General features: G+C 33.0%; 1 protein-coding gene across 1 annotated transcript; it reads right to left on the reverse strand.

The window, feature by feature from the left end:
- Positions 1–12,102: 12,102 nt before the first annotated feature.
- LOC143058455 (uncharacterized) lies at positions 12,103–33,379 on the reverse strand. Its single transcript, XM_076231941.1, has 12 exons — positions 33,305–33,379; positions 31,273–31,521; positions 29,001–29,291; positions 26,842–27,204; positions 26,076–26,185; positions 21,664–22,872; positions 20,955–20,994; positions 19,015–19,295; positions 14,769–14,796; positions 14,074–14,376; positions 13,056–13,331; positions 12,103–12,726 (listed from the first exon to the last, which is right to left on the reverse strand). Exons 1-12 carry the CDS (start codon positions 33,372–33,374, stop codon positions 12,392–12,394), a joined length of 3,555 nt encoding a protein of 1,184 aa, XP_076088056.1. The 5' UTR covers positions 33,375–33,379; the 3' UTR covers positions 12,103–12,391.
- Between the last annotated feature and the right edge of the window lie 38,710 nt (positions 33,380–72,089).

Genomic DNA, 72,089 nt, shown 5'->3' on the forward strand with positions numbered 1-72,089 from the left:
TTATGGTTGTGAAATATGGGGCTTCCATAAAGCTCCAAATATTGAAAGACGAATATTATTACAGATGCGCTATTTGAATATCGCCCGGGTAGCAGCACTGTTGATGCAATTTATTCTTTGTTGACACTCGTTCAGGTGTCAAACAATGTAAAACAAATGTTATGGTTTATTTTGAATTGGATAGATATAGTCCTTTAATATATTTTAGAATGTACAAAATAGTGAAGTACTGGTTAAAATTGTTATCCACAAGCAACTGCTACAGGGAACAACTGTATAATTTCTGTAATATAAGAAGCAGTTGGATTTATCAACTTCAACAATTATTATTTAACGTAGGTTTAAATGAGATCTGGTATAACCAAGACAATTTAATCATTGATACAAATGTATTATTACTTGTAAAAAAAGGATATTTGATCAAGCAAAACAGACTTTGAATGATCAACTGAACGTTTCATCTAAGTGTTATTTATATAAATATATTGTCAATAATGTATGTTTACAGAGATCTAACTAAACATATGAATTTAAGAGTGTAATTAGCTCGCCCTAGATTGTCTTCTTATAATTTGTTTGTTGAAGTAGGTCGTTATCATCGAATAAATAGCTTAGATTTTAAAGTGTACTCTTTGTACTTTGAATATCAATGAAGATAAATTCCATTTTTTTTACAATGTGAATGATATAGAGACTTAAGGAGACAGTTTATTAAACCTTATTATTATAGACGTCCATCGTCGTTCAAATTAGTGCAACTTCTCAGCACTGAAAATGTAAAAGATTTGCGTAATTTGTGTAAATTCTTGTTTAATGTACTTAATCATAGGACCGAACTGTTATTGGTCAATACTTGATAAATATTTGCTTCTCTGATGTATTATGTCATGTTGTGTTATAGATATGTATTTGTATTTATTGCACTGATAAGCATAATGTGATTAAAGTAATAAAGAATTGAATTGGTTGCTGCTGGTGTGTAGTTGATTGCTAAAAACAAAAGTCATTTATAAGTTTACTTAAACAAATAAAAAAATCGAACTATTTTAATTGGATGCTATTTTTGGTCACGGAGAAGCATCTGTCAAAGTTTTATAAGAATACATTATCATCCTCATTTCCCGGGTCGTCTACATCAGTTGCTTTGACTAAATCATTGAAGAGGAGAAAGCACAAAACAGATACAAATATGTATCTCGTGATTAGGAAAACAATAGTTAAGACTCTACAATTATTGTATTAAACATGTTAAACCCACGTGTTAACACATGTTCCGTAAACTTACGATTGTCATCAACATACGTTCATCTCTATTTGTAGCAAACATGACACGATGTTGCGTTAATCATTAACTGATAGTCGAATGTTTTGTTAGATATTAATGATACTTCATCTTTTACAAAAAGAGAGGCAAACGATACAAGAGGAACATTCAAATTCACAAGGCGAAAATAAAAGGACAACGCCATCGATAAAAAAGAAAAAGAACAACAAAAAAACAGTTCACAAAACACAACATAGAAAGTTAAAGACTTAGCAATACGAGCCCCATTTAAAACTGAGTCTCATTCGGTAAATCACACTCGGGAAAAGGGGGACGGGATTGTTGTAACGACATTTGGAACATATTCGCTATCATCTGTGGAACATATATTCAATAACGGCCAACTAACTCGTGATGTCGTCTGTAAAACGTACGAAGGGATGATATCAACTGTATCATTTAGATAGCTTCCTTGTGAGAAAAGTAATAGTTGTTATTAAACAACAATCAGACTTTAACCTAACAACAACTTCAACATATGGAGATCACAGAAATCAAACCATGGTATTGTCTAGAGAGTCAATTGTCTTTCATTTCTTCAAGGAATGACATCTATGACAGCAGTGTGAAAACCAGGAAAACTCGGCATATTGCATTGTGGGTAAAAATATTAGAATATTCATTACAATGTGTCCCAACGGAGTAAAACAAAACCAGGTTCAATCCACCATTTTCTACATTTGAAAATGCTTGTACCAAGTCATGAATATGACAGTTGTTGTCCATTCGTTTGGTGTGTTTTGTCATTTGATTTTGCTTATGATTAGGAACTTACCGATAGAATTTCCTCGGAGATCAGTATTTTTGTGATTTTACTTTATAATAGTATCCTAATTTTTTTTTTCCAATCACAAATCAGATAAGACTAGTTTCAGTATTGTAAGTGACTAATTTGATAAATAAAGTTGAGAAAAAAAATGGGGAATGTGTCAAAGCGACAACAACCCGACCATATAGAAGACAACAGCTGAAGGCCACCAGTGGGTCTTCAATGAAGCAAGAAACTCCCGCACCCGTACGCGTCCTTCAGCTGGTCCCTTAAAAAGTATATATATACTAGTACAGTGATAATGGACGTCATACTAAACTCTGAATTATGCATAGGTTAAAGACAATACCAACAGCTGCGTACAATCACAAAACAAGACAAAAGATACCATAGTGACATTCAAATCTACCACAACAAATTCGAGCGGGCGACATGTTAAAATTGCCAAAACTAAATTAATTCAGCGAGTAATGCCAATGGCGTAGCCACGGTTCAAATTATGCAGATGCGAAACTCTCTTAACTCTTTACCATCCAACCATTCTTTTTGAACATTGAATGAAACTTTATTTCTTCAATCTGTGTGTTTCATTAAGGTAATTTTATTTTGATTAACTGATGGATAGACGGACAGACGGATTTTAGAATGACATTAATCACCGTAAAACGTCATAAGATAAAGAATTATTCAAAGTTATGAGGTACCATTTGTTAAGGTCAAACATTTATTGTCTTGTTTTTGTAAAATTCCTTGAATTTGATTGATACTGTCAATTGTTCAAATAATGTTAATGTTACCGGTACAAAGTTTTAACAATTCAATGAAGGTTTAACCATATAAATAACATGATTTATGTGTAAGAAAATTAAACCACATAGTTAAACCTAATTTAAAGATGTCGAGGATGGAATGTAGGATCGATATGTCTGACTTTCACGAATAATCTATCAGGCGTGATACAAATGGAATGTAGGATCGATATGTCTCACTTCCACGAATAATCTATCAGGTGTGATACAAATGATACAATATATACAACATTTTACATGTAACAGACAATTTATATCTACTATAGTGACAATGTAATTCATCTATGCAATTGTTTGCACCTGTCCTAAGTCAGGGTTCGTGTTGCTTATTCTTTAGTTTTCTAGGTTATGTCATGTTTGTCTGTTTGTTTTTTTTAATTTTTGCCATGACGTTGTCAGTGTTTTTCGATTTATGAGATTGACTGTCCTTCTGGTATCTTTCGTCCCTCTTCTGATGTTCAGAAGTTGTAGTTTTTTGATGCGGATCATTAGTGTTTCTCGTTTTTTTTTTTATAGGTTAGACCATTGATTTCCCGTTTGAATGGTTGTATAGTAGCTTCTGTTGGGGGCCTTTATAACTTGCTGTTCGTTGTGATCCATGGCTCTTTGTAGAAGACCGTACTTTTGGGAATTTTGGGTCCTCACTGCTCATCAACATTGTACTTGTTTGGTTTCATAATTATTTTGTCACTGATGAGTCTTATGTAGACGAAACGCGCGTCTGGCGTATTGAATTATAATATTGGTACCTTTGATAACTATTTGACCTATAATGGTTTACTTTTATAAATTTGGACTTGGATGGAGAGTTGTCTCATTGGCACTTATAACCAATGAAACTCGACCAATTCACTCACAAACAAATAAGTCTTTTATGATATTTTTGTGAGTGACTTGGTCCAGTTTATACACCACTTAATTCATTTAAAAAGGCGTTGAATCCTTACAATTCTTTAAGGTATGAGATTGGGAATAAATTTTCTACACTAGTTACATATATCACATGTAAATTGTATATTTATGGCATTGAATTGCCTGGCTCATGAATATACTTGTTGGTTAGCGCAACAATATGTACTCAATGAAATTTGCTACCTGTTAAAAATAAACTGCAAAAACTCTTACTATCATTAAAACGAATGTTTTTGTGTATTATTTAATTTAACGACTCAACGTGCAGTGAAAATAAATTTTGTTAACGTCGGTTTTATTATCGCCGCGATCTTGGTTACCTTGGTTACGGAAAGAAGATCGGTAAACGTCGTCTACCGAAAAATAACCAACGTCAAGATCAACTATCGGAAGTCCTCTCGACCAATCATATCAACGTATTTCCAGATATGCAAAGCATATAAGATTTATATACTGTTATAACTGAGGTCAGGGTAAAACTGTATTATTAACAGCAAACAAAACCTTATATAAGAAAGTAATTTGGTATAATTACCAATGGTACAACAAATTTACAATTATCTAGAAATTTGAAAATGGATTTGAGCAGCTATATGTTCAGTTAACAAATATAAGCATACACATATCGATAAGAAAGCAGCAATAAAGATTGACATGTCAAAATGAGAAACAATTCAAACCACCTGATGAACTACAAAGCAATGAACAACAAATAAGATAGCTTTCAACAAATTACAACCACTGAAAAAAATATACTAGCTTTGTACTATAATATTTGTATGAGCACTCAACCCTTCTTACCTTATATATAGTCAGCGGCCAAACAGCACAACATAAGAACAATAAAATTGAGAATAGAAATGGGGAAAGTGTCAAAGTTCATATATCAGTTAACTACAGAAATTACCTTAGCTGTATTTGGCAAAACTTTTAGGAATTTTGGTCCTAAATGCTCCTCAACTTCGTAATTTATTTGGCCTTTTTAACTTTTTTGGATTCGAGGGTCACTGATGAGTCTTTTGTAGACGAAACGCGCGTCTGGCGTATATACTAAATTTAGTCCTGGTATCTATGATGAGTTTATTTATAAACAAATCAAACTTGTTCATCTGATGCCATTTCTTGATTCTGAGGATAAATGTTTCTAAGTGTAATAACATTCCATGAAGATTTAAGCAAAATTTTGACATATACATTTAATTCCAGACATATATGTACGTTAAATGCAAAAGAAAACAGTATTTTCTCTCCTAACCATAATGAATCTTTATCAAATTTTATGAATATTGATGTCTAACAAATTGATATCCAGTCTAAAATTTAACGAAACATGTGTTGAGTGTAAATAGATATTTGCTCTTTACGTACTATCTAAAATTGTCTGTTTATAAATTTTGAAATTATTAAGAAACTAAGGTTACAACTCCCTTAGACAAAGTTGACTTTAGATGAATTTTGGCTTTTTATTTTAGGCATTTTTGTCAACGGTTTCGGTACTTATACATCGTCGGATTTCAATTTTTTTGCTTTGAGCGTTCCTGATGAAGGTAAATCCGGCAAAGTGCTTCGGTCGCATGAAATTATCAAACGTGTTATTTTTATTTTTCAACAGTGTTTTAATGTCTGCGAAGTTATCTAAAATAATACAAGTGTTAAGTAAGACGGGCTACATCTGTTATGATTTCGTCGGGAGGAGTTCATGTACTGGTTTCCGGCACTTTGGAAACACAAAAACAGGTATTTGATATCTGAATAACAGCCTTTGTATGCCCTCAATTGAAGAATTAATTCATACATTTTTGTATTATTTAAAACTGTCAGTAACAAGAATGTGTCCAAAGTACACGGATGCCCCACTCGCACTATCATTTTCCATGTTCAATGGGCCGTGAAAATGGGTACAAAATATAGATAGGCATTAAAATTAGAAAGATCATATCATAGGAAACATGTGTACTAAATTTCAAGTTGATTGGACTTCAACTTTATCAAAAACTACCTTGACCAAAAAGTTTAACCTGAAACTCGCACTTTCATTTTCTATGTTCAGTGGACCGTTAAATTGAGGTCAACAGTTTAATTTGTTTTTAAAATTAGAAAGATCATATCATAGGTAACACATGTACTTAGTTTCAAGTTGATTGGACTTCAGCTTCATCAAAAACTACCTTGACCAAAAACTTTAACCTGAAGCGGGACAGACGGACGAACGAACAGACGGACGGACGAACAGACGGACGGACGGACGAACGGACGCACAGACCAGAAAACATAATGCCCCTCTACTATCGTAGGTGGGGCACAAAAAGGTGTTTTCGACAAGGGTCATCAGTTTTTTTATCTTTCTTTTGATACCAAAATTACCAAAATATATTCTACATAGTTTGATATTTACGCCTATGCGTATGAACTATTTTGTTTTTTATATGTACTAGTACTACTTTCTACTGTGTATTTAAATACCAGGCTCTCGTTGGTAGTGTAACATCTTACAGAGTATATACCCTTATTGTTTACCCTATTGATAAATCTCATCAAATTATATAACATTTATCTCGATGTCGACCGAGGTTGCCTTAATGGTTCCGTTTTCAGATATCTTCAGTGTGCTTGTCAGGCTATATTAGGACAGAACATGTTTGATTTTAGCAAGGTTTATATAATTGCTATTATTCTATGGTTGTGTTCTTCAATTCACAGTTGAGGCGTGATCGTCAGATTGCCAAGAATTCCACTCAAACCGGTGCTAGAGGCCATTTTAAAACTTGCAGTGAGGTCATGTTTTTGTTAGTTTCGTTTCCAAGGCGACACTTTGTTTTTGTTTTGCTTTGTAAATATTGATTTTGTGTCATGACTGGATACCCCATATCCTTTCTTTTCTATTATATACACAAAAAGATATGGAATAGTAAAAAACTTAAAATTTATCAAATTTTTTGCTTTGAATATATTTTTTTTATTGAAAAAGGAACAGTCCAAGTTTTGTAAAACTCCATGCTAGATTCAAAAAAATATTGATGTCCGAACAACTCTAGCCGTATACTGCATTAATTAATATTAACTGAAATAAGTGCGGAATCAGTTTAACATGTAAAATACGGAAAAGAAAGAAAAAAACAATACCATCAAATATTTCATTTTATATTGTCATCATGAGATTAATGTGTTAAACTAATACACAACAGAATGAACCTTAATATTTACATACACAATTCATTATAACACAACTGGCGGGAACACTTGTTATAGATGATAAAAATAATAATAATACTATAGATTATATAAATACAAAATTCATTATAACACAAATGGTAGGAACACTTGTAATTCATATACGATAAAAAGAATACTTTAGACTATATATATACACACAAAATTCATTATAATACAAATGGTAGAAAAAAATAATGAACAAGATAATTTATATCTGATAAAAAAAAAAAACATAATGTAGAATAAATATTTACAAAAAGTCACTCTAACGCAACTTGTAGAAAATACTTCTTTACAATGGTAGTTATCTATAATTCCTATGAAAAAAAGCATGTGCACTTGTATCAAAAATTAGAAAAGGATACTCAAATGAGCCTGCATAGTTCATATATGGTATATAAATACAATATAAATCAATGTTCCGGTAAAATTAAAAGAATAAAATAGCAGAACATGACTTCCGCTTAATCAAGCTTTGATAACCCTATTTACAAAGGATCTTTTTCGGGGAGGGGGGGGGGGGGTTCACTTATATCAAATATTGCTATTGGTAGCCGAATTCCCGAAATTTCAAAAAACTTAGAATAAAAGATTGCCTCTCGTAGTCATCATCTAATCGAATTAAAATTTGTCTTTTGTAGTCGGGTTCTTCATCAAGAAGTATAAAAACTGTATCATCTATTATAATTACTGAATGCATCTGATGGTCAAAATCTTCATCTTCATCTATTATAATTTTCAATTTATCAATTAGAACTTAAATATGCCTCTGGTGGTTGTGTTCTTCATCTGTGATTTGGCAATCGCATCTAGTAGTCCGGCGGCTACAAGCATATTTCAGACGAATTGTGCACATCCTGCTACAAGCATGAAATTTGGCATAGACCTTCCTCGACTATTACTCTTTTATTTCAGATAGGGAGACATATAAAACAAAATGTCTCACTTCCGGTAAAATCCAAAATTGCGGACATCATACTTAAATCAGGCCTATATCGAAGGCTAGTATGTGAAAAGATGTTATTATCATGCTAGTAACATAATATTTGATACCAACCTTTGTTATATACTACTTTTGGATACATGATATAGATAAGATATCAAAAAACCTACTTCCGGTAAAATCCAACATGGCGGACATAGTACTAGAATAAGCATATTTTTAGGAAGGGTAATTGAAATGTGTTTTAATGTATCACTACTATCATTACATTGTGCAGGAACCTTTCTTTTGTGCTTCCCATAAATACTATGTATAAGACATATTTGTTTAAAAACCCTACTTCCGGTAATATCCAAAATGGCGAACATAGAAATATCAATTTTCTATTCTTATATTCAATTTTTTTCAAAATGTAAAGAAAATGGTTTTTTTGGGCTTTTTGCTTTTCATTAAACTATTGGCTTCTAGTTATCCACTAATTTTATTCTGTTGTAAATTTTTAAATAACACTTTTGGTAAAAAAAACAATATGGCGCAAATTTCTAAAATGAGTCCTTAATCCATATCTTTGATTTAGAGTTTTAGATAGATTGATTAAAACAAAACAAAATTACTGAAGTATTAAAACCATTTTTCAATTTACTACTAGTTGGCTAAAAATACATGTGTATTCACAGTCACCACCACATGCAAACAAAGCAGTGCACGGGAGACCCGATTGTCCACATTAACAACGACCGCGACATCCTCTGTGTCTGTATGAATACGTTGTTGATACCAATTCTGGCTTTAATATAACGGTTTGAGAGAGCGCCGCCGATTTATTGACGAGGCGTAAGAGCAGATTTGACGCTCTCTACGCTTGATGCGCGCACTACAGTGTCGTCTAGCTGATTCGACGCGATCACTGTCTTTACAAAGAATGAGTTTGTGTATTGTGGTGTTTTGCTTAGTGGAATGTCAAAATACTTAGAGTGATTCTTTATTTGCTTTTTCAAAATATTTGTTGCGTGGTATTCTTCGACTTCTTGGTAGTTATTTTTCACTTAGGATGTGCTTTTTGGGGAAATTCGTCTGGTTCAATAGCGGGAATCAGCCCCTACACCACTTTGTACATAAATATCAACTTCTAGCTTGTTCGTCTTGTAATTGTCCGGAGGTTTTGTAGTTCCAGTTCGGCTAGCATATTGGAAACACCCGTCCTCTCTTGACTTGTAATCTATGGTGATAAATCTTGCCGCGCTTGACGTTGTATTCCTTCTTTCTAGCTAATTTATGTTTGTTACAATGTAGGGGCCCCATACTATGGATCCATATTCCATCGTTGATCAACGAGCGAGATGTAAGCAGTTTTTGTAATATTGTGGGCAGTATTTCAAGTTTCTTCTTTGAGAGCCTAGTGTTGAATTTGCTTTCTTTGCCACGTTTAATATGTGGGTGGTCCATTTGAGGTCTTCCGAAATGTGTAGGCCTAGTTACGGGTTATGCTTGAGTTGTTGTAGTATGTGTCCATTTAAACTGAAGATTTTATGGCTTTTGTTTCTGATGCTTAGGATGTAGTTTTTTTTTAACCGCATTCCCCAGAACATCTACAATGTACAAGCTTCTGACAAAATGATGAAGCCTTAGAAAGAGTAAGTTATTTAAAAGTGATCATCTTTGTCCCTTCGACATCCATTAGCGCCTGAACTGAGTAGCATAAGGGCCAATTCCAAGCTCGTCCCCCTAAACACATGCCTTAGTATATTGCACGTTTTACATACTGGAAAAGACTAGACCAAGTTGAGGGAATTCCCTCAATTAGTCTTCCCTTTTGCGCAAATAGTTATTTTCTTGATTCGTTGACCATGTTAATCCAATCTGATAAGTTTGTGTGAGCTTACAGTTAAACCTCGGTGATTTAGGCTGATCAATCATCATTTTTTATGTTAAAGTCACATCTTCAAATGCCATCAATGTCTCCCACGCAGTCTTTTTTTCCTTTTCAAGCAATCAGAGAACCATATCACAACCGGTAAAGACATGGATCACAATAAGTGTTTGTAAACACTCATTGCCAGGATATATTTATCTAAAACTTTTTGCCCTCCCAAACACAATCCATAGTTCGTCTACCCCTGTCACGGAATAGCGAAAAAGTAATGACAGCATCATCAGTAACGATTATTCGAATCATGACTCGTGCAAGTTTGAGTTTCATTGCATCAGACACATGCACCATGATTCTATTGTCAGCCTCTTAATGTGAATATGGTGATAAACTTGAAACATCTCGAGGTAGATAAATTAGAATATCCTGAGCATTTGTTATAAGAAGCAAGATATACATTTAGGGGAAAGGGAATACACAGACAAATCCAGAGTCAAAACAAAATCCTCAAAATTTGCAAAATTTTCTGAGTGGTGACGACAATAAGAAAGAACTTTTAAGTTTTCATTCGCAAAAGCTTTGGTCAATAGATTTTGAGGAAAAGGTAGTTGTAGCAACAATTGCTCAGAATGTTCTGTGTTATCCACCGCATGATGATGTTTCAAGCTTAGCACCATGTTCACATGAATAGGATGACACTTGAATCAAGATGCATGTGTCTGATGCAGTGAAACACTGACTTAACTGAGTCATAACAGTTCATACTGAGGTTGCTGTCTTCGTTTTTCAGTGACATAGGGGCAGACGAACTTTGGCTTGCGTTTGGAAGTGGGAAAAGCTTCAGATATATATCTATCGATGACCTTTCACATACACTAGGCATTGAGATATTACACGTTTGCTGGAAAATGAACTGCGTTGGTGACATGGATTGTGTTTAAAAATGTGACTCGATCATTTAGAATGATGATTGATCAGCCAACATGACCAGATATGGATTTGACAATCTCATTGATAGAACGATACGTGGTTTTGGAAAAGTCAGGAAAATGGCCATTGTTACATTATAGTTCGTTTCTGTGTGTGTTACATTCTGCTGTTGTTATCTTATATTTAACCCGGATTTGTTTTTTCTTATCGATTCATGAATTCTAAACAGCGGTATACTACTGTTGCATTTATTTGTTAGAAGATTGAACAATGTTATCAGATGGGGTTAACAAAGCAAGAAAACATGTGTTTTTGGAAGAGGAAATACTATTGAGGCTATTCCCACGACTCGGTCTAGTCTTTTTCAGCAAGTAAAACGTGCAATATACCCTTGCGGATGCGAATGAGTAACAAGTTATGCTGACTAGTCCAGACGCTTATGAATGGCCAAGGGAAAAATATCCATGGGAACCCTTTTGGACAACTCTTTGTGAGGCCTATTCATCTTATCAGGAGCTTGTACATTATAGATGTAAGAAACAATACCACGATCTTTGTAAATTTGGAAAATAAGCTCTCCGATTGTGAATAAACATGTATTTGCGGCCATACATTAGTCATTCTAACGATGTTCAAAAACTTTAGTGACTTTATTTTGTTTTAATCAATCTAAAACTCTACATCGAAGATATGGACTCATCTTTGTAATTTACGCCATATTGTTTTTTTTTACCGGAAGTGTTTACTTTGTATTCAAACATATAAAGCTGAATAAAATTAGTGGTTTTGAGGATGACTTAAAGCCAAAAGTTTAATGACCTGCTAAAAAAAACGTTTTCTTTACATTTTGAAAAAAGTTGAATATTAAAATGAAAAAATATCAACATTTCTATGTAAGCCAAATTGGATATCACCGGAAGTTAGGGTTTTAAAGACATATGTCTTATACATTGTATCCATGAAAAGCACCAAAGAAAGGTTTCTGCACAATATAATGATAGTAGCAGTACTTCAAAACACATTTCAATTACCCTCCCTAAAAATAAGCTTATTTTAGTACAATGTACACCATATTATATTTTACCGGAAGTAGGGTTTTTGAAGACATCTAATCTATATCATATATCCAAAAGTAGTACGTAACAAAGGTTTGTACCAAATATTATGATAGATGCATGTCATTAACACGTATTCACATACTAGCCTTCAAGATTGGGCTAATTTAAGTATGATGTACGCCATTTTGGATTTTACTGGAAGTGAGACATTTTTTGCAAATGCCTCCCTATCTGAAATAAAAGAAAAATAGTTGAGGAAGGTCTATGCCAAATTTCATACTTGTAGCAGGATGTGCACAATTTTTCACAAAGCCGCCGTACTATTAGTGTTACTATTGTCTGTTTTTTTCCCTTATCTACTCATTCACAACTCAAATTTATAGTAGAATTAACAATATATATCTTCATCAAAAAGTAATATTAAGCTCCAAATATTAAAACCAATAGTTATTTCTGTTTTGCAAATATTTCATACTCAGATTATTTATAATATCTTCGTTTCCATAGACAGATCTTCAGATTTTTACATATAGGATAATATACGTATAAGTTACTCTTCCAGTTTAATTGTAACAACCCTGCATAATTGATATATCTCTGCTTGTAACCAATGTGCTTTCTATTTTCTCTGCCAGTTCAGTAGTGACAGAGTCTTCTCGCATAGATTTTAGAAATTCAATAAATCCCTTTTCACTCCCATGCAAAAGGATGTCCATTAGTTTTCTGTTCTTTTGTATTTGTGCTGGACAGGCATTTATCATTTGACTATCAGCTATTGTCAAAATATCAAATGATATTAAATGATCTACTATGTTCTCATGATTTATACAGTGAACGATATTTGAGTAATTCTTCTGTAGACGAACTTTATACACTGGAACATTCCACTCTGACAATCCTACAATTTATTGTTGAGAAGTTTTTATTATCACTTTATATACATGTATATCAATAATAAACAACGAGAGTTTCACGGGAAGTAGAAAATTATTTTGAAAAATCCTAGGAGAAACTTTTGAGGGAAATATCAGCACATAACAAGACCTAAATAAACCGAAAATGTAGAAACAAATACTATATGTTTTTTTTTAAAATTGTACTTTCAAATTGGTACTTTTTGCCTTTCAAAACAAACATTAGATCTTTTTACCTTCAAATGTATCAAGAACACCAATGTAATACAAATACTACTATGTGTGTATTTCCGTCTAGAAAGACAGTTCATACCTTTATTTTGAGGTTCTAATGCTTCACCTGAGCCCTCTTCCTGTGAATCATATTTCAATTCATCTGCTAAATCTTTGTATCCACTTATCCGTAGTGCATCAACAAACACATTATAAGTTGACTCTCCCCTTTTATTCACTAATTCAATCAAGTTTTTATTCTGATCATCTTGTCCAGCATGGTGCTCAATGCGGCGTCTATCATCGGACGATATCACTAAATGTGACATCATATAATCTAAAATTTGACTGATTTCTATATCCTGTATGATTCTCTCTGTATTTGGAAAATATAAATTATATTTGATTAGATTGTTATTACTATTGTAATTAAAATGATTTATAATTTTGTATATTTTCCCACCCCTGGCTGATATCATTATTCAAATAACCACTGAAACATGCGTATACCCACAACAATATTAAAAAACCCAACACGTGCTATTTACTCTTTTAAGTAGCAGCGTTTGCACAAAGTGCATATGAATTATCACCGTTCCACTAGTCATTGACATGCTATGCTTGGTCTGCTTCCAACTGTAGGTTTATATAAAATCAAATTTCCCTTAGGAAGTGGGAACCTTCTTTTATTATAATTTCAAAATTGATCATTAATAATAATAATAATAATGATACTAATTCCTTATTTGAAGAGGATTACGCAGTAAGCTATAACACTAATTGGTAAATTTAAGATTACACAGTAAGCTATAACACTAATTGGTAAATTTAAGATGATAATAATTCCTTATTTGAAGAGGGTTACACAGTAAGCTATAACAATAATTGGTAAATTTAAGAAAGGTTTGATATAATAAATGGCGGTAAAAAAATACTAGAGACTACTGTGATATGATTGTGACCAGTATCTCACGTGACAGTAGATTTTTAGTGGTAAACTATTGGAAGGAATGTAAGTTTACGTGAACAGACAGCTGACCCTTAAATGTAATAATAGTATATAGTTCATGTAAAAAAGTAATATCAAACTAATGGATTAATATTTAGACTATTCGTACCTTCCGCTTGTTCCGCTAATCCTTCCTCATATGTTATGTATGGTATAACACTAGATAATTCAAGGCGATAAAGAGCTTTCAGTAAAACTTCATATGTAGCTTCTGGAAGTCTCCTCCATTTGTTCAGGACCTCCTCAGTTTGGCTACGAAGATTTGTAACATGGTTTCTTTCAATCTGTTGCATCTCAACAACTTTTAGCCCAAGTTCTATTCCAAGTTGATATGTTTGATAACCAATATGATCAGACAATTGCTGTAGATTTGAACCAAATGGTCTTATAAACAATTTCTCCTTTGGTTGGTCTAAAATGTATATATGAACAGACGTATTTATTATTTTCAATCGCAAATGTTATTTTTGGAGCAAGATCTGCTTACCCTTCCAGAGCACCTGAGATCACCCCGAGTTTTTGGCAGGGTTCGTGTTGCTCAGTCTTAAGTTTTCTATTTTGTTTCTTGTGTACTATTATTTGTCTGTTTGTCTTTTTTTCCCCTTTGCGTTGTCAGTTTATTTTTCGATCTATGAGTTTGACTGTCCCTTTGGGATCTTTCGTCCCTCTTTGGTTTTTGTGAAACAGCTTTTCATGCAATCCAGTACTGTTTAACGATTGATCATTCCTAAAAAGGCTAAATCCAGAAACACATGCTTACAAAAGTGCAATTTTCAGTTTAAACTATTTCAAATGATCACTTACCCAAGTCTTTTTGAACTTCTCTTGAAATCTGAAGTTATACATGTATGCATTAGATTATTTTATTAACACATTTTTGAAAAAAACCAAGTTTTTTACTGTACTATCCCTCATATAAATGATTTGGACACTAATTGTTTAATACCATATGTTCACCTTTCAATGTTTTGTTATTTTGACAAAATAATGAAATAATGAAGCAATTAATGTTTTAATGGCAGAAAAAAAAAATAATGTAATTTATATTTTAATATTTGTTAATTGTAAAAATTTGCAGATAATTTCTGCTTTTAAATGAAAATATTCAAATGTTTTAATCTCATTACTTGTCATTCACAATTTGGATAAACCATTTCAAATCATCCGTGAAAGCTGTCGAAATGGTTATTGGGCACGAAAGGTGTAGTAGAGATTTCCAATAAAATGACTTTACTTGGCATAACCGACCTAACTCAACATATTTCGTCCTATTGAATTGAAGCATGACGGAGGGGAGAATACACTGCATGCATGTTTTGCTCTTTAAACTCGAATTTTTTCCTGGAATATAGTTTATATAAAAATCAACCCCAACTATTTTGTTTAATATTTGAATATTTTGCCATCAAATTTTGAATGATTTGATTGACAAAAATTTTATAATGGAATAAGTAAGTTAGCAACATGTAATCGCATACACCCATCATTTCTTGTCATTTCACTCGACCCATACTTTAGTTCTTCTCAAATTATGAATTTTAAAAACTACCTAGACAAAATCTAGCATGAAAATATTAAAATAATAAATTCCGAAGCGAGAAGGTTGTCTTTTTTGTTTGTTTTGAAAAGTATAAGCGTTTAAAGTGGGTTCCAACACACCCGAATGTAAAAGGTGTACTCGACTTTTTAGAAAAAATAAAATTTCTATAATTTAATTGTATGGGACGAGGTTTTTGTCCATATATACGTAAACGTGAATTCGAGGATACAGGGGTAGAGGGCGTACCCCCTCTTTTTCGATCGCTAGATAATTTTGAAAATCTCATATGTTCCACATTATCTATACAAATCTTTAGCTTATAATCGTCCAATTTTTGTTCGCATCGCTCCGCTCGTTTGTATAAATTCAATTATCGGGAACTACACCGTCTTTCAAATATCTTGGATCCGGCATGATCACAAATTGTATTGCACGAACAAGGAATGAAATGGTTGTCGTTTGACTTTGATTAATACTTTTTAAAAACAACAATTTATGAATATTAAACATCTCGCATGTTTAAGACTACATACTGATTGGATTTTTTCCTTGATTAAGAAGTTCACTATTTATTTTAATTCCAAAAAACAAATCATCATGAATTATTTGCCGATAAAGTATCTTTAAATTTATAGAAAATTTATATAATCTGCTATACAGTCATGACCACTAATGGTCCTACATACACTCCGTTCTTTTTACATGACAAAAGGTTTTGTTTTTTAAACTGTGCATACATTTTTTATACTTAATTTGTGAAATGTACAAAAAAGGTGTAGTGTGATTGCCAATGAGACAACAAGAGACTAAATGACACAGAAATGTTAATTAACTATATGCCACTGTACTGTTTTAAACAATGAGCAAAGCCCATACCGCATAGTCAGCTTTAAATGGCCACAAAATGACAAATGTAAAATGAGAAAACTAACGGCCAAATTTATGTTAAAAAATATTAACGCAAATTCAACAACAAACGATAAGCACTGCTAGAATTACAGGCTCGTGACTTGGGACAGACACATCCATACTAGGACAGTGGTGTAACCATACGACATAATGTCAATATTATTAACTATTTATTAGTTTTAGTCGTTTTTAAGATAGTGTTCAGCAGCTGTGGATACTTTCAGATCGGTACATGGAGTTTATTTTGAAATACTAGAAATTGCTGTTTTTATGCTTCGTTTCAGTTTCACAAGTCAATCCATTTCTTACTGTTTTAATTGTGGCATGATCATTTAATAAACATACTTTTGTGTATCTCTTTGGGCTTTAACTTGGACTTTTATAAAAACTACAATGTACTTTATGTAGCATAGAGATGCATGAACTGAATTTTAATGTGCGTATTGTTATTCTTTTACTTTTCTACATTGGCTAGAGGTATAGGGGGAGGGTTGAGATCTCATAAACATGTTTAACCCCGCCGCAATTTTGCGCCTGTCCCAAGTCAGGAGCCTCTGGCCTTTGTTAGTCTTGTATGATTTTAAATTTTAGTTTCTTGTGTATAATTCGGAGTTTAGTATGACGTCCATTATCACAGTACTATTATGCATATTTTAGGGGCCAGCTGAAGGACACCTACGGGTGCGGGAATTCTCGCTACATTGAAGACCCATTGGTTGCCTTCGGCTGTTGTTTGCTCTATGGTCGGGTGGTTGTCGCTTTGACATATTCACCATTTCCTTTCTCAATTTTATGCGTACATAAATAGGCCAAAATATCAGATAAGAATTAAGCCTCAAGTTATAATACTAACGACGAAGAAGCCTCAAGCTATATTCAATACATGTACTTACGACAGAGATTTAACCTCTTGGTATAGTACCTATGATGATGATAATATAGATGTATGTCTTATATCAAGCGACAAATATTACATTTATATTAAGGATGATGAAATGATAATGATAAATGCATATACCTTTTTGTACATGACCAAAACTTAGAGTCGCATTTTCATATGAAAGGTAACAAGAGAGCGTAACCGCTTTACACACACTTGTCTGTTTACGAGTAAACCATAACCTGCTATTACTCGTGAATGCATCATGCTTCCTGTAGAAGCCGAAAAAGTCTTAAAGTTATTCGACCAGGGTTCAAAATAATTGAACCCTTATTGAGGCTAGCCTGCTAACAGTCAATCCCATATATTAGTATATAACTATGAATGTAAAATGTTTTTTTTTCAGTCATGTATCACCTTCACCACTGATGATCCTGTCAATGGATCTGTCACAGACTTGTCACTTTAAAATATACATACCTCCAAAGCGAGACAAAAATTGAAAGGAAATCGGTCGCTGACTCAATCAATAGATGTGATAGTTTTAGAATCCACTTCTTATTGGACAAGTAAGAGTAAAAGAAAATTCCCATAAAGGCTGAAGTGGCATTATACATATATATTATACATGTTATAGTTGTCTCAAAAATGTAACAAGTATGTAAATTAGATTTCTCATCCACTTTTAATCAGAGACATTTGAGGACAGGATATGTTTAGCCAATTACTATGTACTTTAAACTGATAGTTTTCTATCCACAGTGGTCAATGTTTATACGCAGATTAGTCATCAGTTGCTAATCAAGTACACCTTCCAAAATTACAATCTATTTAACGAATTGGGGTACAGATTTATTTACATATATTATTATCAATTATTACAATATTCTTTTATTTTTAATGTTCGTTGACTTTCATTTGAAAGAAAGGTGTTTGTCAACTCATAAAACTCAAAATTTAAAGAAGTAAAAGACATGTATCATTTTTTTTATAAATATGCACATCCCGTTGTCGTATCGTACTTCGTTTTGCCTGTTGAAAGAAAAAATAATTCGGAGATTGTAAATAAAGGAGATTAACTGCAGGAGAACAGAACATTTGAAACGATGCTTTAAAAACTATGATGCAATCCCAGTTATTAACTTTAACAGAGACACATTCTGATTAGCACTTCGAGTTAAATTTTTCTGAAATTGCTAAAATAGTCTACCTAATAATAATACTCCCGGAATTTAAATATTATAAAACATTAAGAAAATAAAAAAGAAAAAGAAGAACGGACACCATCTGATAACGACAAACAAAAGCAATAAAAATATCAAATAATAAAATGTTCATTAAATTTTGCAAAGTATTTCGGAAAAACAAACTCATTGTCATACCATGAAAGACAACTCAAATAAATCGTATGATAGATATAGATACCTATATATACGTGGTCGTATGACAGTGAAGTTTAGGCGGGAATCTCAATAATCACGTGATATATAAAAATCATGATTTCTTTCGTTTTTCATCATCTTGTAGATACTTGATATTGATAAAAGTTATTATGAATGGGTTTTATAGTTTAGGAATACTTAGTTAAAACTTGACAGACGCATTTAACAAAATTAATAGGTTAGCAATAACCGGTCCCGTTACGTTCGTGGTTTAAGTTAGGTACGTATGTCATTTTATTGGAAAACTCTAGTATTACATGATTATCATCACATGTGTACCTGACATAATATGTGGATGTCAATATCTTCCTCTTTCATACTTTGCTGAATCTGATTGAATGAAGCATATAGTGTGTTCTTCTTCCAATCATGTAAAGCTTTGATTTTTATATCAAAAGACTCTTTGTTTTTTGACTCGTTAATAATTTCCCATGACCTAGCCGGTTTCTTTTCCTTTAGGTGCATATATATTTTTCGTATTTCTTCCATTGTCATTTCAGCTGCTAAGCGTCCCAAGTGTCTATCATCTGGATTGCTGTCTAACCATGCCATATCTAGACCTGTAATATATTGAAACTTAATTCACAAGCTCGTACTATTTTTTTAATGTCTGCTTAAGGTGGTACCCAACACTTTCACTAAAATTAATTTGGCTCGTTTAATTTTCATAAAATTTTGCCAAAGTATTTACTTTGACCCTTTAACAAAAATATTAAAATATAAAATTTTTTGAACCAACCGTTTTGTCAGAAAAATTACACTGGTTATATAGCAGTTTGACAAACACCAATTTTGATCATTGGGAAGCTTAATATTCCCTTTACATTACAACGCAATTAAAACGTTTAGCTGACATTACAGAGTTATCTCCCTGTAGTGTTAGGTACCACCTTAAGCTATAACAGTAGATAAGAAATCATGGACTTTCCAGTTTAACTGTAATGTATAGTTCAAAATTAATAATGAGCAGCGATAAAGGAGATAGAATCTAAAAATACGAAAAACCAGAGGATATACATTGGTCAATACTAAGTATTTCAAAAATACACTTAGCAATTTGACAACTGATAGGTTACTGGTTCAATTATGTTAATCTAATGAATGATTTGTTTTGATTTTATAGGTTGGCATGTGTTGATATTTTAATGTCATTTATGTACATCAATCAATTGGCATGCGTAGATACATAAATGTCATTTATGTACATCAATCAATTGGCATGCGTAGATACATAAATGTCATTTATGTACGTCAATCGATTGGCTTGCGTGGATAGATAAATTTCATGTATATGTATGCAATATGTACATGGTGTAATTGTTATTTATCATAATAATTTTTGTTCAAGTATCACTGACGAGTCTTCTGAATATTAAAGGTGTCTTGTGTTAAAATTATAAGTCTGGTATTTTCGATGATTTTATTAATACAAGTCTAATATCTGATTTGTATTTAACCTTATTGATTGGTGTGTGTTGATTGATCACTATCATATATTAAAATGTGCATCCAAAATAAGATTTGTATTAAACCTTATATGTGTAATACCACCATTGATTATCCCCTATTAGTTTTTGATAAATTTGCATTTTCTCAAGAAATGTGCAGACATTTTCTTTGTTTCAAATACAGAAATACTTGACCTGAGTAAAGTTTAATCCTGTCCAGTACTATAGAAAAAATTTCACATTTAATTGCATATAAGAAAACAACCATCAATGGAAGTTAAGCAATCATCTCCTTTATACACGTGTACAAGCTCTAGTAACCATGTAACCTCAAATGTTTTGTTTTTATAGAAACCCCAAATAAAATATATAGTTCCATGAAATACCCAATATATATGTCTATGACCCAGAAATATTTTACTGCAATGAAATGAGGATTAATTACCAACAACTGTCAAAATCAAGGGACTATTTTTCTCAACCCTTTTTCTTATGCAACCGGATATGACGTACTATGATTTGGTGGTATTACACCTATAGATTAGCATGTGTTGATACGTTACTGTTTCGCTTGTGCATGAAACATCTGATTGGACTTCGACCTTATCAAAAGGTATGTGTTTATATGCTTATATACAAAATATCTGATTTGCCTTGATTCATATTGATTTTATTTTCTCATTGCTCTCTCTTCAAAATTTTCTTTTATGTTTATAAACGAACACACACACCTTTAAAATATAATGTTGGTAATATTAAGATATGTCTTACCTGGACAATCTTCTAGGCATCTGTCACCCTCCGTATGTGACTGTAAGATAAGATAAACTGAAGTTGTATGTTTATGCAGTTATGATATCTTAACCCTAATATGATTGATCTGCAAGTATTGATGTTTCAGTGGCTTTTGTATTTATACTAACTAGAAATGGTGAGTGTTCTTAAATTAGCATTTTGACTTTTTTCCAAAATGGTGATTGAGCTCTTTCTTACAGATGTTTAAAGACTGGTTCGGTTCTAATACAACCTTGAATTTCAAACATTTAGAATTGAGCGTTCCTGATGAAGATCAAATCAGAAAAGCACCTTGGACGCATGAAATTAAGAAATAGTTTTGTTTGGTTCTTTATCAACTCATTTGTATAATCCAGTCAATGTTTATACTTCATGTACTTATAAACAATGGTATAATCCAGTCAATGTTTATACGTCATGTACTTATAAACAACGGTAAATACAGTAATGTTCAGACCGTTGACTTGTAGTAAGTTAAGATCAGTTCATGGGTTAGAGTTAGGGTTAGGGTTAGGGTTATTGCAAGGAGAAGTCGGAAAATTTACTGAAACACTGAACACATCTAAATAATTGCTCTAACTTTTCATATGGTTATAAGTTCAAAATGACCGTTCAAACCTTCAAAAGGTAATTGACTCTTCATTCAATAGCAAAAAGTTAAAAACATTCTATAAAAGATAGATACCTTGTCTGCAAACCATCTGGACACACTATTAGTCTTGTGTATTCTATTGTGATCTGGGCATGTCCATTCCTCCTTAGATCTCAACATGTGGTCAAAAAAGCAAAGATCTGACCCACAAACTATACCAATTTGAATGGTAAAAGGCAAATCTCTAGTACAATCAGAATCTTCTGAAACTGAGAAATAGAAATTGGAAATGCGTGTAATGGCATGTGTGAGGCATTCCTGAGCTGTTGATGCTATTGTTGGTACAATGGAATTTTGGCTTTCTTTGTGAGAAAGAGAAACTATGATTCTGTTTCCCTGAATGTCAATTCTCATATCGTGTTCATTATCAATTGTAACATCAGCACTGTCAGTAAAGATCATCAGACGACTTGATTTAGTGCTGATTCGAAGCTTCCAAATTGATATGAAAGTCGCAATGAACCGGTAAAGGATAGCAGGTGGCACAACTTCCTCTTTAAACCTATAAGCCAGATGTATGCTTCTGTCAAAATCTATGTGTGAGTTGTCTTCTCTTTTGGTTCTAATCATGCATGGAACTAAGAACAATTCTGATTCATATTCATCGACTTTTTGTCGACAAATTATGTCCAAATGTACTAACATTTCTACCATATATTCTGTATGCTCTGAGATCTCCTTGAAACAGTCTTGTTTCCATATTTCGTATAAATCCTTTTTCCGCAATTTTCCACTTTCCTTAAGGTCTCCAAGTACCTCAGTGAGATGTTCTGGCCAAAATTGTTCATCAGTAACGATGGAACGTAGCACGTCTACCAAAAACACTGGATCTATGATAACGTTATCTCTCAAGCAAGCTTCATCGAAGTAGATCAGTTTGCCAAGGGCATGGTTAACCTTCAGAAACTTTTGTAGCTGATCAGGGGTTAATGCATGTTTTTCATTCTGCTGGTTAAGGTCCTTCAGTTCACCAATGGATAGGACTTTCTTTTTTTCCTCTACTTTTTTGGCTAATTGAAGTTCAAGGGGTACAAACTTGGTTGGCATTAATTCTCCGCAACTAGGATGGTCTAATGCAACTTCCACCAACTGCTTCTTCAATGTGTCTAATTCTTCGTCCTCTTTGTTTCTTGCATCCACAAAAATAAGTGGTTGATATTGAAGATGTTGTTTTCCTCCATGATTTTCAAAGAGTTTTTCAATTGAGGTTACTAAGATTCGTCTCTGTTCCTCAATATCACCCTAAAATATACACAAATGAAAAATGTATATATACAATTCAGTGAATCAAGCGATACTAATGATTTATTGTGTGAACAGGATAGTCAAAACTGTTTTCCTCTCACTAAAACTATTCTATCACATTTGCTTAAAATGAAATTGTAATTGCAAGAGTTCCAAAAATGAATTCCTAAAGCCACGGTCACACGTTACCGGATAGCTCGAACGGACGCCTAACGGATAACTTGTTTTCAATCCGTTCATGTCCGTTAGACGTCCGTTCATATCCGTTGCATGTTCGTTAAGCGTACGCTTTATTCGTCGACGTCCGTTCTGTCCTGTGGAAAATATTGAGCATGTTCAAAACTTTGAACGGACGTCCAACGGATAAAATGTCCGTTGAACGTCCGTTAGGCATCCGTTTTGTACGGTACTCGTCCGTTTCGTTTCCGTTTTGTATCCGTTACGTGTCCATTATACATCCGTTGGAGGTCTGGAAGATAAATTCACCAACGGACTTCTGCCGGACGTTTAACGGATAAAACGGATGTTGAAGGGATAAGAAACGGACTTCTACCGGACGTATAACGGATAAAACGGATAATGAACGGATCTGAAACGGATAAATGCCAATTGAAAATTTTGCGTCAGAAATGCCAATTATTGGTATGTCAGATTTCTCAAGGTTCATGAATTCTTATTATTCATAATCGATCTTAGAGTATAGGCACGTCTTCACAATCAAGCAGTTCTTATTCAGGCAAAACACTGCCCTTTGGCGGAATTTTGAAGAACAAACCAAAACCAGTTACACAGACACATTTTGAATATTTATGCGATTTAAATGTATTATTATTGTCGCCTTTGATTTTTCCGTATATCTCGTTCATCCGTTTTATCCGGTACGCTTCCGTTAGGTGTCCGTTATATGCGGTACTCGTCCGTTGGATGTACGTTCGACATCCGTTCTGTCCGGTACGTTTCCGTTTCTCGTACGTTGCATATCCGGTGTGTGTCCGTTATGCATCCGTTACACGTCCGTTTTATTCGGTCAGTACATCAACGGATTCCCAACGGATAACAATTTTGTCAACGGACAACTTTTATTTTCATCCGTTAGGCGTCCGTTCGTGCTATACGGTAAGGTGTGACCGAGGCTACATGGATAACAGTTGACCATATACTGTCACATGGACTTTAACTATTTTATGGAGATAAGCCCAAAAATGTCTTCAAACTACATTTAATAAGTCAAGCCACAGCGGCCATGATTTATGATGGATCAAATCTCAGATGCACCTTTTTTTTAAAAACAGAATGTCCCACAAAACGTCCAGGCTAATGTTTTTTTGAAGTTTCAGAGATCTGTACTTTCAACAACTTTTAAACTCTTTACGACGAATGATTTAGTCTAGAACGATTATATATTTTTTAAAACCCTACATAGCTACAATACATTTTACATGTTTTCAAGGATCTACACATCTGTTTCATCATTTGTAATTTTATTTTGAAAATCAATTACTCATTTCTACTGGGTCGATGCCACTGCTGGTGGACGTTTCGTCCCCGAGGGTATCACCAGCCCAGTAGTCAACACTTCGGTGTTGACATGAATATCAATAATGTGGTCATTTTTATAAATTTCCTGCTTACAAAACTTTGAATTTTTCGAAAAACTAAGGATTTTCTTATCCCAGGCATAGATTACCTTAGATGCATTTGGCACAACTTTTTGGAATTTTGGATCCTCAATGCTCTTCAACTTTGTACTTGTTTGGCTTTATAAATATTTTGATATGAGCGTCACTGATGAGTCTTATGTAGACGAAACGCGCGTCTGGCGTACTAAATTATAATCCTGGTACCTTTGATAACTATTTACACCACTGGGTCGATGTCACTGCTGGTGGACGTTTCGTCCCCGAGGGTATCACCAGCCCAGTAGTCAACACTTCGGTGTTGACATGAATATCAATAATGTGGTCATTTTTATAAATTTCCTGCTTACAAAACTTTGAATTTTTCGAAAAACTAAGGATTTTCTTATCCCAGGCATAGATTACCTTAGATGCATTTGGCACAACTTTTTGGAATTTTGGATCCTCAATGCTCTTCAACTTTGTACTTGTTTGGCTTTATAAATATTTTGATATGAGCGTCACTGATGAGTCTTATGTAGACGAAACGCGCGTCTGGCGTACTAAATTATAATCCTGGTACCTTTGATAACTATTTACACCACTGGGTCGATGCCACTGCTGGTGGACGTTTCGTCCCCGAGGGTATCACCAGCCCAGTAGTCAACACTTCGGTGTTGACATGAATATCAATAATGTGCACGTGGTCATTTTTATAAATTTCCTGCTTACAAAACTTTGAATTTTTCGAAAAACTAAGGATTTTCTTATCCCAGGCATAGATTACCTTAGATGCATTTGGCACAACTTTTTGGAATTTTGGATCCTCAATGCTCTTCAACTTTGTACTTGTTTGGCTTTATAAATATTTTGATATGAGCGTCACTGATGAGTCTTATGTAGACGAAACGCGCGTCTGGCGTACTAAATTATAATCCTGGTACCTTTGATAACTATTTACACCACTGGGTCGATGCCACTGCTGGTGGACGTTTCGTCCCCGAGGGTATCACCAGCCCAGTAGTCAACACTTCGGTGTTGACATGAATATCAATAATGTGGTCATTTTTATAAATTTCCTGCTTACAAAACTTTGAATTTTTCGAAAAACTAAGGATTTTCTTATCCCAGGCATAGATTACCTTAGATGCATTTGGCACAATTTTTTGGAATTTTGGATCCTCAATGCTCTTCAACTTTGTACTTGTTTGGCTTTATAAATATTTTGATATGAGCGTCACTGATGAGTCTTATGTAGACGAAACGCGCGTCTGGCGTACTAAATTATAATCCTGGTACCTTTGATAACTATTCTAAGGCAGGAAAATGTGGGAAAAAAACTTCAAACACTCTGACTGTGAAAATCCCATAATCTAGGCTAAAATCTGACAGCTGATCAGAATACCGCAAACAATTTCATTATGGCATGTTCATAAATTCAACTTATTTCATTCTTTTTTGAAGAGTCATGGACATAGGAAAAAAACGGACAGATGAGTTGTTAACCCAAAAGTTAATTGTAACTCTGTCAGACATGTCAAAGTATTAGAGTTACACAGTTCTTGAATTAATGTGAGTACTTACTTTTACTTGATCTTTGTGTGTTGCAACAAACTTGATTTTTGGGTATCCTCCATTTTCGGCCGAAGTCTTACAATATGTAAGGACTGAATTAACCCAATGGACAAGATAGACTGCAACAAACACGCATGCATGTTGATATGTTTGAAAGTATAAAATTGCCTGCCAATAATTACTGAACAATAGGTATTTATAAACAACTGAAAATAACTGATTCTCATTACCACTATCTAATCATATCAATTGAAGATATCTTTTCAATAGTTAGCAGCATTGTTGAATTAAAACAAATCATTTCTGTTGTTAGCTTATTTATCTTTCCTTTGAGGTGAACATATTTTGTATTCTCGCAGACATAGCTTTTAACAATACTTTGTATATATTTGTAGGAATCATAAACTGAATTACGCAACAAAAGAATGTAGGGTTTAAGCATACTCAGTTTTATACATATTAGCATTCACAAATTGGTCTTCCGCTCTTTGTGTTCAAATTTTAAGAAAGGAAAATGAAATTTTTCATTATTTATACGGGATAAAACAAACTTCGATCAGTTCATCTAGATGTTACAAACAATACCAGATTTTGTATTGCTGACTCTGTGGCTGTATACATCTTCACTAAGGAGCCTATTGTTTTTTATGTTGAGGCCTTTTGTGCTCAAGGAGAGCTTAGGCAATCTACAGTTTACCTATATCGAAAGACTATAAAATATATCTTTGTATTGAACAAGACGGATTGTTTTACCCATTAATAAATGATAACATACCTGCAGTATTCTGTTGATTATTACAGCCAGGTAAGTCTTTGTAGTCAGGTATGTCGTCATGGATACCCTTACTACCATTAAAGATTAATACAAAAGTGCCTCTGCTAGATATAAAGAGTTGGTGTGTCAAGTGATATATCTTTTGACCACCAAAGTCCCATAAATCAATGGGGACAATTATCATTTCGTAATTGCCTTTATTACATTCAGATCGGATTAGTTTAATAATTTCATCCTCTGACATGTCCTTGGCAGTCAATATATCTTCCGAGTCTCCCCTTTTCCCAGCACTATCATCTCTAGTAGCTCCATGCATCAGAGCACTTTCATCATTTGAAGATTTAAGATGAGCAACATTTTGACCTGAAAACAAAATATATAAGTTGCTTTGTGTATGTAAGAACTGAATATAAGGTTAAAGATAATCGTGTATGTTTTTTTTAAAATTTCCTAGATATTGAAAAAAAAATAATTGCTCATTTACAAATTTGTCAAACAAGTTTTGTAAACAGACAAATCATTATTCACAAAGCATTGTTTCACTTTTCAAATGTTTTGACTTTTGAAATGTTTTGCAATGATATTCATTTCAGCAGTCATGTCTTGATACAATTAAATCAATGATTCAAAAACATAGATTATTTTATAGATCTTTGAAATGATACATGTACGGGCTAGACCATTTTACACACAAGGGTTAGACTTGGAATATAATATAGTTACCGTAGGACTTTTCCATTCTTGGCAGTAAAAAAGTTGTTAAAATTGGTAATGCATTTTGCTGTGTGAGGTGTATTAAGATACAACCACGTTCAGTGAGGATATGTGTCGCAAAAAATAAATGATGACATCTATGTTCTGGCATAGGGTTATTAAAATTAATAGTTTGCAGTGTGCTTGTTGATACGACTCAGATAGAATGTTGTCTAAGAACTTCAACTTTAAAAGTTTGAAATTGGCCTTTTTGACTATAATAGTAAAATATATAAAATATAAATACATGAAAATTATTTTTTGTTGAATTTGAAAAAGTGGTTAATTTAAAAGACCCCGATTTGTGACGATTTGAAAGCTGGTCCTTAACTATAAAATCTAAATACATGTTTCGATTCAGCAAATACAAAAATCTATTATTTCATTTTTAAATATTGAACAAAGTCTCATTTTGGATTCTCCTAACCTTAATGATGACCAGTTTGAAAAAGAGTCCAAAATTCAAAATATGAACACATTACATTGATAGATTCCGCATTTTAAAGAACAAGAAGAATTCAAGTCTTTTAATTAGAACCCGATTGATATTGCTCTATAAAAAAACCAATTAATTCAAAGTAGAAAAAAAAGTATCGTTTACCCCTTTTAGTAAAGTATTTAGGGTTTAACCCCTAAAGTCATTCCAAGCTTTCCCTTTTTAGTACAGAGCCTTCGAGTTTAAATTTCACAGAGACCAATAGTCTTTAACATCAGTTATTGTCAGGAAACATGGAAATCTATGTCTTTATGGCCGTTACTTCCTTCACAGTTTGAGTATAATCCCCAAAAAAATTCTAAACCTTCCTTTTTAGTATGACACCTTTGGCTATAACTTCATTGAAAGCCATAGATTTATACACAAGCTATTGTCCGAGAACATTTAAATTCTATTCTTTTTATCCTTTTTAACAGATTTGGCAATAATAACCAAAATAAAGCCCAACCCTTTATTTTGATGTATAGGACATTGTCGTACACATGTACAATTTCACAGATATCCATACATTTATACACAAGTCCTGTAACATAAAAAATACTTTTTGTTGGACCCCTCCTTCCAAAACAGTTTGGACAATAACACAAAAAAATCCCAACTTTTCGGTTGTGTCGTGACACCTTGTGGTACAAGTTCATAGAGATACACAAATAGTTTTCCAGCAGCATATGCATCCTAGTTTTTGGTTCTTTTAGACAATTTTGGCCATAACCATCAAAATCAATCCCAACCCCTTGTTTGAAGAATAGAACCTTCTAGTAAAATTTCGCAGCTATTCACTGTTTAACGACGTTATTGGTTAACATAAACTGTGACATGGACAAAATTAAGCACAACACTGACAAGAAAGACCAGACGACTACACAATATGGCATGAATCATATTTACACATAATATTAACAACACATACCTTTAAATTCTTTCTGTTTTCGACCTGGGAGACTGAAGAAAGCTTTCAACCTTGACGTTATCGTATGAACACCTGGATTACTGATATTAGACTTAACACCACTTCGATCAGGCATTTCCTCTATACGTTTTGCAGCCCCTAGACTGGAAGATACAGAACCTTTGCTTTTGATTTCCTCCCTATTTTTAGCATCATCAGTATCTGCCACTTCCTCGATAGATTTTACAACACCTGGAATTGCCATTTCTTTACTTCGTAGTAAACTTTGCACTGTTGCATTCAAGATAGTCCCTGAAATATGTTATCTGATGTATCATACAAAAGTTCGTTTCAAAGAAATGTTTTTAATCATTGCAAAACATAAATTCACATCTACTAAGGGTATAATCTTAGATTAAGACATATGTTTAAGAAAGACACTGAATGGTTACATGTGATCACATTGCAAAGAGTTATCGATGACAACTGAATGCTGATTACGATTACCTCTGTCCCTGAAATAATGTATATCGGATTAATAAAACAAAAGTTCATTTCTAAAACGTGTGTTATGATATATTGATTCGCGTCAACTTAAGAAATACTTAGATTACCAAATATGGTTAAGAAAGTCATATCCTGGTTACATATGATCACATTGCAAAAAGTAATCGATAACTAATTTCTAATTACGATTACCCATCCCCCTATATGACACAACACAATGTAAAACATTTCGAACAAGTAATTAAGGGTAAACCTAGGGTTTAGAATTGAATGCTGATAGTTGTATGCCTTATATACAGTGGGAAATATGTCATGCATTTTCAGGACGCGAACAAGTTAATAATAAATAGAATAGGTAGGTCCAGTAAACGATGCAGTCCAGGATGAAGGTCAGCGAAATTAAGACTGCCACTGTAAAACGAGGTTTAAATGGAAACTTAGATGACATTATCTCTACTTGAGGCATCGGATTTAACATCCCCAAATAATGGCCATTCTAAATGCTTGTGAATTTTATGCATCTCACAACCAAACGGACGGCTCACTTTTAGGAGGTCACTGTCGTTTGAGACCAAAGGTGACAATATTTCTTTTGCCTGGTCTCCCTTAAAAATTAGAATATAAGAGACAAATCTTCCAAATGTATTGGAAGTAATTTGTGCATTTTAACTCAGGCGTAACTGTAACCGCTATTAAGCATTTATGTTGTCTCTATAACATTGATTTTTAAAATGATAAAAAAATCATCTATAAAAATACGACAAGTTTTACTGCAAATATCATTGAAGTATTTTTTCTCAAAGATTGAAAACCAAAAGTTAAAACGTAGTAAATAAACACTCAAACGTGTTAAGTTTTAAAACAAAATATGTTCTAAGTTTTTTTTAATTTCTATTTGCAACATTTAGATAAATTGTTGACAGTTTGAAAATTTAAATGGTAGAAAATGAATGAATATTGAAATTATAAGGTTTAAGCGTTTATTTGATCGGATGAATGCCTTTAGTTTTATATACAAATGGCAAAATGCTACAAGATATAATCTAAACACCAATCCCAGTACCAGCTAATTCTAATATGAATTCAAAATCAGTACAAGATTTTTTCTAAAAATAAAACATAATGATTTCACTGTCTGGCAATGTTTGAAAAATTGAAGTATCTGAGTTGTGCAGAATTTTTGACTTATTCATATTTGCATTCAAGTTATAGAATTCTATATATGTACGTCTTTATATAGTGTCAGATAAGTTGTATGAAAACTTTTGCAAAACAGACAACAAAAATGTTAGAAATTATTATAAATTAAGGAATGTATCTCCCTCATGCAAAGCTCTGATTCCTTTCACGGATTTGGCTATACTTTTTGGACCTTTTGGATGTATTGTCAAAATGCGCATCTGGTGCAGAAAAATTGGTACCGTTAATGTTGTTATTATATATGTCTATCAGTGATTTTCGAACGTTTCACAATGTTTAATTATGGTAACCCCAAAATAGTCATATGCAGTAAGTTTAAGAAGAATCAAACATAATAATGTTAGGCTTACCAAGGATTTACCACCAAAGGTCAAAAGAGTAAGTAAAGACGATATAATAGACGGAAACCAACGAATAAAACAAAGAATTAAGTTAATTTCAAAGTGTAACTCGAGATACATTTTCACCTCACATTATAAATCGAACTTTGAACTGAAATCTTGGTTCAATCCCTTACTCAAAATTAAACCAATTACTCTGAGATGCATATCCTCAGTCTATTTCTATAGTCTTAAAATTTACCTACCCTTTTCCAAGAAAACCCAACAACGTTCTTTTATATTCATTCCAGCTCTGCCGAGGTAAATCCATATACCATCTGTTGACTCTCGCTGCTCTGGAGCCTCATCTCCCACTAGAATTTTGGCTAAGCATGTCTTGCCAACACCAAATGGACCGGTAAGAAAAACACGGTTCCAGTAACATTTGTATGATCCGCTGCTTAACAGACCTTGAAATTCCATATCAGAAAATATCTGTATTTCTTTGTTGGGTCCTAAATGTATTAAACCGAAAAAAATGTAAGATATGAAATTCAAACATCATTTTTTATTGTTCTCTTGCTGACACAAATACAAGCAGTATAAACAAGAAGATACACAGGGTGTTATCCATCATATATGTTTAGATCGTTATAAATTTTACAAATATCACAAGCTAACACTGATTTATAAATTTAAAAGTATCATTCGAGCTGTACGTAGTACAATTCAACATTATAAAGTTCTACATCAAATGTCGAATCATGCCTTATTACAAACAAATTATTGACACAGAGATATGTCTTGCCGGAATAAATTAAAACAAATGCTTATTATCCCAGTCTACAGACTATGATGTAGTTGGCAGGGCCTAAAAAATGTTAAAAAAACTGAGAATAACAGACAGTTACATAACTTTATAGAAAATATCGTCGTTTATTATATATGTTTATTATGTAGTTCCTTTTAATACAACTTAGGCAGAAAAACTGAATATTGCTTATTGCTTATTAATTCAATCACTTGACCATGTCCTATTGAATATGGCCTCAAAACAATCTTCAAACTGATATGAATTGATAGTAATAAAAATCTCTATATGTCGCCTTCCTCAACTTTCTTTGCAGTTGAAAAAAATGAAACATTAATAGGTGACTAAAAAATCAAGCTGAGTTGGTACTTCACAAATTACAGAAATTTTGACAGTAAGTGACTTCCCTAAAGATCTCAAAAAAGAAAAATTGTACACATCAACGTCATAAAATTGATAAACCGAAAATGAAATCATATCAGTACAGAAGATGACAAAATGTGAAAATAATCCTTTCAAAATAAAAAAAAAACCCTCATCAAATAGCCTAGCCTTGCAGTTTTCACAACAGATGCGCCTTTCGTCCAAAAATAATAAAAGTATAATGACATGAATTTAGCAGGAAGTTATTGTCTAGATTAAGTGAAAAATGCTTGCACAATACAGAAGCATAGAAACTTATCACAAAATACTAGCCCACTCAGTAATGAGTACAGTAGATAAAATTAAAACCAAAGAGACTATGTTGAAGGATCGCTAGCTCCTTAAAATCCAATGTCAAATAAATTACACATTCTGAACGATATTACCAAACAGGAATTGACAGCCAAATAGAAATCCTTTACACAGTTAAAATAAAACAAAATTCTAGTACAACACATAGGAGTCTCAGGATAAACGAATCTACGTTGTTTAACGATATTAAAACTAGCGTTACTGAGGAGGGTATTTCAAAGGAAACTTAAGTGAGTGGTAATGTGAGGAGAAATGTCTCTGGATTTAGTAAAAGCTAACAGGGCTGAGAACTAACAAGTACTAAAAAATATAGGAGTTATCGATCTCCATATTGAGTACTCGTGTACTCTTTGCCGTCCCATATATATACAGCATGTACATAATGTATGAGTATATTTAAACTCATCACAGATACCAGGACTAAATTTAGTATATACGCCAGACGCGCGTTTCTTCTACAAAAGACTCATCAGTGACACTCGAATCCAAAAAAGTTAAAAAGGCCAAAAATAGTACGAAGTTGAAGAGCATTGAGGACCAAAATTCCTAAAAGTTTTGCCAAATACAGCTAAGGTTATCTATGTCTGAGGTAAAAAAAAGCCTTATATGCCTTGTATGAGTTGATCATATAAAACAATGTAAAATTTTCATTTTCATTTTACTATTAAATAACTTTTGTTTTTTTCTCAAATCTTTTGATGCCGTCTCACAGATGTATTCCACACATGAAATGAAATCATATACAAACTTACCTTTGATAACTTGTGTTAGACCTTTCTGATGGAAGAATTTTGTGGCCACTTCTGGTTCTTCCTTTGCCATGACAGCCTACAACGCAGCAGACGATATGTTATGGTTATGAATAGGAAAATATTCATTGACTGGAGGCTATATGAGCCAGAATCTGTAACTAAGGGGATCTATTGGAATGTATAATCTGCCCTGAATGATTTTTTTTGGGTAAATGATTCGTGATTTCGTTTAGCCAGGCATTTGTCTCTGTTTTATACCGTGAAAATTCAGATTTCAGCTCGGATCTATCGTACTTAATTTGTAATAATATTTGAATGGAGGACAAAGCAAAGTAAACAAAAATAAACAACTTTTGATAAGCAAGTTGGAGAGAAATATAAATTACACAATACAAAGAACGGGAACAACGTCTACTTTAGGCCTTTATAATCACGTTTTAGTCAATGAAGTGAAATATTATTTTGTTAAAAACTTAATCTTTTGGTAGAACGCTTGAGTTATGAGTGCCAGAAAAAAACCAACCTTAAACTTGTTGGTATTAAAATAGTTGTTGCTTTAAAATCTAATAGTTTTATTTCACTCTACTGTCACTTTAATGAGAAATGTCCTAAAAGAATGAAATTGGCACTGGTAAACACGCAATTTTTCACTCTGTTCTCTATGTAAGTAATCTAAGTCTATCAGAAACACAAAAAAACTGAATTATATATTAATGAATTGATAATTTAATGTTTAATAGAACTTGTCTTCTGATTGGCTAAGAGAATTTTGTTTATCATCTCATGAACATAAGTTTGTCACATGACCGTAACACCATCAATGTGTTTTCATTATGTACTCCTTATTTAACGTGCATCATTTTTAATGCTGTTTCTTTTAGAGACAGAAAAATTATTTCAGTCAGTTGATAAATTTTTGAAATTTTTACCAGCCCACCATTGTCCTGAACTGAACTTGTTCTAAATATATTTATTTATCAAAAAATGTTTATAGAAGAAACAGTTTCTATATGTGTATCTTGACTAGTTTGCTCCTGGCCACATGCGTATACGTCGCAAAAATGACATTAAAAACAAATATTACAGACAGCGACTTATAACAAGTAGTGAATTACAGCCCCTTGACAAGGGACATCGACATACAAATTAAGGCGTGGCCAAAAATCTTTATGAGCGCTTATTTCTCCCAAACATCAAAAATATGTCTCATAGTGTCTCTGTGCGGCAGCACATTTAAGGCCAAAACAAAACAAAATACGTCTTATCATTTCCATTTTTTCTGCCTCATAATTCCTAACCTTAGACTTTTTATTGGTACATAATATTCATGAAAAATAGACAGTATCAATATAACATCTTCTCAAATGTTTTATTAATCAATAGTTTTATACACGTTAGTCCGTAGCTGTATACTAGATATCCTTATGTTTCAACTCTATCGAAAATATGTTTTTTTTTGTTATGCCAAACACTATCTGTTTTTTATTAAACAAAGTATTCTTTTTCACTTTTTCAACTCGAACGTTACAAACTACATTTCAAGAAATGTGTTTACGGAACACATACCCCGTAACAAGAGAACTGTTATATTGATGCCACGCAAATTTGACCTTTACCTGTGTTTTGTGGAAATAAGCATCGTGTGTCAAATATTAAAAACAACACGTGTAATAATTATATGCATCCGAAGCGCTATTCTTGTTTTCTTGCTTTTATTTCATCAGGAACGCTCAAAGCCAAATATTTGAAAGCCGATGATGTATAAGTACCGAAACAGTTGAAGAGGTATGTGTGAAAAAGACATAAAAAGAACCAAATCTATCTAAGGTCAACTTTGCACGAGGGAGTTAAAACATTAGTTTCTTTATAATTACAAATTTATAAACGGACAATTTTAGAAAGGGTTTGTTATAAATCATGTAAGTACCGAAGTACTGACTACTTAGCTTGTATAGACTTCATAACATTTGATAGAGGCAAACTCAAGTAAGAAAATGGAAACTAATTTTGGGATGAACGTTCGGATAGACATACAGACATATTAACGTAACAGTAAAATGTTGAAAGTTTTCAGATATTTTCTAAATTTTGCTGTTGATAAAAATCAGTGTAAACATATACTGTATTATTTTTTGATTATTTTATATAATATGATAAGACAGAACATTTACCTTGAGGAAACTCATTACTTCTATCTTTCCTTTTTTCACCTTAGATATATAGTTGTCGTCTTTATTTGCAGCCAGCATATATGGAGTGTTACCCTATAAAATAATCTTAAACCTGTATCTATCAACTATAATCATTCCGTTTTTACAACAACTTTCAAGCAAAATAAAAGCAGCATTTGTAACATTTTTGGTTTCAGGTTTTCTTTGAAATCTAGTAGGATATTTTCCTGATCACAATTTATTCAATGAATTTTGTCTTCAGCAAACTTACTATTTTAGGTTGACATCTAATTTTAAGATTCAAAGTTATAGTGGTTACTGCATCGGACTACTAACACAAAGGTTCCTGGTTCGATCCCCTTCCAGGGAGAAAATTTAAGGACTGGATTTCCGGCCGTTCCTGGACACCATATACAAGTAGGGTAGTCCATCGGAAGGGGACGATAAAAGGCTGACCCGTGTTAAGAGAGAACCATATCTTTTGTACGTAAAAGACACCCTTGTAGATTAAAACAGCAGGCTAATGCCGCTACATGGCAGCATTCGCACCCGCAAAGCAAAAAGTAATTAATATAAGTTGGATTGACTTGTTTCCCAATCCACTATAAAGAAAATATATTTAAATTCACAACTCTAGAACATCAGTCAATGTAGCAGTGTATTATTTGATTTCGAAGATGTATCTTGTTGATTATACTGTTATAGCCATATGTTATAGTATTATAAGTATATTGTTTATGTATACTTCGGTGTGTCTTCATTTGTAGTGTTTAAAATTAGTAACAATTCATAGCTAATGATTGTGTCATATAAAAAGTACTTAATATAGATAGTAGTTTGAGACTGTGATATGATTGATCGGCGAGGTAAAATCTATAGTGTTTGATTGTTGGTGTATGTGTCTTCAGTGTCTGTCTGGTGGATGGCTGCTGGAAATACCCGTTGAATGTCGTTATTATCTGGTAAGTGGTTGGTTGGTATTAGTACATGCTTTCATTGTGAACTGTGAAAACATTAACGGTACCAACTTTTCTGCACCAGATGCGCATTTCGACAATACAAGTCTCTTCAATGATGCTCTTGGCCAAAATATGTGAAATCCAAAGCTTATATAAAAGATGAAGAGTTATAATTCCAAAGCTCCAAAAAGTAATTATGTAAGTTGTTCGTTGTATCTTTAGAATAAGACTCTTCCATTTGTTGATAGTTTGTAGTGTCTTGTAGCTGTTATGTGTTTTATCAATGACTAAATTGTTGTTTTTACAATTATCGTCGTCTTTTGGTTAGTTGTTGTTAATGTCAAATGGCTGTTATTTGTTTGATAAATGAATACGACTTGTTGGTTGTGTTTTATAAAAAGTGTCTAACTGTTAGTAGGAATTGTCTGAAGGTTATATTGTGTTTGGTCCGTGATTGTTATATGTTGGTCGTGTCTTTATAAAAAGTGTTTTGTTCAGTTTTTTAAGTGTCCAACGACTGTTCTGTGTTTGATGTGTGCTTCTTTTTTGCTGGTAGTGACTTTCAAACTAGCATTGATGGCTGTTGTATGTGCCTGATTGCTTAAGTGATGATTGTAAGTTGTTGCGTCTTGTTTTATACTAAATCTCTGATAGTTGATATTTGTTGGTAGTGCTTGATATTTGTCATGTGTTTGATTGGTGATTATAAGAAATGATTGTGCATTTGATAAATGGTATTTTTGATATCAGTTGTGTGTTTGGGAGCATGTTTGTTGTTATTTGTATCTTACAATGTAGGCTTTAGATGTTGTTGATAGTTTTTGATAGAATCTTATGATATTTTGCACATAAGTGTCTGAAAAGTTAGTCTCATATGATCGTTGGATAGTAGCATTAACTGATTACTGCCAAATGTTTGATATGTGACTACTGATTGTAAGCTGCGTCCATTTGCTGTTAGTGAGGTGCCTGTTTGCAGATAAGTTTCTCAAAAGTTAGTCTTATATGATCGTTGGATAGTAGCAGTACCTGATTACTGCCAAATGTTTGACATGTGACAACTGATTGTTAGCTGTGTCTATTTGCTGTTATTGAAGTGCCTGTTTGGTGTCACGTGTTTAATTTGACGTAGTAAGCTGTGTCCATTTGCTGTTATTGAAGTGCCTGTTTGGTGTCATGTGTTTAATTTGACGTAGTAAGCTGTGTCCATTTGATGTTATTGAAGTGCCTGTTTGCTGTCATGTGTTTAATTTGACGTAGCAAGTTGTTCGTTTTAGGTAAAGTAAAAGAGGGACGAAAGATACCAAAGGGACAGTCAAACCCATAAATCAAAAACAAACTGACAACGCCATGGTCAAAAATGAAAAAGACAAACAGAAAAACATTAAAATTGAGAATGGAAATGGGGAATGTGTCAAAGAGACAACAACCCGCCCAAATAAAAAACAACAGCAGAGGGTCACCAACAGGTCTTCAATGTAGCGAGAAATTCCCGCACCCGTCCTTCAGCTGGCCCCTAAACAAATATATACTAGTCCAGTGATAATGAACGCCATACTAATTTCCAAATTGTACACAAGAAACTAAAATTAAAATAATACAAGACTAACAAAGGCCAGAGGCTCCTGACTTGGGACAGGCGCAAAAATGCGGCGGGGTTAAACATGTTTGTGAGATCTCAACCCTCCCCCTATACCTCTAACCAATGTAGTAAAGTAAACGCATAACAATACGCACATTTAAATTCAGTTCAAGAGAAATCCGAGTCTGATGTCAGAAGATGTAACCAAAGAAAATAAACAAAATGACAATAATACATAAATAACAACAGACTACTAGCAGTTAACTGACATGCCAGCTCCAGACTTCAACTAAACTGACTGAAAGATTATGATTTCATCATATGAACATCAGGCACAATCCTTCCCGTTAGGGGTTTAGTATCATACCATCATAACATATATGAGAAGAACATAACCCGTGTCATGCAAACAACTGTTTTTAGAATAAATGTGTTTAGTTCCGATGCAAAGACCTTATCAATGACTCAATATTAACGCCAAAATATGCAATCTTTAATGACTTGACAACAGTATCGTAATTATATCCCTTCTTAATAAGTCTATTCAAAGGTTTTGTAAGTTTCTGAGGTGAATACTGACACCTTTGTGCTTTATAAAGAATATTACCATAAAAAATTGGATGTGAAATACCTGAACGTATTAAAATAAAATTGAGAATGGAAATGGGGAATGTGTCAAAGAGACAACAACCCGACCAAATAAAAAACGACAGCAGAGGGTCACCAACAGGTCTTCAATGTAGCGAGAAATTCCCGCACCCGGAGGCGTCCTTCAGCTGGCCCCTAAACAAATATATACTAGTCCAGTGATAATGAACGCCATACTAATTTCCAAATTGTACACAAGAAACTCAAATTAAAATAATACAAGACTAACAAAGGCCAGAGGCTCCTGACTTGGGACAGGCGCAAAAATGCGGCGGGGTTAAACATGTTTGTGAGATCTCAACCCTCCCCCTATACCTCTGACCAATGTAGAAAAGTAAACGCATAACAATACGCACATTAAAATTCAGTTCAAGAGACGTCCGAGTCTGATGTCAGAAGATGTAACCAAAGAAAATAAACAAAATGACAATAATACATAAATAACAACAGACTACTAGCAGTTAACTGACATGCCAGCTCCAGACTTCAATTAAACTGACTGAAAGATTATGATTTCATCATATGAACATCAGGCACAATCCTTCCCGTAAGGGGTTTAGTATCATACCATCATAACATATATGAGAAGAACATAACCCGTGTCATGCCAACAACTGTTTTTAGAATAAATGTGTTTAGTTCCGATGCAAAGACCTTATCAGTGACTCAATATTAACGCCAAAATATGCAATCTTTAATGACTTGACAACAGTATCGTAATTATATCCCTTCTTAATAAGTCTATTCAAAGGTTTTGTAAGTTTCTGAGGTGAATACTGACACCTTTGTGCTTTATAAAGAATATTTCCATAAAAAATTGGATGTGAAATACCTGAACGTATTAGAAGTATGCATGTTGAGCTATATTTACGAATGATGTCTTTATACCGATGATAAAATTTAGTAAATGTTTTGACTAGTTTGTGATATCGAAAACCCTGGTGTAATAATTTTTCAGTAATACATAAATTTCTCTCGTTAAAATCTAAAACATTGTTACATACACGAGCGAATCGTACAAGTTGAGATATATAAACACCGTAAGATGGTGACAAGGGAACGTCACCATCTAAAAACGGATAATTAACGATAGGAAATGAAAAATCATCCCTTTTATCATAAATTTTAATATTCAGCTTTCCATTAGTGATATAGATATCAAGATCGAGAAAAGGGCAGTGGTCATTGTTATTATTAGCTTTATTTAAGGTAAGTTCAACAGGATAAATTTCATTAATATACATACTGAAGTCGTCATTATTGAGAGCCAAAATATCATCCAAATATCTAAAAGTATTATTAAATTTGTTTATCAGATGTTGTTTCGATGGGTCTTTGCTTATTTTTGTCATAAATTGTAGCTCATAACAATACAACAACAGGTCCGCAATAAGTGGTGCACAGTTAGTCCCCATTGGAATTCCGATAATCTGACGATATACGGAATCCCCAAAGCGAACAAAAATGTTATCTAGTAAAAATTCAAGGGCATATATAGTATCAAAGCATGTCCAATTAACATAGTTTTTTTGTTTATTGCTACTAAAAAATGACCTAAAAGAGTTTGAACATATATATTCACATTCTGATTTTTTGAATGCCCATTTAATTAGGTGTGTGAATTTTTTCTTAATGAGAATGTGAGGCAGTGTGGTATACAGGGTAGAAAAATCAAAACTTTGAACAGATTTAAAATCACCAATATAAGCATGCAATTTATCAAGTACTTCCAACGAGTTCTTGACACTCCAAAAGTAATTTATTCCACTATTTTCGAAGGCCTTATTTGAACAATTTATTATCAGGTTTGTAATTGTACCAAGTGTGCTGGTAAGAAGAATAGACAATTTAGTAGTTGAACAATGGCTTGAAGACGAAATAAATCTATATTTGTAAGGGTTTTTGTGTAGCTTCGGAAGCCAATACATAGTTGGGACTTTCATTGTATTTGGCTCTGCTTGTAAAGCGGTGGCTAAAAGTTTATGTTTGTTACAGATTTCGTTTTCTGAAAGTGGAGTCAGTTGGAATGTTGGTGAATTGGTGATTTCCTTTTTCAGAACCTCAATGTAAAATTTACGTCAAACAATAATAATATTATTAGCAGCTTTATCGGCCGGGACAAAAACAAATTCCTTGGCTAGTTCTTTTAGTTTATGTTTGATACGAGAAATAGGTTTATTGTGGTTATTGTTAATAGTAAAATGTTCTTTAAAATGTTGAATACGTATATCAACATCTTCATTACTGAATTAAAAAAAGAGTCCAAAGATTTTTTGTCAGCTTTTTCCCGTTTTATCCATTTCATACAGTAAGTATGGAGTGAGTCGTGGATGATATTACGACACTCATTCCAATTAATAATTGACGGGGGACGATATTTAGGTCCTTTACTGAGGAATGATTTTAACTCTCGGTCTTGAACGATGTTAAGATCTCCTGTTATAACATGGGAAATGGGTCCATAAATATATTCGGAATTACTGCAATTACAGGAAGTAGGTGTATTTTCACTGATATTAACATCTTTACACAATTGACTATAATTAAACACAAATTTCCGGGTAGATTTCTTGTAAATATAACAAATAAGAGGTAGCTCAGTATTGTCAAAATATCCAGTATTAAAAGTCTGCATGTTGAGCTATATTTACGAATAATGTCTTTATACCGATGATAAAATTTAGTAAATGTTTTGACTAGTTTGTGATATCGAAAACCCTGGTGTAATAATTTTTCAGTAATACATAAATTTTTCTCGTTAAAATCTAAAACATTGTTACATACACGAGCGAATCGTACAAGTTGAGATATATAAACACCGTAAGATGGTGACAAGGGAACGTCACCATCTAAAAACGGATAATTAACGATAGGAAATAAAAAATCAACCCTTTTATCATAAATTTTAGTATTCAGCTTTCCATTAGTGATATAGATATCAAGATCGAGAAAAGGGCAGTGGTCATTGTTAGTATTAGCTTTATTTAAAGTAAGTTCAACAGGATAAATTTCATTAATATACATACTGAAGTCGTCATTATTGAGAGCCGAAATATCATCCAAATATCTAAAAGTATTATTAAATTTGTTTATCAGATGTTGTTTCGATGGGTCTTTGTTTATTTTTGTCATAAATTGTAACTCATAACAATACAAAAACAGGTCCGCAATAAGTGGTGCACAGTTAGTCCCCATTGGAGTTCCGATAATCTGACGATATACGGAATCCCCAAAGCGAACAAAAATGTTATCTAGTAAAAGTTCAAGGGCATATATAGTATCAAAGCATGTCCAATTAACATAGTTTTTTTGTTTATTGCTACTAAAAAATGACCTAAAAGAGTTTGAACATATATATTCACATTCTGATTTTTTGAATTAGTACATATGACACAACATAGAAAACTAAAGAATAAACAACACGAACCCCACCAAAAACTAGGGGTGATCTCAGGTGCTCCGGAAGGGTAAGCAGATCCTGCTCCACATGTGGCACCCGTCGTGTTGCTTATGTGATTATATTGTTTGTTAGTTGTTCCTGAAATGTGCCCAATACATAGTTCTTAGTTATTAGTCTATCTTCATAACATATTTCAATTGGATGTTGGGAAAAACGTACAATCTCAAAAATACTGAACTCAGAGGAAAATCAATTCGGAAAGTCCATAATCACATGGCAAAATCAAATAACAAAACACATCAAAAACGAATGGACAAGAACTGTCATATTCCTGACTTGGTATAGGCATTTTCAAATGTATAAAAAATGGTGGATTAAACCTGGTTTTATAGCGCTAACCCTCTCACTTTGATGACAGTCTCATCAAATTCCGTTATATTTACAATGATGCGTTTACAGTCTCATCAAATTCCGTTATAGTTACAATGATGCGTTAACAGACACAATAAATAAATAGTCAAAATTTTACTCTTAACAATAACCACAATAAACCTTTTTCTCGTATCAAACATAAACTAAAAGAACTAGCCAAGGAATTTGTTATTGTCCCGGCCGATAAAGCTGCTAATAATATTAGTACTGTTTGAGGTTCTACAAAAAGAAATCACCAATTCACCAACATTCCAACTGACTCCATTTTCAGAAAACTACATCTGTAACAAACATTAACCTTTAGCAACCGCTTCACAAGCAGAACCAAAAACAATGAAAGTCCCAACTATGTATTGGCTTCCGAAGCTACACAAAACACCTTACAAATATAGATTTATTTCGTCTTCAAGCCTTTGTTCCACTACTGAATTATCTATTCTACTTACCGGTACACTTGATACAATCAAAAACTTGATAATAAATTGTTTAAATAAGACCTTCGAAAATAGTGGAATTAATTACTTTTGGAGTTTCAAAAACTCGTTGGAAGTACTTGATAAGTTGCATGCTTCTATTGGAGAGTTTGAATCTGTTCAAAGTTCTGATTTTTTTTTGTTACCCTATATATCACATTGCCTCACATTCTCATTAAGAAAAAAATCACACACCTAATTAAATGGGCCTTTAAAAAGTCAGTAAGTGAATATATATGTTCAAACTCTTTAAGGTCATTTTTTAGAAGCAGTAAACAAAAAAAACTATGTCAATTGGACATGCTTTGATACTATATTTGCCCTTGAATGTTGACTAGATAACATTTTTGTTCGCTTTTGAGATTCCGTATATCGTCAGCTTATCGGAATTCCAATGGGAAATAACTGTGCACCACTTATTGCGGACCTGTTTTTGTATTGTTATGAGTTACAATTTATGACAAAAATCAGCAAAGACCCATCGAAACAACATCTAATAAACAAATTTAATGATACTTAATTACTTAACTTATATTTGGATGTTATTTTGGCTCTCAATAATGACGACTTCAGTATGTATACTAAAGAAATTTATCCTCTGGAACCTAATTTAAATAAAGCTAATACTAACAATGACCACTGCCCTTTCCTCGATCTTTATATCTTTATCATTAACGGAAGCTTAATACAAAAATGTATGATAAAAGCGATGATTTCTCATTTCCAATCGTTAATTATCCATTTTTTGAACCGTAAGATGGTGACGTTTACTTGTCACCATCTTACGGTGTTTATATATCTCAACTTGTACTATTCGCTCGTGTATGTAACAATATTTTTGATTTTAATGAGAGAAATGTATGAATTACTGAAAAATTATTGCACCAGGGTTTTCACAAACTAGTCAAAACATTTACTTAATTTTATCATCAGTATAAGGACATCATTCGTAAATATAGATCAACATGCAGACTTATTATACGTTCAGGTATTTCACATACAATATTTTATGGAAATATTCTTTATAAAGCACAAAAACGTCAGTATTCACATCAGAAGCTTACAAAACCTTTAAATAGACTTATTAAGAACGGATATAGTTACGATACTGTTGTCAGGTCATTAAAGATTGCATATTTTGGCGTTAATATAAATTGACTTATAGGGTCTTTGCATCGGAACTAAACTCATTTATTTAAAAACCAGTTGTTGGCATGACACGGGTTATGTTCTTCACATATATGTTATGATGGTATGATACTTAAACCCTCACGGGAAGGATTGTGCCTGATATTCATTTGATGAAGACATAATCTTTCAATCAGTTTAATTGAAGTCTGGAGCTGGCATGTCAGTTAATTGCTAGTAGTCTGATGTTATTTATGTATAATTGTCATTTTTTTATTTTCTTTAGTTAGATCTTCTGATATCAGTCTCGAACGTCTCTTGAACTGAATTTAAATGTTCGTATTGTTATGCGTTTACTTTTCTGCATGGCCTAGAGGTAGAGAGGGAGGGTTGAGATCTCATAAACATGTTTATCCCCGCCGCAATTTTGCGCCTCCCCAAATCAGGAGCCTCTGGCCTTTGTTAGTCTTGTATTATTTAAAATTTGAGTTTCTTGTGTACAATTCGGAGTTTTGGATGGCGTTCATTATCACTGAACTAGTAAATATATTTGTTTAGGGGCCAGCTGAAGGACGCCTCCGGGTTCGGGAATTTCTCGCTGCATTGATGACCTGTTGGTGACCTTTTGCTGTTGTCTGCTATATGGTCGGGTTGTCTCTTTGACACATTCCCCATTTCCATTCTCATTTTAAAATATGGGTACAGCAGTCATCATTTTGTAACAATTTTAAAAGGAATAATTTAACAGAACACAAAAACGTCTATCTACAAACACATTCATTGATTCGCGTGTCTGACTTCAGAAAATTTTATACGTCACATCTATTTGTCGTTCAATGTACATACAAACAATTTTAAAATTTCACATAGGAATGCTAGCATACAGGGTTAAAAAAATCAAAAGTAAGTAACAGTAAGTTTCAGAAATAGACCGAGATCTAATATAGTCCAAAAGTCATATTGGAATTATAAGTATCCACTAATTCCACTACGCAATTGAATGATGTTGACGTTTGTGGTTCAATGTATTTTGTAATTCATAATAGAAATATATCATAATGACATAAAAAGAACAATATCATACTGACGGGATCTTTTTAAGTACAGAGTCACGTTATAAGAGCCAAAGAAATACAAAAAGTCGTATAAACAAAACACACCAGCTTAAATGAAAAACAATACAAAGACATTGACGGGATGTATAAGTAGGGAATGACTTATATCTGTTTTATCTCTGATTGATTGTTGTTATTGTTGGAAGAAGTTTCTTAGTATATGATTGGTTGTAAGAAATACATTATTTATGTCTTAGTATATGATTGGTTGTAAGAAATACATTATTTATGTCTAAGTATATGATTGGTTGTTAGAAATACATTATTTATGTCTTGTGTTTGATAAGTGAGTTATTAAATTGTTGGCTTTGTATTAAGAGTTAGTCCCAAGTGGTTGTATGTTGTTGACTGTTCCTGATGGTTGAAATGTGCTACTTAGTGACTGTAAGTTGTCGGTCGACAGTTGGAAATGCCTTATGGTTCTACTAAAAAATTTATAATACGTCTTAGTAGTTCATATGGCTATCTTGTGTAAGTATAAGGCGTTGGCTGTGTATTTACAGTAAGTATCTTCTGATTGTTGATATATAATATGATGACTGTCCTGTTTTATTCGTATCTGAAAGTTGTTGTTTATATTTGTACCATTACTGTGGATTAACTAATAATCTTTGGATACCAATTTTGGTGGATTTCGTGGGTACAGGTCACCCACGAAATCAAATGTTCCACGAATGATAAATTCTAAATAGGTTTGTATGCAGACCTTAGCAAAATCACCAAATGAAATATCCACGAACATACACGTTTTCCTTTATCCACGGAAATTGGAACCCACGAAAATAAATGAATCTTTAGTATTCTAAATTGATACCTGATTGAAATTACTTGATTGTGTTTTCTCAATTAATTACAAATAGTTGCTGGTTGTTCCTGATTGCTTTCATATGTTTGATTAGTGATTATAAACTATTGACTGTTTTTTTAAACTACTTATCTGTGTTGTGAGTGTGACCTAATAATTAGTAGTAGTAGCACATGGTTGTTATAGGTCTTTGTGATTATTGTGTACTTGGTTGGTGACAGTTTCTTTATGATTAGTATCAAATATTTGTTTGACTACCTTATAGCTATCATGTTATTGATTGGTGATTCTTTTTGACATTATTTTCATGTTAATTGCTGTAGGATTTTAACTTGCATAGAAGTTATCATCTGTTTGATTGGTGACTCTTTTTTAAATCAGGCGAGTTGCCTGTTGTAGTGCTTGGTAGTTATCATGTACTTGATTGAGAACAATATCTTTATATTTAATTTCAAAAAGTTGTTGATTGTTTTTTGTTATCGATAATATGCTTGATTTGTGACTGTACATGTGTTATTTATGATGATATAAGGTTGGATTTATGCAATAAGTGTAGCATTAGCTGATGGCTATCGTATGTTGTTTGACATATACGTAAGGGGTGGATACTTTGTGGTTGTGTCTTTAAAGTAATTAAACGTGTTAAACTGATGATAAGTAGTGTCTGGCTGTAAAATTTGTTTGAATTGTGACATGTTACAGCAGTACTAAGTTTTAATCATTTATATTTTTGAAATTTGTCTTCACAGTGTGTTTAAGAATTCATGTTGAGTTGCCTACTTTCTGTTAAGTGTTTGGTTTGTGACTGTGTTTTCAATTGGTGATGGTTTATTATTATTTATAATACTATTTATTAATAGTAAGTTTTAATTGATTTCTGAATGATGCCATATGCCCGACTGGTGACCCTTTAGTTTTTTGCTGTTTTCACAATTAGTGTTATGTTAAAGCTGGTTGTACAAGTCTGGATGGTCGTCAAATGTTTTATTTGGGATTGTGATTTTTTGGAGTGATGAAGGGGTTTGTTTCTTTTAAATTGGTGTCTGCATGGTTGCTGTTAATGTCTGATGACTGCCCTGAATTTCTTAATTTCAGGATTTTATATTAAGAAACGCTCTGGTCATAATTGAGTGTATTACAAGATTAAAAAATAATGATAAATTATAGATTATAACACAACTACAATTTCGGTGAAATTTACAACAGCATTAACATATCAATGGCTATGTAGTGATTTGTTATTATACATATTTTTTTCTATATAACAAAATGAGTTTGATTGAGACTTTTGTATCTTAATCCGTGTTGGTAAGTCGTTTGCCTTTAATGTCTGGTTGTAGTTTAGTGTATCTGTCTACTGTCATATGTCATAATGGTGAATTTGTATTTTATTATTTCTATTAAAAGTAGTGTGTTTTTAATGTTTGGATTTCGCAACTGTTATGTGTTTGTTTGGTGACTTTATGTTTATTTAAAACATTCTCGATGTCGTTAATGTAAATTGCTGTTTACATATTTGTAGTTTATCATGTTAGGTGTTTGTTTCTTGAGTATTTGATATATTGTTGATTATATCAGTAGAGGCTGAATGTTGGTTTCTGATTATTAAGTTATTCTGTTAGTTACTCATGCATTTGAATACGTGGTATTTTATTTTTAGTGTTTATATATCAGTACAATATAGGAAGTTGGTTTTTGTAGCACCTGGTTTATGTTATTTGAAATAGTGGTTATGTATTTGTATATACTTATTATGGTTATGTTTAGGTGTTAGACGGCGTATCAACAATCTTATTAGATAAATAGAAAACGTTTGTCCGTAGTTTGTTTTGTCAATTGTTGTCCTTCTTCTATTTGGATTCAAGTCGTTAACTTAAAAATATCAATAAAAAACAACCCATCAAAATTGAATATAGACAAGAATTAAATTACATCAACAAATCCTATAAGTATTCAAAATAGCTTTTCATTGATACATTAACACTTAGTATATAATGTTAAATGTTACCTCGTCTGTTTTATCCAGTGGACTGATTCCTCCTTCCTCAATTAACCATTTGGTGACATCAAGATATCCAAACTGAGCAGCCCAATGCAATGCTGTTGATCCGTTCTATAATATCAAAAATGAGTCTATTAATTTAAAGTGATGATCAAGCCAATATTGCGTAATTAATATCAACAAAATGTTACAATGTTATTGACATCTGTAATATCAACATATGCATATCCTATGCAACACTGGACACTATTGCGTAATTAATATCAACAAAATACAGAAAATTTTACAATGTTACTGACATCTGTAATATCAACATTTTCCTTAACTTTGCCACACTGGACAATATTGTGTGACTAATTAAAAAAAACAAGAAACATGTATATCAGAAAGAATGAGTGGTAAACACGTCGAAATCCAAACTTCCATCAGAAATGTCAAGATACAAAACGAATTATTTTCTATGACATAAAACATTGAAAAAAAACTACTTATAGCAATGGATTCAAAAATATATGTTTGATTACTATCAGCTGCCCATTATTGTAAACGCACTTTGAAGCCTTTCTCAGTGCGAGTAACATGATATTCAATTGTATACAACTTTACAAATTGCGTTGTGTATTAAATAAAGGCATTACTAGTATACCACTGTTTGAAAGTCATAAATCGATTGAGAGAAAACAAATCAGGGATACAAACTACCACTAAGGAAAACACATAAAATATAAGAGTAATTCAACGAAAATATAGAAACACTAAAATGCAAACCCAAACGACAATGTAAAACACATATAAACAAACTATAAGATAAACCTGTCTGATTAAATTATGAAATATAAACAGGGATACAACCAGACAGGAGATATATCTTTCGTTACTTTGGATCTGGCGAGTATATTACATCCAATGCTGGCCAGGTAACATACAACATCCAGGTGTCCTCCGGCGGCAGCTTGTATTATTGGTGTAAATCCACTCTGTAATATAATTATATAACATTCATCAACACTTGTGTCGTGAACTGGACATCGTTGAATAAATATAGGTTAAATATATACATTGCATATCAAATGAATAAGATGTAAAACTTGAATAAAAATGACCGGTCACACCAGTAAGTATATTCTTTATATAATTGTATAACAAATAAACAAAATGCTTTGTTGTGAGATGTCATAGCTAGCGCTAGTGATCAGATAAAGGAGAATATCCGTGTTGATTTTCTATGCAGCATTATTAATTGACGAATAAGGAATATCGCCGTTATGGTCGAATGAATTGAAGAAGTTACAATCAGTTGTATGTTAATATAGTATTAATGTATGGACTTTTTCATATTGGCCCTGTGACATGCCCGAGGTATTAATAATAGCTAAGGATGGTTGTAATGATCCTAAGTAGTCTCTGAGAATTGAAAAATAGAAAGGAAACAGTGATAATAATCGAAAGTCGTACCCGAAAAAGTCTGTGAAATATTTCCGTTTCAAGTCGTTACAAAACACTGCGCATCATTTAAACTTGTTTTTATGATATTAAGTTTAAAAAAAAAAACAAAAAAAAACTGTCACATATATTTTTAGAAATAAACGACATTTTGATTTAATCGATGTCTTGTTTCATCTGTTCATAATGCATGACTGATTTCGTAATGTACGGGTGTGATTACGTAATGCATGAATGAACTTTCGTAATGACTGGCTGTAGCAATTTCTCCGTTCATAATCAGCAGTTGTCGAAATTTTACTTTTATAAATCATGGGCATTTCTATACATATTGTAATAATGGTTAATAATTATTAATATCACCATTATTGGGTTATGTATTGGAAAGGTTGTCAGTGGTGTGCAAATAAGGGATACCAACATTATTGATTGATGACTTGAAGGAGTCATTATCAGTGGTGTGATAATATAAAATCTTACATAGACAATAATAGTGCATTGACTTGACATATCAACGATATAAGGATGAGGCTTAGAAACGGGGAAATGCGAGGCTGTACCGAGCTATTTCCCAGTTTCGGGCCGAATCCTTATATCGTTGATATGTCAAGTCAATGCACTATTATTGTCTTTATACTGCAATATAAAAAAAACATTATTATTTGTTGTTTAATGCGTTCAGGCTATTTATATGATTTAAATATTGGAGGGATCCACCTTTAAAAAGGCCTCATATCATGCTCGCGGAGAAATATACATCACAATAAATGTACATTTACTTGTTGAAACCCACACTCGATGGTGAACAAAATCGTTTGAGTATGGACTAAAATATCAACCATAAGCATAAAACATAATGATTTATAGGTTGCAAACAAAAATATTAACAAATGAAATATATTTTTCCACGCATTTTCACGCATCGTTGTATGCATTGGAAACAAGAACAGGTTGAAGAGGTCGTATGAATAATTAAATATTAATTTCGGCAACTTCTATTTAAATATTCATGAGGAAAAGTGATATCGGGTCAGTGACTGTATATGACATAGAAATATACAGTCAACGCATTTTGACTGCTCAAATAGAACGAGTGCAGTATAAATAGGATTATTCATATCGGATGTATTATCAGCCTAAGAGCTAAAGGCTCGCATGCTAATATTTATACAGGGCTGGTAATACATCTGATATGAAAAATGACATGTTATGATCTTTTTATCATATGCTTCAATGAGTATCAAAACATTATTTTTTAGGTAAGTATGCTGGAAACTCTGAAAAATGCATTTAGTGTATCATTTATTTTTTTGCATTTTTGTTTCAATATATTCAATTTCCTGTTTCAGTATATTTTATGTTTGTTTCTGTAGACCTGCTTTATTACGTTTATTACTGAAAACGTAACATCAGAACTCCATGTGATAACGTTAAGGAAAGGCATGTGATAAAAGTCAAAAGCATATAAAATTTGTATCATAAAAAGTAAAATCACAAAAATACTGAACTAAGAGGAAAATCGAGAAGTCCTTAATCACATGGCAAAACCAAATGACAAAACACATAAAAAACAAATGGACAACAACTGTCATATTCAGCCATTAGCCCTCTAAACACCATTCCAGAAAATATGAAATTCAAGTAAATCTAATGTTTTTTCATCATTTGGAGTGGAGTCATCGTCAACCTGCGAGAATTAGGAATATCACGGATAAATGCAAGAAGTCACAAATTAAGAATATTACCATTATTGGTGGATGCATTGAAGGAGTCATACACAGTGTAATGTGAATTATGGATATCACCATTATTGTTGAATGCATCGAAAGAGTCATCATTAGTTGTATGTGAATTATGGATATCACCGTTATTGGTAAATGGATTGGAATAGTTATCACCATCGGTATGTGAATAAGAGATATTAACATTTGTTGTTTGATGAATTGCGGGAGTCATTCTTAGTGGTGTGGGAATTAGGAATATCACTATTATCAGTGGTTTAAGAAACAGTGTTTTCACCATTTTTGTGTTAATAAATTAAAGGTGTAACAAATCATAAGCAGGATCTGCTCACCCTTCCGAAGCACATGAAATCACCCAGGTTTTTGGTGGGGTTCGTGTTCCTGCTGTACCCCTATTTGTGATATTATTACATATTGTGTCTGTTTGTTTTGTTCATCCATTGTTGTCAACTTGATGCGACTGTTATACAAGTAATAGGTTTAGTTAGCTTTAAAACGAGGTTGAATATATCATTTTCTACATAAGAAAATGCTAGTACCAAGTCAGGAACATGACAATTCTTATATATTCATTTGATGTGTTTGAGCTTTTAATTTTGCCATTAGATTAGGCCCTGTTCCTTTAGATTTTTCCTCGGAGTTCAGTATTTTTATTTTATTTTACTTTTTATCTTCAGTGGGGTGGAAATAAGGGAAATCATCATTTTTAGTGGATCACTTGAATGTGTTATCATCAGTAGTGTTAATTTCAAGAGACAGAATTAGTGTTGTGTAAATTTATTAGGCTTTACTTTTAGTGTAAACTTATATACATAAACAAGTCTAAATTAAAAACTACGTTTAAACCTATGATTGTTTTGGATAAAAACCTCATTCACGTGTGGATGTAAAACAAATTTCGTTGTAAAAGACCCAAAAAGTAAAATAGTACATTTAAACAAAACGCATTTGACTAACAGGTCGAAAAACTGATGTTCTTTAACCCTGCTGACTGCCATTTGCGATTGCCAAATAAAATTGATCACAAGATGTAACAAAATGGATCTTAATATCAATTTAGTACTAAACAGAAAACAATAAACTCGTGGCTAAGATGTTATGCCACAAACATAAGGTGTCAATATTTTTTTGTACACCAGTTCCGGATTTCGACAATAAATGTCTCTTCAGTGATGTTAGTGTTCGAAACGGTATTTGTAAGTCCATATAATTTACCCTCAAGTTATGAAAGACTCCTGAATTTCAAGAGTCAATATAAGATGAACGAATCATATAAACCGGAGGGAAAATATGATACAAGCCCAAACATATTTGTAAACATATGTATGTTTACTTGTGCTAGTACAAGAGCAGTTCACTTATGAATTGTACAGGATTTATCACAGAATACTTTTATTTTAGCTTTCGTCGTTTTACATGTAGAAAGTCACTCTCAACAGTGATGATTTCAGACAATACGTCTACGTATGTTGCGGGATAAAAAAAAAAGTGGGCATTCAACAAAGTCATCACCTAGAAGCTTAACTCTGGAACAACTTGATTTACCCGAAAAGAGCACCTCGGTTCTGAGAATTGTGGGACAGATTAATAGGATATACGTTTCATCGGATCCAACGGACGACGAACCCCTCAAAACGTCACTTTTATTTTATGGAACACGAATCAGAACGCTATTGTATAACGGACTTCAAGATTGAAGTTTACAACCAGGAACCAAAGTAACAACGCATAAATCCGTGACTAGACAATCGAAGTTTAAAAACTTCTTTAAAGTTGGAAACAGGAGTACTTAACTTCACTAAGGGAACATTACGAATAAACTGGTCGAAATACATAGAAGATTAATGTCGGAGATGTAGTACCGATTCATGACGATGTATCAAGAGTAAAATGATCTTAAACTTATGTCATAAAGTGGAAAAAATTATGTTAAACGTATAACTTAAGGTTGTCATTATCAGTGGTAAATTTTAGGAATAACACCGTTATGGATGGATAAATTAAAGGTGGCATCATAGTAACTATATGAATAAGGGATATCATCATTATTGGTTGATGAACTGGTATCATCATCAGTGGTGTGCTTATCTGGGATAACACAATTATGTCTGGGTGAACTGAAGGTATCATCATCAGTGGTGAGCTTATCTGGGATAACACAATTATATCTGGATGAACTGAAGGTATCATCATCAGTGGTGAGCTTATCTGGGATAACACAATTATGTCTGGGTGAACTGAAGGTATCATCATCAGTGGTGAGCTTATCTGGGACAACACAATTATGTCTGGATGAATTGAAGGTATCATCATCAGTGGTGAGCTTATCTGGGACAACACAATTATATCTGGATGAATTGAAGGTATCATCATCAGTGATGAGCTTATCTGGGATAACACAATTATATCTGGATGAATTGAAGGTATCATCATTAGTGGTGAGCTTATCTGGGATAACACAATTATATCTGGATGAACTGAAGGTATCATCATCAGTGGTGAGGTTATCTGGGATAACACAATTATATCTGGATGAACTGAAGGTATCATCATCAGTGGTGAGCTTATCTGGGATAACACAATTATATCTGGATGAATTGAAGGTATCATCATCAGTGGTGAGCTTATCTGGGATAACACAATTATATCTGGATGAATTGAAGGTATCATCATCAGTGGTGAGCTTATCTGGGATAACACAATTATATCTGGATGAACTGAAGGTATCATCATCAGTGGTGAGCTTATCTGGGATAACACAATTATATCTGGATGAATTGAAGGTATCATCATCAGTGGTGAGCTTATCTGGGATAACACAATTATATCTGGATGAATGGAAGGTATCATCATCAGTGGTGAGCTTATCTCGGATAACACAATTATATCTGGATGAATTGAAGGTATCATTATCGGTGGTGAGCTTATCTCGGATAACACAATTATAACTGGATGAATGGAAGGAGCCGCAAGTCGTTGAAAATGTATGGATATCACTTTTATTGGTAGATGATTTGAAGGAGTCATAAGCTGTTACCATAATTGGTCGAAGAATTGAATTAGTCATCATAAATTGTTTGATCATAAGGGATATCACCATTATTGATGGATGGAATATAGGAGTTATTACCATTGGTGTGTAACATAAGGATATCATCATTATTGTTGGATCAATTGAGGGAGTCATCATCAACCTGAGATAATAATAAATATCAGCATTATATGTAAGGGAATGCAAGGAGTTATCATCAGTGGTGTGTGAAGTTTGAAAATTACCATTGTTGATAAATGTATCGAAAGGAGTCATTATCATTGGTGTGTGATTTGAAGATATCACCATTACTGGTTGCTAAACCAAATATGTCATCATAAGTAGTGTTTGAAGCATTGATATCCCCATCTTGTAGGAGAATTAAGGATACAACCATTACAATTGAATGAATTGAAGGAATTATTATCTGTTGTGTGTGAATTAGAGTTACCACCATAATTGATGGATAATTGAATGAGTCATCATAGAGTAAGTCATAATTTTGAATATCACCATTCATGATGGTTGAATCAAAAGAGTCATCATCAGTTGCGTGTGCATTAAATATATCATTTTTTTTGATTGATAAAGTAAGGAGTCATCATATGTTGTTTGAGAATTACGGATATCAACATTGGTCTTGTCTGAATTGAGAGTCCATATCAACTACGTGTTGAAAATGGATATCAGCATTATTTGTGGATGGATGAAAGGAGTCATTTCAGTGGTGTGTGAAATGGGGATACATGTGTCATCATTTTTGGTGGATGAATGGAGAAAGCTATCATAAACCTGAGAGATATAGGAATATCCTAGATGAATAAAAGGAGTCATTTGGTGCAAGAATTAGAAATATTATTGGTTGATGATATAAAGGAGTCATTACAGTGGAATGTAAATTATGGATATCACCATTATTGTTAGAAGAATCGAAAGAGTCACCAGTAGTTGTATGTGAGAAAGGGATATCACCATTGAGTGATCATCAGTCATTGTCAGTTGTGTGTGCATTCGAGATATCACCATTATTAGTTGATGAATTAATATCATTAGTTTAGGGGGATAAATGAAAGGAGTAACCATCAGTGGTCAAATAATTAGCAATATTATCATTATTGGTGGAAGAATTGAAGGAGTCATCAGTAGTTGTATTTTATTAGTGATATCACCATGATTGGGAATGGAATTGAATGGGTAAAAACGATTTGTATGGGAATAAGGGATATCACCATATGTTGGTGAACGAATTGAGGGAGTGATGATCATTGGTGGGTGAATTAAAATTATCACCATTATGGTTGATAAATTGCAGGCGTCATCAGTAGTAGTGTTTGAATTGAGAGTGTCATCAAAAATGGTGTGTAAAGCATTTTTTTTATTATCATATTTGGCTAATGAATTAAAGGTGTTATTTTCAGTTGGATGTCAATAAGGCATATCCTTATTGTTCGTGGATCAATTGAATGTGTCATTATCAGTTGTTGTGTAAATTATAAAAGTAAAAAATGGTGTTGTGTCCATTTCATCAGCTTTACTTTCAATGTTTGTGCTTTAAAAGTGTTTCACTATCAGTGATGTATGCAGTAAAGGTGTCAACGGTACCGTTAATGTTATTACTGATGTGGGATATATATTGTTTTTAATTAAATTTTTTAAACATATTTTATTAATAATCACCTGTTACATCAACCCTAAATTGCCCAAGGAAGCAACTAAGGGATCACCTATGTTTACGGGCTCATTGGTCAAGGAAAAGGCAAATGATGTTTGATATTAATATGAATGTCATCATTAGATTAAATGTAGGGTATATTATCATCAATATTGTATGAATGTAAGTTATCAACATTAGGTGATGCTAGAATTTAAGATGTCAACATCAATGATGTGCAAACTTTCGTTGTAGTCATCAGTGGTTAATTGAGTGTCATCGTGAATGCTGTTATATATTTAGGGTGTTCACATCAGTGTTGCCTACATTTTGGTTGTTGTCGTCAGTGGTATGTAAATTCAGCATGTTACCTTTAGTGTTGATTGGATTTAGTGTGTTGCTATCAGTCGTGTGATATATCACGGTTTCACCCTTCAGAAGTGTTTGTACATGTTGTATGAGGGATTCCAACATCAGTGGTGTGAACATTTAAGGCGTTATCATCAGGTGAGTTTTATTTTAATTTGTAATCATCAATGATGTTAGAAATTAAGATGTTTTTATCACTAGTGTATAAATTAAGGTTGTCACAACATTCGCTGATATAGGCTGTTTGTATCAGTGTTTTTTTAAATTTTTGATTTATTCATCGATGATGTCTAATGTTTAGGTGTCACCATCATTGGTTGTCAATTCATAATGTCACCATAAATGGGGTGTTTATTTACCATGTCACAATCAATGATGTGTCTATCAGTGGTTTGCAAATTTACTATGTCATCATCAATGGTGTGACCATCAGTGGTTTGCAAATTTACCATATCATCATCACATGTATTTGATTTTAGGGCATCATGATTATGATCTAATAAAATTGAGAATGGAAATGGGGAATGTGTCAAAGAGATAACAACCCGACCATAGAGCAGACAACAGCAGGAGGTCACCTACAGGTCTTTAATGCAGCGAGAAATTCCCGCACCCGGAGACATCCTTCAACTGGCTCATAAACAAATATATATACTAGTTCAGTGATAATGAACACCATACTAAACTCCAAATTGTACACAAGAAACTAAAATTAAATTTAATACAAAATTAACAGAGGCCAGAGGCTCCTGACTTTGGACAGGTGTAAAATTGCTACAATGTTTACAGTTGTCTCCATCAGACGTTCATGAATTTAGGACATCATCATACTCACTTTGCTAGTTTAAGGGTCACCCTTAATCACGTTAATATGACTGTTTTGTGAATTAATTTATCATGATTATCTGAAGTGTCTGAATATATGGTCTTACCATCAGTGATGTTTTAATTTAAGATGTCACCATAATTTGAGTGTGATTCTGAACGGTTTCATTAACAGTGATGTGTGAATTGTATGGGTTTTTGTCGCCATCAGTGGTGTGTGAATTGAGGATGCTTCCATCAGTGGTGGGTGAATTTTAAAGGTGTCACCGTCAACATGGTCAATAGTGTGTAAATTAAAGGGATTTCATCATCAATGATCAGTGGTCAACGAATTCAAGGAGTCACCGTCAGTGGTGAGTGAATTAAAGGAATTTCATTATTAGTGGTTAATGAATTCTGGGAGTCACCGTTAGAGGTGTGTGAGTTTAGGGTGTCAGCATCAATGGTGTGTGAATTCAGGCTTTCAACGTCACTAGTTGTTTGATTGAGGTTGTGATCATTATTGGTGTGAGAATGAAAAGTGTCTCCATCAGTGTTGGGTGAGTTTAAGGTTTCACCATCAGTGGTGTTTGAATATATGATAAAATCATCACTTGTGCAAATTTAGGATGTCCTCAGGTAGGATGTATGAGTTCATTAATCATATTCTATAATTTAAGACAAAATCATTTTCCATAACCGTTTTAACACTACATGATTTTTTTTAACTTATGAAATATACAACTTTTGTTTTAAATTATAAAACATTTGTAATAATTTAATTTTTAATCTAAAAAAAATTGTAACTAGAATGCAGTAGGTCTAAATAAGTGAAATGATATCCCTATTCATATAATTCTATCTATAATACATTTTGATTATTTTTTTTTTAAATATTAGATCTGAGTTATTAATATAATATCAACTCCAGGTAAAATCAGAGGTTTACAAAAATTTTGGTAGAAAACAATATTAAAATGTGTTTGATCATGTTGATCATCTGATTCGCTAGACGATTCAGTTGTTAACACTAATTGTTTAATTCTAACAGTATTTGTTTTCCATTTAACCTGTCTGACTAACAGAAATATGATCAGACTGCGGAGATAATATCTATAATCACCTTGTCACTTGTTTCCTTGTCACAGCCGACTGTTACCAGATATTTGACTGTATCTAGGTGTCCATTGTAAGCAGCATACAATAATGGTGTTTCTCCGGCCTGTAATAAAACAGACATAAAAACTTGTGTTAAACATTGGACAATTGTGTATATAAATAAAAATGATAAATACGTTGTGTACACATTTTAATGTTGTCCAAATTATAAATTGTACTGATATTTTGTAAAAGTTATTATCTGTACTTTATAAACCACTTAACACAAATGGACGATGCAAGCACACAGTTCTTTGTTTCGCACATTTCTATCATATTTGCTTGTCTACATGACACAATCTGATATTGAGCATTGACATGATTGATCCAAAAAAAACATCACTTGACTATATTCATCCTATTGGAGTTTTGATTTAAGGTGTCACCATCAGTGTCATAATCAGTGTATCAAAAATAGGATGTCATCAATGGTTTATGCATTGTAAGGCAACATCGTGAGAGGTGTTTCTATTCAGGGTGTCATTATAAGTAATGTGTGAATAAAGGATGTCACCATTATTTGGTGGATGAATTGAAGGAGTCTATATCAGTGGTGTTTGAATTGAGGGTGTAATTTTCATTGGTGTTTGAAGGAGGGTTAACACTATTATAAATGGATGAATTGAAGGAGTCTATTTCAGTGGTGTTTGAATTGAAGGTGTTTTCTACAGTAAGTGGGATAGTTGAATATTACTATTAGTGGATCAGATTTATGTGTCATCATCACCACCTTAGTAGCAATATATCAACTTCAGCTGCATATGGGATATTCATTGCCTAACTTATTCGATATTCAAAAGTGTGCTCCTACTCACAATTTGTAAAACGTCACCCGTGTCTGAGCAGAAAGATCCATTCATTATGCTATTCTTAAATTAAATGTCATTATGTTTCAGTTGTATTATAAATGAGAAAATACGTTGAACAACAAATAAGTTTTATCGAGCAGTGGTATTAACCATTTTTGGATTCTTAGAAATTCTACAGAATTTCTGGACAATTGGAAATCTCGGTTGATTACTTAAAATAATTCTAACATTTTGAATTTTTACCCAGTATGCCAACATTTCCCATGTGCAGTTATAAAATTGTTTTGTGTAAACATTGAACGACAAAATTCTTCTAACATACGTTATATGTGACGTATAAATTTTCTGACGTCAGATACTCGAAGCAATGAATGTGTTTTTAATTTGATAGATGAATGTGTGCTTTTTTTGTAAAATCGTTTGTTGCAACACAGCGATGACTGCTGTTCCCATATTTTGACTATTTTATTTATTTTGTTTGTTTTTTTTCACGCATTGTTGTAAATATAACGGAATTTGATGAGAATGTTGTAAAATTGAGAGGTTAAGTGCTATAAAACCAGGTTCAATCCACCATTATCTACATTTGAAAATACCAGTACCTAGTCAGTAATATGACAGTTATTGTCCATTTGTTTGATATGTTTAGTTATTTGATTTCGCCATGTGTTTATAGACTTTCCGATTCAATGTTCATCAATGTTCATCAATGTTCAGTTACTTTGTGATTTTCCTTTTGTTGTGTAAATATTAAGTGTAAAAAATTAGTGTTGTGTGAATTTATTTCTCTACATTGTCAATGGTCTGTGAAATTAGAAGTGTTTCACTATCAATGGTGTGTGTATTAAGAGTGTCACCATTACTAATATGTGAAATTATCATGATTATAGGATGTCATTATTATATGTGTTAAATATAGGGTGAAATCAGTATTGTGTAAATTTAAGGTATCAACATAAGTGGTGCTTGATAATATGTCAACATCAGTGGTTTGTAACATTTGATTGAATCATCAGTGGTTAAGTGTTTATGACGCTACATTCAGTGGTGATTGATTTTAGATCTTCATAATCAATGGTGTTATTAAGGGTGGTAACATGAATTGTGTCTACATTTTGGTTGTTGTCGTTTGTGGTGTGAGCATATAGAGTTTATGCCATTAGTGTTGATTGGATTAAGCATTTTATCATCAGTCGTGTAATATATCAAAGTTTTTCAGTTGTTTGCCATTTAACCATGTCATCATCAGTGGTGTCACAATCAGGGGTTTGCAAATTTACCATGTCATCACCAATGTTGTGTTCATCAGTGGTGTGCAAATTATCATGGTGTGACCACCAGTTGTGGGTGTTCTTCATTATGACAGGTTTGTGCATTTAGAACATTATCATCACTAACGTATATTTCAAAGGTATCAAAATTAGGAGTATATGAAGTTATGGCATCATCTTAATAAATTCCAGATTTTAAGGCGTCAAAATCAGTGATGTTGTAATTCAAGATGTGATAATCAGTGGTGTGTTAATTTAATGTATTATCATTGGTGTTTATTTATGGTATAGACTGTGAAAAGTCATTTTATACACACTTTTTTTATATAAGAGGTGTGTTAATTCGTTGGTCTTGATTATCTGGGTCGTTTTAGTATCAGGTGTCACTATTAAGATCTTTGAAGTAGTTATATAACGGTCTGGTATGTGTTATATTAGGTTGTCTTTAACATTGATGTTTGTATTTAGGATATAACCATCATTGGAGTGTGAATGTAAAGTGGTTTGCCATCAGTGGTGTGTGAATATAAAGGGTTCACACATTTAGACTTGTTTTTATGATATTAAGTTTAAAAAAAGATGTAAAACTTGATTAAAAATAACTGGTCACATCAGTAAGTATATTCTTCATATAATTGTATAACAAATAAACAAAATGTTTTTTTTGTGAGATGTCATAGCTAGTGCTAGTGATCAGATAAAGGAGAATATCCATGTGGCTTTTCTGTGCAGCATTTTTAATTGGCGAATACGGAATATCGCCGTTATGGTTGAATGAATTGAAGAAGTTACAATCAGTTGTATGTTAATATAGTATATTACTGTATGGACTTTTTCATATTGGCCCTGTAACATGCCCGAGGTATTAATAATAGCCAAGGATGGTTGTAATGGCCCTGCGTAGTCTGCATTCTGAGGATTGAACAATAGAATTGAAACAGTGATACTAATCGAAAGTCGTACCCGAAAAGTCTGTGAAATATTTCCGTTTCAATTCGGTACAAAACACTGCGCATCATTTAAACTTGTTTTAATGATATAAAGTTTTAAAAAAATTAAAAAAACTGTCATACTTATTTTAAGAAATAAACGACAATTTGATTGAATCGATGTTCTGTTTCATCTGTTCATAATGCATGACTGTGATTTCTTAATGCACGGGTGTGATTACGTAATGCATGACTGAGATTTCGTAATGACTGGCTGTAGCAATTTCTCCGTTCATCATGAGCAGTTGTCGAAATTTTACTTTCATAAAGCATGGGCATTTCTATACATATTGTTATAATAGTTAATAATTATTAATATCACCATTATTGGGTTATGCATTGGAAAGGTTATCAGTGGTGTGCAAGTAAGGAATATCAACATTATTGATTGATGATTTGAAGTAATCTTCATTAGTGGTGTGATAATATAAAATCTTACATAGGATTATTCATATCTGATGTATTATCAGCCTAAGAGCTAAAAGCTCGAATGCTGATATTGATACAGGGCTGGTAAATAAACTCATCATCACCAGGACTAAATTGAGTATGTACGCCAGACACGAGTGTCGTCTACAAAAGACTCATCAGTGACGTTCGAATCCAAAAAAGTTAAAAAGTCCAAATAAAGTACGAAGTTGAAGAGCATTGAGGACCAAAATTTCTAAAAGTTTTGCCAAATACAGCTAAGGTAATACATCTGATATGAAAAGTGACATGTTATGATCTTTTTATCATATGCTTCAATGAGTATCAAAACATTATTTTTTAAGTAACTTTCATAACTATGCTGGAAACTCTGAATTTTTTTCTCTCAATATATTCAATGTCCTGTTTCAGTATATTTTATGTCTGTTTCTGTAGACCTACTTTATTATGTTTATTACTGAAAACGTAACATCGGAATTCCATGTGATAACGTTTAGGAAAGGCATGTTATAATTGTCAAAAGAATTTCAAATTTGTATCATAAAAAGTAAAATCATACTTAACTAAGAGTAAAATCGGGAAGTCCCTATTCACATGGCAAAATAAAATGACAAAACACATAAAAAACGAATGGACAACAACTGTCATATTCAGCCATTAGCCCTCTAAACATCATTCCAGAAAATATGAAATTCAAGTAAATTTAATGTTTTTTCATCATTTGGAGTGGAGTCATCGTCAACCTGCGAGAATTAGGAATATCACGGATGAATGCAAGGAGTCACAAATTAGGAATATTACCATTATTGGTGGATGAATTGAAGGAGTTATAAACAGTGTAATGTAAATTTTGGATATCACCATTATTGTTGAATGCATCGAAAGAGTCATCATTAGTTGTATGTGAATTATGGATATCACCGTTATTGGTGAATGGATTGGAATAGTTATCAACATCGGTATCTGAATAAAAGATATACGCATTTGTTGTTGTTTGATGAATTGCGTGAGTCATTATTAGTGGTGTGGGAATTAGGAATATCACCATCATCAGTGGTGTAAGAAACAGGGTTATCACCATTTGTGTGTTAATAAATTAAAGGTGTAACAAATCATAAGCAGGATCTGCTTACCCTTCCGAAGCACATAAAATCACCCCGGTTTTTGGTTGGGTTCGTGTTCCTGCTGTACTCCTATTTGTGACATTTTTACATATTGTATCTGTTTGTTTTGTTCATACATTGTTGTCAACTTGATGCGACTGTCATACAATAATAGGTTTAGTTAGCATTAAAACGAGTTGAATATATCATTTTTTACATAAGAAAATGCTAGTACCAAGTCGGGAACATGACAATTCTTATATATTCATTTGATGTGTTTGAGCTTTTGATTTTGCCATTAGAGTAGGCCCTGTCCCTTTAGATTTTTCCTCGGAGTTTTGTATTTGTATTCTATTTTACTTTTTATCTTCAGTTGGGTGTGAATAAGGGATATCATCACTATTAGTGGATCACTTGAATGTGTTATCATCAGTAGTGTAAATTTCAAGAGACAGAATTAGTGTTGTGTAAATTTATTGGACTTTACTTTGAGTGTAAACTTATATATATATAAACAAGTCTAAATTGAAAACTACGTTCAAACCTATGATTGCGTTGGATAAAAACCGCAATGTTTATACGTGTGCATGTAAAACAAATTTCGTTGTAGAAGGGTCTAAATACAGCACAAACAAAATTTTCTAAAAGACCAATGAAGAGAAAAAGTATATTTAAACAAAACGCATTTGACTAACAGGTCGAACAACTGATGTTCTTTAACCCTGCTGACTGCCATTGGCGATTTCCAAATAAAATTGATCACAAGATGTAACAAAATGGATCTTAATATCAATTTAATACTAAACAGAAAACAATAAACTCGTGGCTAAGATGTTATGCCAATAACATAAGGTGTCAATATTTTTTTGTACACTAGATCCGGATTTCGACAATAAATGTCTCTTCAGTGATGTTAGGAATCGAAACGATATTTGGAAGTCCATATAATTTACCCTCAAGTTAAGAAAGACTCTTGAATTTCAAGAGTCAATATAGGATGAACGGATCATATAAACTGGAGGGAAAATATGATACAAGCCCAAACAAAAAAATATATAAACAAGTCTGAATTGAAAACTACGTTCAAACCTATGATTGCGTCGGATAAAAACTGCAATTTTTATACGTGTGCATGTAAAACAAGTTTCGTTGTAGAAGGGTCTAAATACAGCACAAACAACATTTTCTAAAAGACCAAAAAAGTGAAAAAGTATATTTAAACAAAACGCATTTGACTAACAGGAATTTCAAGAGTCAATATAGGATGAACGGATCATATAAACCGGAGGGAAAAAATATATATAGTAAACATATGTCTGTTTACTTGTGCTAGTACAAGAGCAGTTCACTTATAAATTGTACAGAATTTATCATGGAATACTTAAGCTTTCATCGTTTTACATGTAGAAAGTCACTCCCAACAATAATGATTTATGACAACACGTCTACGTATGTTGCGGGATCAAAAGAAAGTGGGCAACAAAAGTCATCACCGAGAAGCTTAACTCTTATGGAACAACTTGATTTACCCGAAAAGAGCACCTTGGTTCTGAGAATTGTGGGACAGATTAATAGGATATACGTTTCATCGGATCCAACGGACGACGAACCCCTCAAATCGTCACTTTTATTATATGGAACACGAATCAGAACGCTATTGTATAACGGACTTCAAGTTTGTAGTTTACAACCAGGAACCAACGAAACAACGCATAAATCCGTGAGTAGACAATCGAAGTTTAAAAACTTCTAAAAAGTTGGAAACATGAATACTTAACTTCACTAAGGGAACATTACCAATAAACAGGTCGAAATACACAGAAGCGTAATGTCGGAGATGTAGTTCAGATTCATGACTATGTATCAAGAATAAATTGGACTTAAACTTATGTCATAAAGTGGACAAAGTTATGTGATACGTGTAACTTAAGGTTGTAATTGTCAGGGGTAAACTTTAGGAATAACATCGTTATGGATGAATGAATTGAAGGCGTCATCATAGTAACTATGTGAATAAGGGATATCAGCATTATTAATTGATGAACTGAAGGTATCATTATTAGTGGTGAGCTTATCTGGGATAACACAATTATTTATGGATGAATTGAAGGAGCCGAAAGTCGTAGAAAATTTAGGAATATCATTTTTATTTGTAGATGATTTGAAGGAGTCATATAAGCTGTCACCATACTTGGTTAATGAAATGAATAAGTCATCATAAGTTGTGTGAGAATAAGGGATATCACCATTATTTTGAGTAATGGAATATAGGAGTTATCATCAGTGGTGTATACAATAGGGATATCATCATTAAGAGAGAGAATCAACAACAACCTGAGATGATAATGAATATCAGCATTATTTGTAAGTGAAGGAAAGGAGTCATCATCAGTGGTGTGTGAATTATGAAAATTACCATTGTTGATAAATGTATCGAAAGGAGTCATTATCAGTGGTGTGTGATTTGAAGATATCACCATTACTGGTTGCTAAATCAAACATGTCATCATCAGTAGTGTTTGAAGCATTGATATCACCATATTGTATGAGAATTAAGGATACAACCATTACAAGTGAATGAGTTAAAGGAATTATTATCTGTTGTGTGTGAATTAGATTTGCCACCATAATTGGTGGATAATTGAATGAGTCATCATAGAGTAAGTCATAATTTTGAATATCAGCATTCATGATGGCTGAATCAAAAGAGTCATCATCAGTGGCTTGTGCATTAAAGATGTCATCTTTTTTGGTTGATAAATAAAGGAGACATCATATGTTGTTTGAGAATAACGGAAATCAACATTGCTGTTGTCTGAATTGAGAGTCCACATCAACTACGTGGTAAAAATATATATCAGCAGTATGTGTGGATGGATGAAAGGAGTCATGATCAGAGGTGTGTGAAATAGGGATATTATCATTTTTGGTGGATGAATTGAGAGAGTTATCATCAACCTGAGAGATATAGGAATATCCTAGATGAATGAAAGGAGTCATTTGGTGCAAGAATTAGAAATATTGTCATTATTGGTTGATGATATAAAGAAGTAATTAATAGTGGAATGTAAGTTATGGATATCACCATTAGTGTTAGATGAATCGAAAGAGTCACCAGTAGTTGTATGTTCACCTCTACACTTCACATCGGCATGTAGGGCAGCAACAAAGGTTCTCCATTTCTGTCTGTCTTTGGCCATCTTTTCTACTGTTCCCCATGTATTATTCATGGTCTTCAGTTCTCCTTCTACAGTACGTCTCCATGTGTTCTTTGGTCTACCTCGCTTACGCCTTCCTTCTGGAGTCCAATGTAGAGCTGTTCTAGTGATGGAATTTCTATCTCTTCTGATGACATGCCCAATCAATTTCCAACGCCTTCTCATTAATATTGTACCAATGCTATCTGTCTTAAAAGGTCTTCATTATATATTTTGTTTGACCAGAAAATACGTAGGATTCTTCTTAAGCTTTTGGTATGGAAAATTGACAGTTTGTTTAAATCTAACTCTGTCATTCTAGCATTCAGATCCGTTTAGCAGAGTAGATAAAACACAAATCCTGTACAATTTAAGTTTGGTCTTCTTACTGTACTGTGATGATTTCCATACATTATTTAATGATCTGAAAACATTTCTGGCTTTGTTTAATCTGTTCATAATGTCATTTCCTGCACCTCCATCATTTCTTATTGTACTTCCTAGGTATGTAAATGTTTCTGTGATGGGAAGATCTTTTCCATCTTCTTTGAGAGGAGCTGGGTTACTGATGTTAAGGGTCAAGACTTCTGTTTTCGTTTGGCTGATTTTAAGTCCAACTTGACTGGCAAAAGTATTAAGACGGTTTGTCTTCTCTTATAAATGGTGGTGGGTATGAGATAAAAGAGCAAGATCATCAGCAAAATCAAGATCTTCTAATGTTGCTGAAAGGTTCCATCTTATTCCTCTTGGAGCATCTTCTTTTGTTTTTCTCATCACCCAGTCAATGAAAACATTGCAAAGACATCACACAGTTGTATGTGAGAAAGGGATATCACCATGGAGTGATCATCATTCATTGTCAGTTGTGTTTGCATCCGAGATATCACCATTATTAGTTGATGAATTGATATCATCAGTTTAGGGGGATGAATGTAAGGAGTAACCATTAGTGGTCAAATAATTAGTTATATTATCATTATTGGTGGATGAATTGTAGGAGTCATCAGTAGTTGTATTTCGTTAGTGATATCACCATGATTGGGAATGGAATTGAATGAGTCATAATCATTTGTATGGGAATAAGGGATATCACCATATGTTGGTTAACGAATTGAGAGAGTCATAATCAGTGGTGGGTGAATTAAAATTATCACCATTATGGTTGATGAATTTTGAGGCTGTCATCATAAGTGGTATGTATAGCAGGTTTTTTTTTTTTACCATATTTGGCTAATGAATTAAAGGTGTTATTTTCAGTTGGATGTCAATAAGGCATATCATTATTGTTCGTGGATCAATTGAATGTGTCATTATCAGTTGTTGTGTAAATTATAAAAGTAAAAAAATAGTGTTGTGTCAATTTCATGAGCTTCACTTTCAATGTTTGTGCCTTAAAAGTGTTTCACTATCAGTGATGTGTGCAGTGAGGGTGTCATCATTACTGATGTGTTTTTATTTTTCATTAGAAATTTTATATATTTATATTTTATTAATAATCACCTGTTACATCAACCCTAATTTGCCCATGGAAGCAACTAAGGGATCACCTATGTTTACGGGCTGATTAGTCGGGGAAAAGGCAAATGATGTTAGATATTAATATGAATGTCATCATTAGATTAAATGTAGGGTATATTATCATCAATATTGTATGAATGTAAGTTATCAACATTCGGTGATGCTAGAATTTAAGATGTCAACATCAGTGATTTGCAAACTTTTGTTGTAGCCATCAGTGGTTAATTGAATTGATGGTGTCGCAATCAGTGGTATTTGATTTGAGAGTGTCATCGTGAATGCTGTTATATATTTAAGGTGTTCACATCAGTGTTGCCTACATTTTGGTTGTTGTCGTCAGTGGTATGTTAATTCAGCAAGTTACCTTTAGTGTTGATTGGATTTAGCGTGTTTCTATCAGTCGTATGATATATCAGGGTTTTACCCTTCAGAAGTGTTTGTATGCGGGATACCAACATCAGTGGTGTGCAAATTTAAGGCGTCATCATGAGGTGAGTTTTATTTTAATTTGTCATCATCAATGATGTTAGAAATTTAGATGTCTTTATCACTAGTGTACAGATTAAGGTTGTCACCACATTCATTGATATAGGCTCTTTGTATCAGTTGTATTTTAATTTTTGATTAAATCATCGATGATGTCTGATGTTTAGGTGTCACCATCATTGGTTTTCAATTCATAATAGCACCATAAATGGGGTGTATATTAACAATGTCACAATCAATAATGTGTCTATCGGTGGTTTGCAAATTTACCATGTTATTATCAATGGTGTGACAATCAGTGGTTGGCAAATTTAACGTGTAATCATCAATGATGTATCCATTAGTGGTTTGCAAATTTACCGTGTCATCATCAATGACATGATAATTAGTGGTTTGCAAAATTACCATGTCATCATAATGATGTGATAATTAGTGGTTTGCAAATTTACCGTGTCATCATTAATGATGTGATAATTAGTGGTTTGCAAATTACCATGTCATCATAATGATGTGTCCATTAGTGGTTTGCAAATTTATCGAGTCATCATCAATGACGTGACCATTAGTGATTTGTCAATTAACCGTGTCCTCATCAATGGTGTGACCATCAGTGGTTTGGGGATTTTCCTTTTCTTATCAATGGTGTTGCTGTCAGTGGTTTTGAATTGACCATGTCATCATCAATATTATGACATTCAGTGTTTTGCCATTTAACCATGTCATCATCAATGGTGTGACCATCAGTGGTTTGCGGATTTACCATTTCATCATCAATAGTGTGTCGATCAGTGGTTTGCGAACTTACCATGTCATCATTAATGGTGTGACCATCATTGGTTTGCAAATTTACCACGTCATCATCACATGTTTTTGATTTTAGGGCATCATGATTATGATTTAATGAAATTGAAAATGGAAATGGGGAATGTGTCAAAGAGACAACAACCCGACCATAGAGCAGACAACAGCAGAAGGTTACCAACAGGTCTTCAATCCAGCGAGAAATTCCCGCACCCGGAGGCGTCCTTCGGCTGGCACCTAAACAAGTATATATATACTAGTTCAGTGATGGTGAACGCCATACTAAACTCCAAATTGTACACAAGAAACTAAAATTAAAAATGATTCAGGATTAACAAAGCCCAGAGGCTCCTGACTTGGGACAGGCGCAAAATTGCTACAATGTTGAAAATTGTCTCCATCAGAAGTGCATGAATTTAGGACATCATCATATTCACTTAGCTAGTTTAAGGTGTCACCCTTAATCACGTTTATATGACTGTTTTGTGAATTAATTGATCTTGATTATCTGAAGTGTCTGAATATATGGTCTTACCATCAGTGATGTTTTAATTTAGGATATCACCATAATTTGAGTGTGATTCTGAACGGTTTCATTTCAACAGTGGTGTGTGAATTGTATGGGTTTTTGTCGCCATCAGTGGTGTGGGAATTCAGGATGCTTCCATCAGTGGTGGGTGAATTTAAAAGGTGTCACCGTCAACAACGTCAATAGTGTGTAAATTAGAGGGAGTTCATCATCAGTGGTTAACGAATTTAGGGAGTCACCGTCAGTGGTGAGTGAATTAAAGGAATTGCGTCATCAGTGTTTAACGAATTCTGGGAGTCACCGTTAGAGATGTGTGAGTTTAGAGTTCACCATCAATGGTTAACAAATTCAGGGAGTCACCGTTAGAGGTGTGTGAGTTTAGGGTGTCAGCATCAACGGTGTGTGATTTTAAGCTTTCAACATCACTAGTGGTTTGATTGAGGTTGTGATCATTACTGGTGTGAGAATGAAGAGTGTCTTCATCAGTGTTGGGTGAGTTTAGGGTTTCATCATCAGTGGTGTTTGAATATATGATAAAATCATCACAAAATCGCAAATTTAGGATGTCCTCAGGTAGGATGTGTGAATTCATTAATCATATTCTATAATTTAAAACAAAATCATTTTCCATAACCGTTTTAACCCTACATGATTTTTTTTAACTTATGAAACATTTTTAACAAATTTTTGTTTTAAATTATAAAACATTTGAAATAATTTAATTTTTGGTTTATAAAAAAATTGAAACGAGAATGCAGTAGTTCAAGGTAAGTGAAATGATATCCCTATTCATATAATTCTATCTATAATTTATTATGATTATTTTATTTTAGATATTAGATCTGAGTTTTTAATAACATCAACTCCAGGTAGAATCAGATTTTCACACTTTTTTTTAGTAGAAAACAAAATTAAACCTATATCCTGTTGATCATCTGATTAGCTAGAAGATTCAATTGTTAACACTATTTGTTTAATTCTAACAGTATTTGTTTTCCATCAAACCTGTCTGACTAACAGAAATATGATCAGACTGAGGAGATAATATCTATAATCACCTTGTTACGTTCCTTTTCACAGTTGACTTCTACCAGATAACGGACTATATCTAGGTGTCCCATGTTGGCAGCTATCAATAATGGGGTGGTACCATTCTGTAATAAAACAAACATACAAACTTGTGTCAAAAATTGAACAATTTTGTGTATTAATATAAATGATAAATACGTTGTATACTAATTTTAATGTTGTCCAAACTGTGAATTGTACTGATATTTTGTAAAAGTTATTATCTGTATTTTATTAACCACTTAACACAAATGGACGATGCAAGCACACAGTTTTTTGTTTCGCACATTTCTATCATATTTGCTTGTCTACATGACACAATCTGATATTGAGCATTGACATGATTGATACAAAAAAACATCACTTGACTATATTCATCCTATTGGAGTTTTGATTTAAGGTGTCACCAATGGTTTGTGCATTGTATGGCAACATCATGAGAGGTGTTTGAATTCAGGGTGTCATTTTCAGTAATGTGTGAATAAGAGATGTCACCATTATTGGTGGATGAATTGAAGGAGTCTATATCAGTGGTGTTTGAATTGAGGGTGTCATTTTCAGTGGTGTTTGAAGGAGAGTTAAAACCATTAATGGTGGATGAATTGACGGAGTCTATTTCAGTGGTGTTTGAATTGAAGGTGTTTTCTTCAGTGGGGTGTGAATACTTGGATATTACCATTAGTGGATCTGTTTTATGTGTCATCATCACCACCTTAGTTACAATGTATCAACTTCAACTGCATATGGGATATTCATTGCCTAACTTATTCGATATTCAAAAGTGTACAGCTCCTACTCAGAATTTGTAAAACGTTACCAGTGTCTGAGCAGAAAGTTTTATTTTTGCTGGTGTGTTTTTTATATGCAACTTTTTGTGTTTCTTTGGTTCTTATAACGTGACTCTGTACTTAAAAATAACCCGTCATTATGTTATTCTTAAATTAAATGTCATTATGTTTTAGTTCTATTATAATGAGAAAATACGTTGAACAACAAACAACAAAATTAGTTTTATCGAGTAGTGGTATCAACCAATTTTGGATTCTTAGAACTTTTACAGAATTTCTGGACAATTTTAAATCTCGGTCGATTTCTTACAATAATTTTAACATTTGATTGTTCACCCTGTATTTCCCATGTTGAGTTACAAAATTGTTTTGTGTAAACAATGAACGACGAAATTTCTTCCTATGTAACGTATAAATTTTCTGACGTCAGATACTCGAAGCAATGAATGTGTTTTTAATTTGATAGATGAATGTGTGCTTTTTGGATAAAATCGTTTGTTGTAACCAAGCGATGACTGCTGTTCCCATATTTTGACTATTTTATTTATTTTGTCTGGTTTTTTTACGCATCGTTGTAAATATAACGGACTTTGATGAGACTGTTGTGAAAATGAAGAGGTTTAGTTGGTGTATTTTCAGATGAAATAAAAATAAATTACAAAAAAAAAAAAAAAAAAAAAAAAAAAAAAAAAAATACATTTGAAAATTCTTGTACCTAGTCTGGAATATCACAGTTATTGTCCATTCGTTTGATATTTTTTTTTTATTTGATTTTGTGATTATGGACTTTCCGATTGAATTTTCATCAATGTTCAGTTATTTTGTGATTCTCCATTTGTTATCTAAATAGTAAGGGTAAAAACATAGTGTTGTGTGAATTTATT

Source organism: Mytilus galloprovincialis, chromosome 14 (genome assembly GCF_965363235.1).
Source record: "Mytilus galloprovincialis chromosome 14, xbMytGall1.hap1.1, whole genome shotgun sequence".
Classification (NCBI taxonomy): Eukaryota; Metazoa; Mollusca; class Bivalvia; order Mytilida; family Mytilidae; genus Mytilus; species Mytilus galloprovincialis.

Excerpts from the sequence above, each read along its gene's own strand:
- LOC143058455 (XM_076231941.1), bottom strand. The coding sequence starts at position 33,374 with ATGGCAAAGGAAGAACCAGAAGTGGCCACAAAATTCTTCCATCAGAAA. Across the intron at positions 22,873-26,075 it reads CACACAAAGATCAAGTAAAA|GGTGATATTGAGGAACAGAG; the intron begins GTAAGTACTCAC and ends TGTATATTTTAG. Across the intron at positions 14,797-19,014 it reads ACATCCACATATTATGTCAG|ATTTCAAGAGAAGTTCAAAA; the intron begins GTACACATGTGA and ends GTATAACTTCAG.